Source organism: Aedes albopictus, chromosome 3 (genome assembly GCF_035046485.1).
Source record: "Aedes albopictus strain Foshan chromosome 3, AalbF5, whole genome shotgun sequence".
NCBI lineage: Eukaryota > Metazoa > Arthropoda > Insecta > Diptera > Culicidae > Aedes > Aedes albopictus.
The window spans coordinates 68,521,949-68,594,037 of record NC_085138.1 but is presented as its reverse complement, the minus strand read 5'-3'; positions in this window follow the sequence as shown (position 1 = coordinate 68,594,037).

Genomic DNA, 72,089 nt, shown 5'->3' with positions numbered 1-72,089 from the left:
CTCAAATTGAAAAAAAAAATAACGATAATGCAAGAGAATGAATATGGTAGGTGATGGATACAAATCTTTCTTAGCAGTGAAACAATAATTAAACACTTCACATTTTATTACACATATCGGACGTACAAGAAATGTGGACTATTCTACGTTGTGTTTCTGTAATAACTGTCAAGTAGATGATGTTTGTTCTAGTGGTGTTGGTAGGGGTAGAGATCTGCACCGGTAGTATGATTCTGTCCGAACAGATGTTTTAAGGACAAGCTTGTAGAATCCCAACATGGCCGCCACAATGGCCGATATTCATACCTACTCGCGATTTCAGGCACACAAATTTAGTTTTGAACAAAGCCTGCTATTTTTATATGGAGCGTTTTTCAAGTGAACAAGGGCAAAATAAAAATTATACTGTCGTCAGATGTTTACTTTTTTATATCCGGGCATGTTGAACTGAGATCCCAAGTCGTTTGTCCTTAAATGCTAGTTAGAAAGTGTACAATCAAAATTTCTCTGAAGATCTCTTTTAGTATTGTTTTAGGTATCCTTATGAATGAATTTGCAACTATTTTTGGTTTTCCTGAAATTTATCTCTAAAATTTTTAAGATAATTCTTCCTAAATGCCTGAACATTTTTCCATGGTATATTTCTGTTCAAACATTGAAAGAAATTGATGGAGAAAATTTAATAAGCGTAGATAATGTAAACTTTGGAAAAAAAAGTTGAGGATTCTTTTCAGGCATACGTTGATGAATAACTGAAGGAGTTCTCGAATCAACCCTTTAAAACGAGGGGAAATCCTATGGAAATTTCAGACTACCTTGCTTAAGAAAATCATAAAGGGACTGTAGAAATTAAATTTTGAAAAAAAAAACAACTATGTCCTTCGAGAATGTCCTTCGCTATTGTACTTTGTTCATTGAAATTTTTCAAGCATTACTCAAAAATTTCTCAAAATAATGGTTTAAGAGTTAATATTAATCCATTATCCAACTAAAATTCATGCTAGCTTTAAAAGTTCTACTATTTTTTCCGCGAATATAGCAGCCTTTGGCATGCTTCTCTTGGGATTTTATCGGACGTATTACTCAAAGAACGCCCTGTGGGTTGCTATGCGTGAAGAATAAGCATCAACTTAAAATTCATGAATTAAAAGAAATTAAAAAAAAAATCAAGCTATATGTTGATTTTTTTTCTAATATTTAGATTTTTTCGAAGTTTGCATTTAAGAATAACAGAAGCAGTTCAACATTATAGTCAGATACATCTGTCAAGAAATAAGAATATTTTAGCGATTGTTGAAATCCGGGACATTTCCGGGACACTTTACAATGCGGGACGACTAGCTTGAATCCGGGACTGTCCCGCACAATCCGGGACGTCTGGTCACTTTACCTTAAGAGGAATCGAAAAAACGATCAGTTTAAGAAAACCAATGAGCAATGGTTTGTAGTTATTTTTACATGTTATTCACGATTGTTTTTCGTTTTTATTTTTATGGATCAAAGAGTTAGTTGTATTTGGTGGTCTTTAATAATTCTTAGTAATCACTCCCTTTCTCTTCAGCTCACTCTTTTTAACTGGAGCACCCACCTTCTTGTGTTTTTCTGTCAAAAAATCAAATAAAAAAATAAAATAAATTTAAAAAAAATGTTAGAGTTCATATATGCTCCATATCCATACTGAGTAAACAAGGGCTACTAGAAAACATTTTATAAATTTATTTGGAATATAAAAAACTTTTCGATTTGAGTGATCCTAAAGCGACTTGAAAATCAATGTTTTCATTAAAAGAATATCATTATTTTATGTTATAATTTTGAGCGTTCATTCCGCTTGATTGAAGTCATTTATGAGATAGTCTTGTTATAAAAAATAAATAACTTTTGAAATAAATACGTTCAAAATGGAAGGTGACCCATCTTGCCCCGCGGCCGTTTATATGGAGATTATATGGAATGTATCGCATAAGAAAAATGGCTAAAAACCATTTTATTTTTTATTTCCAATGGGAGTGAATAATTTTTCAATCAATGCCCCAAACTTTTGTATATTCATGCTGGTCATCTAACAAAATTAATAACATAATCACATGATCACATCACATGATTAATGCGCCCGAAAATGGCACTGACCCATCTTGCCCCGCCCCACTCTACTCCTAGATCTGTTACCTTCGGTGCTTGCAATGTCGCCATTGAGGTTCTCATCGTAATGCTGCTGCCACCTCTCGACCACCTCACGCAGGCTCGTGAGAATATTCCCGTGATTATCTCGGCACATGTCGGCTTGTGGCACAAAGCCTCTGCGCGAGCGGTTCAGCTTCTCGTAGAACTTTCGGGTGTCGTTAGTGCGATACAGCTCTTCCATGGCTTCGCGATCTCGTTCTTCCTGCTGGCGCTTCTTCATACGGAAGACTGAGTTCTGCCTGTTCCGCGCCTGTCTATAACGTGCCTCATTCGCTCTCGTACGGTGTTGCAGCATTCTCGCCCATGCTGCATTCTTCTCGTTTTTTCAACTGTTCACATTCGCCGTCGTACCAGTCGTTTCTGTGATTCGGAGTCGCGAAGCCTAGTGCTGTAGCCGAGGTACTACCTATGGCGGATCGGATGTCCTTCCAGCCATCTTCAAGTGTAGCTGCGCCAAGCTGCTCTTCCGTTGGTAGGACCACTAACTGCTGCGCATAGTCTTGAGCCACTTGTACGTTACGCAGCTGCTCGATGTTGAGCCGCGGCGTTCGACTTCGACGCGTGGTGATAACTGTCGTAAGTTTTGAGCGCATGCATACAGCGACTAAATAGTGATCCGAATCTATATTCGCACTGCGGTATGTGCGGACATTGGTTATATCCGAGAAGAATTTATCGTCGATTAGAACGTGGTGGATTTGGTTTTCTGTTTGATGGTCGGGTGATCTCCAGGTGGCTTTGTGGATATCTTTGCGGGGGAAGAAGGTGCTTCGGACTACCATACCACGGGAGGCTGCAAAGTTTACGCATCGCTGGCCGTTATCATTCGATACGGCGTGCAGGCTGTTTCGCCCGATTACCGGTCTGTACATTTCCTCCCTTCTAACCTGCGCGTTCATGTCGCCGACAACGATTTTCACGTCACGCGGCGAGCAAGCATCGTATGTTTGCTCTAACTGCGCGTAGAACGCTTCTTTCTCGTCATCAGGTCTCCCTACGTGTGGGCAGTGGACGTTGATGATGCTGTAGTTGAAGAAACGGCCCTTAACTCTTAACATGCACATCCTTGCGTTGATCGACTGCCAACCGATCACACGTTGTCGCATCTTGCCCAACACTATAAATCCGGTTCCCAGCTCATTGGTGGTGCCACAGCTTTGGTAGAAGGTAGCCGCTCGATGCCCGCTTTTCCACACTTTCTGTCCAGTCCAACAAACTTCCTGCAACGCCACGATGTCGAAGTTGCGGGGATGTAGTTCGTCGTAAATTTTCCTGTCACATCCTGCGAAACCTAGTGACTTGCAATTCCATGTTCCAAGGTTCCAATCGTAGTCCTTATTTCGTCACGTGGGTCTTTGCCGATTGTATCGAGTCGTATTTTCTCCTTATGTTATTCGCAATGTGGATTTTTACGGGTGGCTTATTGAGCCTACGCCAACACTCCTGTCTCGCCGGAGGGCCATCGTGTCAGTTCTGTTTAACGTCCCAACCAACACTGCACTGGGACGACCACGCTGATGGGGCTACCACCTTAGATCTAGCTGGGCGTGGTGCAGCGTTTCTTACTCAGCCGCTGGATGCCAGAACAGACGCTGTTTGAGCCGCACCTCCTTGGTGAAGAGACGCTCGGGTTGTACCTCCTCAATCTAGCTGAAGTCAGAAGGACAACAGTGCCCAAGCTGCACTACCAGCTAAGCACACAGCTCTTAGCTGGCGGTCTTTGTCATCGCTTGACCCGTGGAAGCATGAGGTACGAACATGTGAGGATCAGAGCTATGTTGGACGCTCTCCTTATCGACTCACCGTTTTGCAACCCATATTCATAAATCAACTTCTGTCTATTTATCGTACAAGAAACATCAGGAGATTATAGTAGTTTTTGCTCAATTTCTGCATAAAATGCAACAGCCAGTTGCGCCAAATTAAAGACATTGCATTGATAAATCCTTTTGCCATCACCGGTTGTCCTGCCACGACGACGACGACGACGCTGCAAAACTTGTGCAGCAATATTATTTTACTGACAGCAATCCTCCCCCTTTTGGAGCCACCTTATTCGGTTGAAGAAAAAAAGTCAACAATCGTACGGTTGATCATGCCCATTTTCTTCTTGCTCTTCCCCTCTGCGGTATCTCGCGTCTTGCGATTTTTTTTGCTTCCTTTCCAGAATCGCAACTTCTCGAGATAAAATTGCATTCAAAGAAAATTTGTAGCGCAATTCCTTTTTATTCTCGATTCGAATGAGCAAGCGAGCGCGCCTGAATTTTGCCTTTTTTGAATACACACACCAAACGCCAGCCAGCGATACGGATACAGTCAGATTTTTTTTTACGCGGTTTTTTTTTTACGCGGTTTTCATTTACGAGGTTTTTTTTACGCGGATTTTTGAATTAACGCGGTTTTTTTTTACGCGGATTTTTGAATTAACGCGGTTTATTTTTACGCGGATTTTTGAATTAACGCGGTTTATTTTTACGCGGTTTTTTGAATTAACGCGGTTTTCATTTACGTGAATTTTTAATTTTAAGCCGGATTTTTCCAAGCATTATTATAAGGTTTTTTCTACATATTTCTGTAGTTTTGGTGCTTAACAGCAATAAAAAGGTAGAATATGATGCAGAGTAATTTTCTGGATATCCAAGGACATCCAAACTGTTCTGAGTTTAGATCCTAAAGTCTACGTCTGTAACGGTAACTTTTTGCATTATACAAAGCAACGATTTGTAATCTATTATACCCAGTAAGTCTTTTAAAAGTTCAATTGACAGTTTCAGATCAGTCGGGATATCCTAGGTCATCCAAACTGTTCTGGAGTTTAGATACCATATTCAACGGGTGCAGCGGTAACTTCTTGCATTATACAAAGCAACGATTTGTAATCTATTAAGCCCAGTAAGTGTTTTGAAAGTTCAATAGACAGTTTCAGATCAGTCGGGATATCCTAGGTCATCCAAACTATTCTGGAGTTTAGATCCTAAAGTCTACGGGTGCAGCGGTAGCTTCTTGCATCATACAAATCAACGATTTGTAATCTATTATGCTCAGTAAGTCTTTTGAAAGTTCAATAGACAGTTTCAGATCAGTTGGGATATCCTAGGTCATACAAACTATTCTGGAGTTTAGATCCTAAAGTCTACGGGTGCAGCGCTAGCTTCTTGCATCATACAAATCAAAGTTTTGTAATCAATTATGCCCAGTAAGTCTTTTAAAAGCTCAATAGACAGTTTCAGATCAATCGGGATATCCTAGGTCATCCAAACTGTTCTGGAGCTTAGATCCTAAAGTCTACGGGTGTACCGGTAACTGCATTCATAATACAAAGCTATGACTAATCTTTCATGACTTACTGAACATCTCAAAGTTTAATAGACAGCATCAGATCTGTCGAGATGTCTAAGGACATCCAAACCGTTCTTGAGATTACATGAACTTTTTTCATTGTACAAATCTACGATTTGTAATCTATTATGTCCAGAGATTATTATTATATTTATTATTGTATCTATCTATCAGATAATTATGTCTATTATGTCCATTTCTGGCTGTTCAATTGACTGATTTGGAATATTTTAAAACTATTTTGGAATAATTATTGATTTAAACCCTGTCTAATTATGTATAGTTACTATTTTTAGCTTGAGAAACTACTGTCATAGCCATAGACTTTAAAACCTGAGTTCCAGAACACTTAGGATTACCTGGAATATCCCGAATTTTTCAAAGAATGCTGTGTGTCCTTTAACTATAAACCCTCGAGCAATCGCGCTGTTGTATTTTGTACAACACGTTGAAATAATCTCGCTTTTCGTGCTCAGTAATTAGCGTGGTGCTGACGGTGGTGGGCAACCGCGCGAGTTACGGAAGGTTAAGTGAACATGATTTACTGCCTGTACTTCGACACTTATGCGACAACTGTGAGATGGAGTCTTAACAACCAGTGTTGCAAAACTTCATCTCATTCATTTGAACATTAACCAACAAATCTTTTCAAACATTTTTCCATCTTTTCATGTTCAAAACGATTTCATTTAATCAGGACACCTATCAAAGGAGAAGCGAATCCTTGTCAATTGAATACATTGTTACTCGAATGAGTAGCTGGGCACGAAACACGAGAAAACCCTGCAAAATTCCGCCAGACTGAAAAAATATCGAATGTCGGGTCAAAGTTGGGTCAATTTTTATCGAATGTTGAGCCACTGTTGGACCAACATCGTCCAAGTACTGGGTCCATGTTGGGTTTGGTGGCCAAAATAAAAATAGGTGAATGATAGGTTGATGTCGGGTTTGACGTCATCAATGATGGTAAAAGCTTTAAACCTTTAAACAATTGCTTGGCAGTTTGTGTAACTTGTAGAAATTTTGAGTGACAGGCAAAAATCTTAAAATGTTGTCTTAAAATAATTCGTTGAGTTCATTTTTTAATATAAAATTAAGAAGGAAATTATTGAGTTAAAGTTATAAAACATGGTTTTCATTTACGCGGATTTTTGAATTAACGCGGTTTTTTTTTACGCGGATTTTTGAATTAACGCGGTTTATTTTTACGCGGATTTTTGAATTAACGCGGTTTATTTTTACGCGGATTTTTGAATTAACGCGGTTTATTTTTACGCGGTTTTTTTTTACGCGGTATGTATCCCCCGCGTAAAAAAAACCTGACTGTATACGATTTCACCCGACCAAGTTGAAAAGGAAATCGAGTGAGCGTGGTGCGGCAGGGTGGAAGATGGGAAGGTACAGCTCTGAGGAAAAGTTCTTGGTCGGTACAATAGGTTGTTTGAGTTTCACTTTACCTACATTTTGCTGCGGGGTCCTCCCCGGGCTCAGGATGTGGCACGCTGCCGGCAAGCTGTTTGGCACCGGGTTCGAAGTCGAGACGGCGGTATGGCGCTCCGTATAAAATTGGCAACCGTGACCGAAAATTGTCGATAATGTTCCTTTTCCACACGCGCCACGTACACCCATGTCGGTGGAAAACGCGTCCATACTTAAAGATCTGGAGCCAACAGGACGAGAAAAGTCCCGACACGGTGGAAGGAAATGTATGAATGGAAGCAGAAATAAATTTGATCATATAATAAAGTCTTCGTTATTTCTATTTGATTATGTTTAAGAATTGTATATGTATATATTTAATATTTGCATCAACAAAGAGCAGTTACCAGTCAGAGGGTGAAACCGAGATGACTTGCAGCATTGCGTTTTTTTTTTCATCTGGAATACAGCTGGTAGCAGAATACACCTCCCTCCCCTTTCACCTTCGACGAGATTGTACCAAATGTACGGTTTTGTATATTGTACTTATTGCTTACTCCTGTAGAATTTCATTGCTTTTTTTTTGCTCTGATCAGATAACATCGTATCATATCGGATGACATGAAAAGGGAAAGAATGCTCTGTTGATTGCATCATTTCACGCTATCATTCAATTTTTTTATTGCACACTTTGTGATTGATTGATCTGTCGTGTCTGGCTGCCTGTTTATTGAATTCCTATAGGGCGTTAAGCTATATGATTAAATAAAGTCTTTTGAATATTGTTATGCTTGATTATTAAAGAGGAACGCCTAGTTGAAAGTCATTCAAGACCATCTCTAGAAACATATCGATGTAAGGAAGGATTTTTGTAGGAATTACACAAGATCCCAACTAACATTTTTGCTGCGTAAGAGTTTAAAAGAGCTTTCTTCCAAATGCGTTTGCTTCATAAGCTGTTATACAGCTACTATTGTTAGTAGGGATGATCAAATTCCTCTAACGCATGTCAAAAGGTTATGTTGTGGTGGTTTTCCAGTGAAACTGGCAGCACTGTAAGGGATTAGAACCAATGAACTGGGAACCGGATTTATAGTGTTGGGCAAGATGCGGCAACGTGTGATCGGTTGGCAGTCGATCAACGCAAGGATGTGCATGTTAAGAGTTAAGGGCCATTTCTTCAACTACAGCATCATCAACGTCCACTGCCCACACGTAGGGAGACCTGATCACGAGAAAGAAGCGTTCTACTCGCAGCTAGAGCAAACACACGATGGCTGCTCGTTGTGTGACGTGAAAATCGTTGTCGGTGACATGAACGCGCAGGTTAGAAGGGAGGAAATGTACAGACCGGTAAACGGGCGAAACATCCTGCACGCCGTATCCAATGATAACGGCCAGCGATGCGTAAACTTTGCAGCCTCCCGTGGTATGGTAGTCCGAAGCACCTTCTTCCACCGCAAAGATATCCACAAAGCCACCTGGAGATCACCCGACCACCAAACAGAAAACCAAATCGACCACGTTCTAATCGACGGTAAATTCTTCTCTGGTATAACCAATGTTCGCACATACCGCAGTGCGAATATAGATTCGGATCACTACTTAGTCGCTGTATGCATGCGCTCAAAACTTTCGACAGTTATCACCACGCGTCGAAGTCGAACGCCGCTGCTCAACATCGAGCAACTTCGTAACGTAGAAGTGGCTCAAGACTACGCGCAGCAATTAGCAGTGGCCCTACCAACGGAAGAGCAGCTTGGCGCAGCTACACTTGAAGATGGCTGGAGGGACATCCGATCCGCCATAGGTAGTACCTCGACTACAGCACTAGGCTTCGCGACTCCGAATCACAGAAACGACTGGCACGACGGCGAATGTGAACAGTTGAAAAACGAGAAGAATGCAGCATGGGCGAGGATGCTGCAATACCGTACGAGAGCGAATGAGGGACGTTACAGACAGGCGCGGAACAGGCAGAACTCAGTCTTCCGGATGAAGAAGCGCCAGCAGGAAGAACGAGATCACGAAGCGATGGAAGAGCTGTACCGCGCTAAGGACACACGAAAGTTCTACGAGAAGCTGAACCGCTCGCGCAGAGGCTTTGTGCCACAAGTCGACATGTGCCGAGATAATCACGGGAATACTCTCACGAACGAGCGTTAGCTGGTTGAGAGGTGGCGGCAGCATTACGATGAGCACCTCAATGGCGACGTTGCAAGTACCGAAGCTGGCGTGGTAACAGATCTAGGAGTATGTGCACAGGATGAAAGACTTCCGGCCCCTGACCTCCAAGAGATTGAGGAGGAGGTTGGCCGGTTGAAAAACAACAAAGCCGCTGGAGCAGATCAACTACCAAGCGAGCTTCTAAAATACGGTGGAGAAGCACTGGTGAGAGCACTACACTGGGTCATTACCAAGATTCGGGAGGAGGAAATAATACCGGAGGAATGGATGGAAGGTATCGTGTGTCTCATCTATAAAAAGGGCGACAAGTTGGATTGCGGGAACTACCGCGCGATCACACTACTGAGCGCTGCCTACAAGATACTCTCTCAAATTTTATGCCGCCGTCTATCACCGATTGCAAAAGAGTTCGTGGGGCTGGATTTATGGGTGAACGCGCTACAACGGACCAGATGTTCGCCATCCGCCAGGTGTTGCAGAAATGCTGCGAATACAACGTGCCCTCACATCACTTGTTCATCGATTTCAAATCGGCGTATGATACAATCGATCGAGAACAGCTATGGCAGATTATACACGAATATGGATGTCCGGATAAACTGATACGATTGATCAAAGCGACGATGGATCGAGTGATGTGCGTGGTTCGAGTATCAGGGACACTCTCGAGTCCCTTCGAATCTCGCAGAGGGTTACGGCAAGGTGATGTTCTTTCGTGCTTGCTGTTCAACATTGCTTTAGAGGGTGTAATTAGGAGAGCGGGGATAAACACGAGTGGAACGATTTTCACGAAAACCGTTCAGCTGCTTGGTTTCGCTGATGATATAGATATTATTGCTCGTAAATTTGAAACGATGGCGGAAACGTACATCCGACTAAAGAGTGAAGCCAGGCGAATCGGATTAATCCTAATTAGTTAAGGACTAATTAGTCATAAATGTGTCGAAGACAAAGTACATGATGACAAAGGAATCACCACGCCCGCCACCTCGAATTTATATCGACGGTCATGAAATCGAGGCGGTTGAAGAATTCGTGTACTTGGGCTCACTGGCGACCGCCGACAACGACACCAGCAGAGAAATTCAGACGCGCATTGTGGCAGGAAGTCGTGCTTACTTTGGACTCCGCAGAACACTACGATCGAATAAAGTTCGCCGTGACACGAAGTTAACTATCTACAAAACGCCGATTAGACCGGTCGTCCTCTATGGGCACGAAACATGGACCCTACGTGCAGAGGACCAATGCGCCCTTGGTGTTGCGTACCATCTACGGCGGAGTGCAGATGGAAGACGGGTCGTGGAGAAGGCGAATAAACCACGAGCTACATCAGCTGCTAAGAGAACCAACCATCCGCGAAAATCGGGAGGCTGCGGTGGGCGGGTCACGTCATCAGGATGTCGGATAGCAACCCGACTAAAATGGTTCTCGAGAGTCATCCGACCGGTACAAGAAGACGTGGAGCGCAGCGAGCTAGGTGGGTCGGATCTATGACATTTGGTCGAAAGACATTTAGTCGAATGACGTTTAGTCGAATGACATTTGGTCGAAAGTACATTTGGTCGAACGGACATTTGGTCGAATGGACATTTGGTCGAAAGCCATTTTTTTGGAAAAAGAAGCACATGACATTTAGTCGAATGGAGAATTCGTCGAATGGGCATCTAGTCGAAAGGCACTAACTGATGAAAATTGATGTGAGTGGAAAATAATATTATGGATTTATATGTTTTATATTTATTTATATGAATAATATCATAATTATTTATATGTTATTGAACAAGCAAGCCTCGTTGAATAAATGTACGACTCGTGCTTTGTACGACTCGTCATTTTGCAACTTGTTGCATAAATAACCATTTTGGCTCGCGTTCAGTTCATATGCAACACTGCGTCAAAGAATAGCCTATGTTTAAGGACAAACGTCTTGAAATCCCACTTCAACAGTGCATCAGAACTTCAGACGCACAATTCTCAAGAAGCAAGCTTCAAACAACAGTGCATTTTATAATGCTGTTTTTGCTCATTTATAATAAGCTTGAAACAAGAAGATCAGGTGCGCTGGTTTTGTTTACGAAGAGATTTGTACGCTCGAAGCCGCGAGTGGGTGCCAAAGTCGGCCATTGTGGCGGCCATTTTGGGATTCTAACCAATCTGTCCTTAAAAGAAGGAAAAATATTCGATGAAAAAGTCTGCAGCTATAACATCCAAATATCAAACGGAAGAACAGCAATTCAAAAGGAGAAATTGCTTCTGAAACATTCAGTAGTTGGTACAGGAAAACGCAATGAAATAAATAAACGTGAAAGAATAGCCTATGTTTCAAAGAAGGAAAAATTCATGATGAAAAGACAGCAGCCATAACATTCAAACATAGTACAAATACGAATTTTGAAAGAATAGCCTATGTTCAAAAGAAGGAAAAATCATAGATGAAACAATCACAACCATAATGTCCACTCTTCACTCTCAGCACAAATAATACACTTGAAAAAACAGCATATGTTGAAAAGAAGGAAAAGTATTTGATGGGAAAGCCATGTTATACACAAAAACGCAATGAAATGGTGAAACTGGAAAGAAGAGCCGAAACCTCCACAGCACTACAATGTTTGCTTTTTTATGTTTGATATAATTAAACACGATTAAATTGCCATACGACTTAACGTCCATTCGACCAACCGAATAAGTACTTTCAACCGAATAAGTTCAGTAACATATAAATTATGATACCGAAATCTATAAAATTATTTTCCATTTAAAACTCTTCATCAGTTAGTGCCTTTCGACCAAATGTCCATTTGACGAATTGTCCATTCGACTAAATGTCACATGCTTCTTCTTCCAAAAAATGGCTTTCGACCAAATGTCCATTCGACCAAATGTCCGTTCGACCAAATGTACTTTCGACCAAATGTCATTCGACCAAACGTCATTCGACCAAATGTCATTCGACCAAATGTCCTAAAGCCAGGTGGGTCGACCAAGTGGAGGACGATCTGCGGACCCTACGCAGAGTGCGGAACTGGAGACAAACAGCCATGGAACGAGTGGAATGGAGACGGCTTCTATGTACAGCAGAGGCCACCCCGGCCTTAGCCTGATCGACAAGCACACAATTGTGGTAGCGAGGACACCATCGGGACCAGTAGATGCGGAGATCGTGAGTTCGATTCCAAGTAGTGGAAAGTACTTTAATTAAGGTACACCGGGGCAAGTTGAAACGGTTGGGGCAAGATGAAACGCGAAGTTTCGAAACAGATTTCAATACAATTTGGAAATATATTCGTCGCTAAAAGATTGTTTGAATCAAAAACTATGTGTTATGGCAATTAAATTGTTTTTCATCATAATAAAATATCATATTAACCCGCTGTTTCATCTTGCCCCACCCGTTTCAACTTGCCCCGGTGTACCTTATTCAATTTTAAAAGCGATAGTTCCAGTTCCACATGTATCGCGTCCATACCCTAATTATATTTAATCGAATAATTTGGGGTTGCCGTATAACTATTATTTAACAACTGCGAAAAGGCTGAAAAAACGCCTTTTCAAGATGTTATTCAGTTAGTTGTTATATAGGGGCCGAGAAAACAGCTATGACTTCGTGGCATAGAAGCTGCTCGCACAGCATATACATGTGGATTAAGTTCGCCAGATTCATTGGTATAGGGCTTGCATAGAAGCTTCCGTCCAAATGTACAACACAGTAACTCAGCATCAAGCCGTATTGAGGACGCTTTGTTGACGTTCACATTCACAATAATGTTAGTTGGGTTATCCTATGAAAATATTTTCTGGACGATAATAATTAAATGTAATTTCATATTACAATTACTCCCTTATGCACAATATTCAATTATGTAATTTTCTATTCTAATGAGGCAGCCATGTTTGTCATAGCTGTTACTTCCGAAGAAAGATTTTTGTGGTCTCATATATATCAACGGGAACGAAAATTTCACACCTGGCAGAAATTCGTCGAAAAGTTCATTAACTTGAACGAGAATTTCGTAAGATTTGTGCCTAACACGTTTCTGTGCCGTGCTTGTGCTTGTTTGAAGCAAACCAGTGGGAAATACTAGGGTGGTTAAATGATCATTAATTAAATTTTAAATTAAGCCGTGCTGAATGTTTAATAACTATGTTCAACGGAGATGAACCAACCTAGGTCTGAAAATCTCTTTAATTAGCATGAGCATTACCATTAGCATTAAGCGACATTTTTTACCTAAAACTGTAGAGCCAAAAACACTAAACCGATTTCAATGAAAATTTTTCTGTACAAAAAGTATGTATGTAGATTAGGGTGGCCCACACTTATATGAAAAGCAAAAATTTTGAAAAATGCCAAGTCTTACCTCCTGAATCAGTTGTTTTGGTCTCCCAGAAGCTACGTTCAAAATTTGTGCAAAATCGGTTGAGCCTAAGGGGGCGCTCAAAACGCTTGAAGTTTGTATGGGAAAACTTGGCCAAATGTATGCAGAAATGTTATGTTTTCGAATTTTGCCGCTAGGTGGCGCTGTAAGCGTGCAATAATCAAACCCTTTGGAATTATTGTAGGTGACTATATTCCAAACAACTTTGTCGAAGACCGCAAAGTGATCCGACGGCTGTGAAAAAAGTTATACCCTAGGCAAAGTGAGGCAAAGTATTGAGATTTCATTATTGATATTATTCCTTTACATGTATTGGAAAAACAAAAATAAAGTTTATCCTCACTTTACCTAGGGTATAACTTTTTTCACAGACGTTGGATCACTTTGCGGTCTTCGACAAAGTTGTTTGATATATAGTCACCTACAATAATACCAGAGGGTTTGATGATTGAACGCTTACAACGCCACCTAGCGGCAAAATTCGAAAACATAAAATTTCTGCATACATTTGGCCCAGTTTTCCCAAACAAACTTCAAGCGTTTTGAGCGCCCCCTTAGGCTTAATTGATTTTACTCAAATTTTGAACGTAGCTTGTGGGAGTCCGAAACATCTGATTTAGGAGGTAAGACTTGCCATTTTTCGAAATTTTTGTTTTTCATATAAATGTGGGCCACCTTAATGTAGATGTATTGTGTCAAAATTTGATTCAATTTGATTTGACAATAAGCAGATGTGGTTTTTGGTATAGTGACATTCAAACTGCTCTAACTTTTTAAATGTTCAATCAAAATGAAATGGCTGAATTTTTCACTGAGAACAGATTAACACAACGATTTTACACTGTCAAAGTTTAAAAAAAAAAAAATCGGGACAGTGTTGCCAATACTACAGTCAAAATCATGCACACTGATTTTAAAATGTTAAAAAGTGCCCAAAATTTGAAAACCCCGTTTTTTTGTTTGAATTGTTAAAAAAAGTACTGAACCGATTATAATGAAATTTCCACCACTTATTATGATTTACTTGAAGAACTTACAGTCAAATTTTCAGACGTTTTGATGAGCTAACAACCAAGTTATAGCTTTTAAAATGGAAGCCCAAAATTTCCAAAATCTCATTTTATTGTATCGACAATATTTGCGCCAATACTGAACCGATTTTGATGGAATTTTTAGGGCATTAACTACACATAACATGCTATTCCTGGTTAAAAAAATCAGCTATTTTTGTGAACGCAATCAAAAGTTATACATTATTTTGAGTGTCTCATTTTTTCGAGTCCAGTCTGTATGCTCACATTAAAGTAAAAATCTTGAGGTATTTGTAACTGAACTGTTACAGAGCCACTCTAGTTGACTACACAGAAGCTTCTGCAACGCGTTGGAAAAACTTTAAATTTAATTACATGGGGAGCAGCGTTACGTGCTGACAAAATTCATTTAAAAAAATGGAAGGAAAAATCCGCGCCGGTGTTAGCGAGGTTGAGCACGCGATGGACGTGATATTTTTACTAGATTCGGAAGCGAAAAATATTATGCATTTGTGTAGAGTGGAATCCCACGCCTATCGGTTTAGGGAAAGCGACCAAATTAGTTTTACGGTGCTGACTGACATATGGAGACCACACCTACAATGCGTATATCTTGGCTAAGCATTGTTTTTCGAAAACCAATAAAATCGCACCAAACAACAACCGTTTTGTGGTTCGGACTCTGAATATGCCTTTCTGATTCAAGTTGAATGAACATTTTTTTTCGTTTTTTTTTTAAATTTTTAACCGTTTAACCTAATTTATAGCCCTATTGTCCATTTGGGCACTATGTGAGCCATTACAATTGACAGTTGCAGTTACACTCTCTATAGCGCTTAAATGTATTCTATTATAGGGTATCGGGATGCTTCGTTGGCATAGTCCCCTCGTTCGGCCCATCTTAACGTTAACCAAAAACTCAAACAATCACGCATAACTGGAGATCGGAAAAGCTATGCGACAAACAACTGTAACATTTCGTTTCAATTTTAGCACTTTGGAGCATTAAAATTGAATGATAATATCACTTTGTTTACCTTTTGTCGACACCATGATTCTTCGGCTTAGTGGGTAGTCTATACATATGATCATAAATGTCATGATTCTGGAATTTTTCGAATTGACTTTTCGATAACTGAACATTTTATGCGACGGTCAAAGACGCTATTTTGAGCTTGTATATTTGTTTTCGACGAAAAATAACTATTTCACAAATTAAATGTGGGCCGAATATTGAGGACATTTTTTTCTCTATGTACCCAAATCTTGGCCCATCAGTAAAGTGACGTCAACAACACCGAAAAAGTGACATCAACAACATTGCTTGCGAATGATCCAGAAAAAACGAACAGGAAGAAAGATTTTATGTGCGGAGATTGTAAAAATATACACAATAATATTGTTGTGTTGTATTCATTACTAAATTAAGAAAGAACTTTAGTTTAAGTGATTTATTTGAAGTTATGTGAAAATTTGACTCCGAAAATGTAATTTGAAAGCAAGATTGGTAAACAAACAGCAATAATACTTCAGCAGAAATATTAAAAAATGAGAGAATAAGTTGTTCTAGCGCTTGGAAAGTAATAGGCCAACGTTGTATCCACTAATAGGCCAATTTTTGTACCGTAGACCAACGTTGCATACCATCGCATCGAATCTTTTCAACGTAATTTAGCAAGTTCTTGAATATTTACGTTAGTTTACTTCCTATTGGAGAAACATGCACTGCCTAGAGTACGAGATAGGGTCAACACATCATGTCTAGTGCTATTAATTCAGGAGTTATGGTCAAAATTGTCAAGACGGCTGGCATATTAGGCCAAGGAATGGTACACATACCCTAGTTCTACTATATCGAACTGGTTGCCTATGTGCTGCTTTCACTTTCTACACTGTCCATGGTAGAAGGATGAGCAAGATGATGTTGATGTGTGGCAGATTGTTCCCCCCTGAAACGCGAAGCAGCAAAGGTCGGACTAGTGGTGAATGCCTCAAAAACAAAGTACATGCTGGTAGGCGGAATCGAAAACGACCGGATCCGTCTGGGTAGTAATGTTACGATAGACGGGGATACTTTCGAGGTGGTGGAGGAATTCGTCTACCTTGGATCCTTACTGACGGCTGACAACAACGTGAGCCATGAAATTCGGAGGCGCATCATCAGTGGAAGTCAGGCCTACTACGGGCTCCAGAAGAAACTGCGGTCGAAAAATATTCGTTTCAGGCGGGTGTACAGCTCTGCCACCGTTCCAAATGTTCTGGTAATAATGTCCATGTCGTCCGCAAAACACACAAATTGTCCGGATTTTGTGAAAATCGTTCCCCGGCTGTTGAGCCCGGCTCGTCGCATCACACCTTCCAGAGCGATGTTGAAAAGTAGGCATGAGAGTCCATCACCTTGTCGCAGTCCCCGGCGAGATTCGAATGAACTAGATAGTTCATCCGAAACCCTTACGCAGTTTTGCACACCGTCCATCGTTGCTTTAATCAGTCTAGTCAGCTTCCCAGGAAAGCCGTTTTCGTCCATGATTCTCCATAGCTCTGCGCGGTCGATACTGTCGTATGCCGCTTTGAAGTCGATGAACAAGTGATGCGTTGGGACCTGGTATTCACGGCATTTCTGGAGGATTTGCCGTACGGTAAAGATCTGGTCCGTTGTCGACCGGCCGTCGATGAAGCCGGCTTGATAACTTCCCACGAACTCATTTGTTTTAGGTGACAGACGACGGAAGATGATCTGGGATAGCACTTTGTAGGCAGCATTCAAAATAGTGATCGCCCTGAAGTTCTCACATTCCAAATGGTCGCCTTTCTTGTGAATGGGGCAGATTACCCCTTCCTTCCACTCCTCCGGTAGCTGTTCGGTTTCCCAGATCCTGACTATCAGCCGATGCAGACAGATGGCCAACTTTTCTGGGCCCATCTTGATGAGTTCAGCTGCGATACCATCCTTACCAGCTGCTTTGTTGATTTTGAGCTGGTGAATGGCATCCTTAACTTCCCTCAGCGTGGGAGTTGGTTCATTTCCGTCCTCCGCTGCACTGGCGTCGCCGTTTCCTCCGTTGCCGTGTGCCTACGTTCTCCACGCCGTTCAGGTGCTGATCGAAGTGCTGCTTCCACCTTTCGATCACCTCACGTCCGTCCGTCAAGAGGCCTCCGTCTTTATCCCTGCATATTTCGGCTCGCGGCACGAAGCCGTTGCGGGATGCGTTGAGCTTCTGATAGAACTGCCGTGTTTCTTGGGAACGGCACAGCAGTTCCATTTCTTCACACTCCGTTTCTTCCAGGCGGCGCTTTTTCTCCCGAAAGAGGCGGGTCTGCTGTTTCCGCTTCTGTTTATAACGTTCCACGTTCTGTCGAGTCCCTTGCTGCAGCATTATCGCCCTCGCTGCATTCTTCTCCTCCAAAACCGTTCTGCACTCTTCGTCGAACCATTCGTTCCGTCGATTCCGTTCCACGTACCCGATGGTGCTCTCGGCTGCGTCGTTGATGGCTGCTTTCACTGTACTCCAGCAGTCCTCTAGAGGGGCCTCATCGAGCTCGCTCTCGAGATTCTGCGGCAAAATGGCAAAATCATGAAGATTGATTTATCTCAAGCCATGTTTCATAACTGTTTGGGAAATGGACACTTCCCCGGGTGGTTCCAGGTTCCTGGAACATCCGGAATGGTGGCCAATATGTCCAAAAACCTCCAAATTCTCCTCTAACATACTTGTTTTGCAAAATCATGAAGATTGATATGTCGCAAGCCATGTTTCATAACTGTTTGGAAAATGGCCACTTCCCCGGGTGGTTCCAGATTCCCGGAACATTTGGGTGGTAGTCAATATGTCCAAAAACCTCTGAATTCTACTCTAACATACTTGTTTTGCAAAATCTTAAAGATTGATATGTCACAAGCCTTGTTTCATAACTGGTTGGGAAATGGCCACTTCCCCGGGTGGTTTCAGATTCCGGATCATTCGGGATGGTGGCCAATATGTTCAAAAACATCTGAATTCTCCTCTAACTTACTTGTTTTGCAAAATCATGAAGATTGATATATCGCAAGCCATGTTTCATAATTGTTTGAAAAATGGCCTCTTCTCCAGGTGGTTCCAGGTTTCCGGAACATCCGGAATTGTGGCCAATATGTCCAAAAACCTCTAAATTCTCCTCTAACATACTTGTTTTGCAAAATCATGAAGATTGATATGTCGCAAGCCATGTTTCATAACAATTTGGAATATGGCCACTTCCCCGGGTGGTTCCGGGTTTCCGGAACATCCGGAACGTGTAGGGAACGTGTGAAAAGTGTCCTCCGAATGCACCCCAAACGCGATCCGGAACATCCGGAACCAAAACCAGACAATCCCAATTAACTCAAACTATGCGTCTGTAATAATAAAAAGATAATTGAACATGTTTGCAATCATATTGCATGTGTCTTTTACAAGTAATCAGTGATTAAAAGGAAGTTGGTCCATTTTTGACCCGATTTGACCCATATAACCCCTTTAATAACTCAGACTCCAAGGACCAAAATACCATTTTAATATTTTTCCATACAACTAGATATGTAGCGCGATCTTCGTTCAAAATTTCGTAAAAATCGGTTGGAAAATGAAGTCACAGTGATTTTTTGAAATTAAATTCCCTACTAGGACCGAAACGGGTTAAGGCGAAACTGGAAGCATTTCCTCATTATTTTGGATTTTGATTTTTTATTAAATAACGAAGCAATATTTTTAAAATCGGTTTTTGTGCACATGTAGAGTATGGATCAGGGTATCTTCTGCATATTTTACGCGGTAGAAAATGTTTTTCGTTTTTGCAGAAACCATTTTTTAGTGAAATTTTGTTCAAAAATGATTTCTGCAAAAACGAAAAACATTTTCTACCGCGTAAAAAAATCAGAAGACATCCTGATCCATACTCTACATGTGCACGAAAACCGATTGTGAAAAAATTGCTTCGTTATTTAATATAAAATCAAAAACCAAAAAATGAGGAAATGCTTCCAGTTTCGCCTTAAGGGTCTGTGGGGTTTTTTTTTTATCTAGTTCATTTATTTGGGGCTCAATCGCGTATAACGCTTTACGGAGCCGAGGATCTTTCTTTGTACTTAATAGTATACATTATACAGAGTAATAACTTTTTAATGATATCTGTTAGTAATGGGTGGAAGCCAGGGTACTCGTGGCAGCTCGAGGTTAGAAGGTCACATTTTGAGGGATGGACAAGGTAAGGATTGGGCCAAAGGTTTCACTACTGCTCATCCGGGGGTGAATCGCATCTTGCTAGCGAATTCGGTGCCTTGTGGTGTTGGTACCAACTTGTTGTGGGACTTGATCTTCCGGATGGCCAGGAGTAGCTTGGTAACACAAAGGACAAAACAGAGAATAAAAAACTGGAGAAGAAAACACAAGCGAATTAAACTTTTATACCAGCAGAGCGAAGAAAGTCGAAAATACATCCCATATATGTGACATCGCGGGTCCCCAACACATCTCTCACAAGAACAAAGGGTTGTCTACCTCGGGCCTCAAGGGTATCCAATAGTAGCGCTCTGGAGGCGTCATTATCCGGGCATTGCCAAACTACGTGGTCGATGTCATCATAACCGGAACCGCACTTAGTACAAATATTGCTCAACGCGAGGTTGATCCTGTGTAAATGAGCGTCTAGCGAGTAATGGTTGGACATAAGTCTTGACATCACGCGAATGAAATTGCGACTTACATCCAGACCATACCACCACACTCGCAAAGAAACATTAGGAATAATGGAATGTAACCACCGTCCCAGCTGGCCATCTCGCCAATCATTTTGCCAACTTTGAAGAGAACTCTGGCGAACAAAATGGAAAAATTCATCATGTGAAATTCTTCTATCATAGATCTCACCTTCCTGTGCGCCCACCTTTGCGAGCGAGTCCGCCTTCTCATTGCCATAAATTGAGCAATGTGAGGGGACCCATACAAAGGTAATCTTGTAGGATCTTTCGACCAGTGCACCCATCTGCTCCCTTATTTTTGTAAGAAAGTAAGATGGATGTTTTACAGGTTTCATCGACCGGAGTGCCTCAATCGAACTAAGGCTATCCGAGAAGATGAAGAAATGGTCTACGGGCATGTTTGAAATCATCCCCAAGGCGAAATTGATTGCTGCCAGCTCAGCAACATAAACCGAACAAGGTTCCTGAAGTTTGCGGAAGGCGGTGAAATTTTCATTGAAGACACCGAAACCAGTGGATCCATTTATGCGAGACCCATCAGTGAAGAATCTCTTACAGGAATTGACATTTTGGTACTTTTCGTTAAAAATGCGAGGAATAGATATACATCGAAGTTGATCTGGTATTCCATGAATAGCTTGTTTCATGGACAGATCGTATTTAACAGAGGTACTGTCATTAGTGAAGTGTACACGTGGAGGATTATAACCTGATAGGCTTATGTCAGATGACATGTAGAACAGATAAATTCTCATGAATTTTGATTGAGTGTTCAGACTGAGCATTTCTTCGAAGTTTTCAATGACAAGTGTGTTGCTCACTCCACACTTGATAAGTAACCTTAGCGAGAGCTCCCAGAATCGGTTCTGGAGAGGTTTCACCCCTGCCAGGACCTCAAGGCTCGCATTATGCGTTGAGTGCATACAGCCGAGAGCAATACGCAAACAACGGTATTGAATTCGTTCCAACTTTATTAGGTGGCAGTTTGCTGCTGAGTGGAAGCAGAAAGAGCCATACTCAATAACAGAGAGAATAGTCGTTTTGTAAAGTTTTATGAGGTCTTCCGGGTGAGCACCCCACCATGTTCCGGTAATTGTGCGTAGAAAATTGATCCTTTGTTGACATTTTTGCACCAAATACTTGATTTGGGTACCCCAAGTGCCTTTTGAATCAAACCAGACCCCAAGGTATTTCGAAGTCAAAGACTGGTCGATTTCTATTCCCAAAAGATTGAGCTTCAGTTGGGCTGGGTTCCGCTTTCTAGAAAACACAACCAATTGAGTTTTTTGCGGAGCAAACTCGATCCCTAAATCTCTTGCCCAGATTGACAGATTATTTAGAGAATTTTGCAGTGGTCTTTGCAACATTTCTGCATGTGGGCCTTTTAGAGAAACCACAGCATCATCTGCAAGTTGTCTTAGCGTGCATTGTCCTTCCAAGCAACTATCAATGTCTTTCACGTAAAAATTATAAAGCAAGGGACTTAAACATGAGCCTTGGGGTAGGCCCATGTAACTAATTCTGGAAGTTGTCAGTTGTCCGAGATTGAAACTCATATGTTTTTCTGACAACAAATTATACAAGAAATTATTTAAAATTCCTGGAAGTCCACTATTGTGCAGTTTTTCTGACAATATTCCTATGGAAACTGAATCAAAGGCGCCCTTAATATCCAAGAAAACTGAAGCCAGTTGCTCCTTTTCCGCAAAGGCCAGTGTAATATCTGTTGAAAGCAACGCTAGACAATCGTTTGTTCCTTTGCCCTTGCGAAACCCAAACTGTGTATTTGAAAGCAAGTTATTCGATTCGACCCAATGATCGAGTCGTGATAGGATCATTTTTTCCAACAATTTCCTAAAACATGATAACATAGCAATTGGGCGGTATGAATTATGATCAGACGCTGGTTTACCAGGCTTTTGAATAGCTATTACTTTGACCTGTCTCCATTCATGCGGAACGATGTTGTTCTCCATGAATGAGTTGAACAGGTCCAGTAATCGTCTTTTCGCGATATCTGGGAGATTCTTTAGAAGATTGAACTTGATCATATCGCGTCCCGGAGCGGAATTGTTTGATGAAAGAAGAGCCATAGAAAGTTCCAGCATACTGAAGGGTCTGTCCAGAGAACCGTCTCTTGGGGATGTTTCCCAAGAAATCGGTTGTGCTGGGACTGAGTCTGGGCAGACCTTTTTCGCGAAGCCGAATATCCAACGGTTGGAGTATTCGTCACTCTCATTAGAAGAAGAGCGGTTTCGCATGTTGCGAGCCACTCTCCAAAGCGTTGTCATTGAAGTTTCTCTTGAGAGACCCTCAATGAAGTGTCGCCAATAACTACGCTTCTTCGCTTTCAGCAGGTTTCTCAGCTGTCTTTCGAGCTTTGCGTACTCTTGATAAAGATCTGAGGTACCGTGCCTACGAAAAGTTTTGAAAGCATTAGATTTTTTAAGATACAACTGGGTGCAATCATCATCCCAGCCTAGTGTGGCTGGTCTTCTTTTGAAGGTTGCACGTGGAACACGTCGTTTTTGTGATTCTAATGCACTCTTATATATCAGTTCAGACAGGAATCGATACTCATCCAAAGGTGGGAGGGGATTGAATGATTCGATGCCAAAAGATACCGCTTCTGCATACTTTTGCCAATCGATATTCCTTGTGAGGTCAAAAGGAACCTGAATTGGATGGTCTGACCTTTCACTATTATGCTTTATGGTGGTTATAATGGGTAAGTGATCACTACCATGAGGATCCTCGATTACCACAAGCAATCGAATGATAGTGAACTTGACCCCAGTGATAGGTCGAGACGACTTTCTTTGCCGTCAGATGCAATACGTGTCACTTCACCTGTATTTAAAATGTTCAAATTGAAATCGTCGCACAAATAATAGAAAACGGCCGCTCTATTATCGTCATATGGTTCGCCCCACCCTGTACCATGCGCGTTCATATCACCCAGAATTAAAACTGGATGTGATAGTGCAGAAACCGCATTCCAAAGATGACGGCGGTTAATTGAAATTCTTGGAGGAATGTAAACGGAAGCTACGCAAAGTTCTTTACCCTTTACGTTTATTTGGCAAGCGACGATTTCTACGCCAGGATGAGTCGCGATTGGAATTCTATAAAATGAGTAAGTCTTTTTGATCCCCAAAAGAACTCCCCCATAATGGTCATCTCTATCCTGGCGTATAATGTTAAAATCGTGGAAGTTGAGTTGATCTTCCAGCCATGTTTCACAAAGGGCAAATATATCACAATCAGAGTTGTGAATCAAAAACTTAAACAGATCTAATTTAGGTTTTAGACTATGACAGTTCCACTGTAGCACAGTGATCATATCTTGTACCTCACTTGATGAATTATCCATCGAAAGATATGATCGCAGCAAGGAGGGGCCATGATTGTGTCAGATTCCTAAGATATTCTTCTACTGTAGGTATAAACATATCAATAATGCCTCTAAATGTTTCTGGAAGGCTGAGGGCATTATATAAGCGATCCACGAGAACCCTAAAAGTAAACAGTCCTTGCTTGGGTCTAGGAGGCTTGCTTGAACTGCGAGGAACTTTGGTAGCTTTTTTCTTGCTACCTTGTCGATTATTTCTCTTTGAAGTGTATTTAACAGGCGGAGACGGGGGTGACAGGTTCTTGCTACAACATGGATCTGAAGCTAGAGGAACCTGATTCTTCGGAGTTTTTAAGTTAACCCCGTCTCCTTTAACATTAGGCAAACTTTTGAGGGAAGACTTTAAAAAGACCTTTCGGCGCAATCCCGGGGAAGATGATGACTTCCTTTTTCCAGGTGCGTGTACCTCCGAAAGAGATCCACCCTCATCAGTTTCGCCATCGTCCTGATCATCGGAAGACAGCTCCTGATAGGGATTTTCAACTGGGACAGCTGATTCAGACACGGAATCTGGTGTTTTAAAAGATTTCACCATCTCCGCATATGTCTGTTTGGAGCGCTTTATGATAGAGCGACTCTCATTTCGAATGCGTCTTTTGTAAGCCGGGCAAACTTGCAAGTCGTGTGGATCTCCGCCACAGTAGCTACATTTTTCCGCTTCCTGTGTGCAAGAGTCCTCCAAATGAGCTTGGTTGCATTTGCCACAACGGGGCTTGTTGTCGCAAAAGCTATCACTGTGACCAAACTGCTTGCATTTGGTACAATTAAAAACCTTCGGCCTAAAAAGATGCACTGGGTAAAAACCACCATCAATTACAACAAATTCCGGGAGGACGGAACCTGGAAAAGTCACTCGAAAAAACGCTGAAGGCAAGTACACCTTTTTATTTCCTTCCATGGAAACCTTAGATAAGCGTTTACAGTCTAGGATAGCCACATCAGGAATTGACCTATTTTTGAATCGACCAAAGCCGGTCTTGATGTCCTCACATGTCAGCATTTCGTCGAGGATCTTCCCCTCCACCTCCACTTCTCGTGCTGGCACATAGACCGCGTATTCAACAGTAAACGCTTCGTGTTGAGCAATTTCATTTGCTGCTTTGTAGCTAGGTGCGGTAACACGCAGCTTGGATGCTTTCACTTGGTGAATAATGGTCCCAGGATACTTACGCGTCAGCTCTCGAGAAATCGAAAGCATATTCAATGGTTTGCATTTGCGCCGGAAATAGACAACCCAAGGTCCAGGCGAAGATGGCTGATAAAACCGCGTACGAGCAATGATATCATTGGGAGGCGTTTCGCCTCCAATCGAATCATCCATGTGGAAACAAATTTATGGAAAATAACTCAAAAGTGCAAAAGAGGAAGAGAAAAACCTTAAAGTATTTACAGTGCACTTTCTTCCTTAGGACGACAACTGTTTGGTTTGTAAACCAAACAATGTTAATAATATATAGAAAAAAAAAATAAAGCAAAAAAAAAAAACTTTTACTAATAATATACGAATTCAATTCTTATGTTTATTTTAGCGCACCCTGTAGGATGCAAAAAAAACGGTATTGAAAAAAAAAGAAAAAATAGGTTATAAAAAAAAACAAAAAAAAATGTTCTGTTATTTACAGTTTGTACACCCTTACCCGTATACAGTAGTTTGGGAACCACTGTTATGGATGTCAAAAAAAAGCACGTGGTCGAATGTGGACTGGGGATACAATAGACAAAAGCGATCAAAACAAATTGGGCGGACAAAAGAGTGTATCGAAAGAGTGATACTTATCTGACTGAAGCAGGTAGATATTTATCACAGGCAGGTCGATGGTAAAGCTGTCCGTCGCGTCTGCCTTCGCACCCGTCGCCGCCGTCCTCTTCGATGACGGAGGGGCTGATGATGGCGATAAAGATGACTTTCTTGGATGCGATGCTTCTTCTTTGATGTACGATGATGCAAGCACCTCGCTTCCCGGGTTGCGCTGGATACCACCTTGCGACACTACACTTCGCACAAGCAGGAAAACGTACGATATAAAAAACCTTCCGCACTTGCGGGGGAGAAAACTCCACTTATACGAGGTCTATCGCGTGGTGAGATACGGAGCACACGTCCGACTCGTCCAAATGCACAACTGGGAATGGGGTCTGTGGGGTTAGGTTGCACTAAATCAAGCGAGCAAACTCGAGTTTTGTTTACAGTTAGCTTCAAGCTACAAATAGAATTTTTATTTAGTTCATTTTATAATTTTTTAACTATTTAGCAACTCACATTTTTAGCGACCCAATAATAAAGAGGGAATGGATGAGTCTGCAATTATCCACGTACGTTCCGTCACAAGTAATTGTACAACAAATTAGCCACTAATGATGAACCGTACTCGATTAGACTAAGTAGGATATTTAATTTGCCGTACTAGTAGTATTAGAGTAATTTTAAATAGGATATTCAATAAATTTTAGCGAATATAATAATTTTGATGAAAGCTGCGCAACGAATGACTTTCACTTTTTTTTCTCCTACACGGAGAAATCAAACTACCTAATTTTTGGGTCGATTTTACTCAAAGCTGAGTATATCGAATAAACTAGTTACCCAAAATTAGGTTGTTTTCCCTCTTTCCCCCACCGATGTTGTCAAAAACAAACAGAGATGCGTCTACCCAATGGGGGTCCTTGAGCCCAATAAGCCAATTTTGAGTAAATGTAGGTATACTCAAATTTGGGTTGAATGAGGGGGGGTCTTGGGTTGAATTTACCTACTCTTAAGTATATTTTTTTGCTGGAGGTAAAGGCAATTTACCTAGTGTGAGTTTATTCGATTTACTCAAATTTGGCTTATTGGGCGGAACTATGGGATTGCGTCAAAAGAACTCAATTTTGGGTAGTTTGGCGGTTCCGTGTATATCTTCTTCCTCCTTTCTGCCTCGCTGACGTTTCTCGGAAAGCCCTTGATCGACAGCTGGTGCGTCACGTTCAACAGTGTTGCCATAACGAGGGACCTCGTCGTCACAGGGTCCATTATGTGTTGCCGTTCGCCTATGAACAATTATCTGGGTCCGTTAGATCTATAGGCTCAAAAGAAGGTGCTTTGGGGGAAGAGAAACTGACGAAAAATGGCAAGTGCCGATGCACAAGTGGCAAGTGCCCATGATCATCTGCTTACGAAGTGAACGTGTGACCAATGTGTCAAGGGCCATGGCTACAATATTATTTATGTGTCCAGTATATTGCAAAGGAATAAGGCAGAGGTTCCCAAACTTTTTGATACCGCGGCGCCCTTTGAAAAATTAAAAAATGTCGCGGCGCACCAACAACTTTTTATTATTTCAACACTTTGACGGCGCCCAGGCAAAAATGTCTGGCAAGCACTTGAGGTATTGAACTGTAATTATTCTACAATAAAACATCTGCATTAAAACAATACCAAAAAGTTCAGAGCTGTCGAATTCATTTGCTTATGTTTGCTGCTGTAAAATTCGGCTAGTTCACTCTAAACTACGCCGATCGCTTTCAGTTAAAAATTTAAATACAAATCGCAAAAAAAAATCCTCCAATATCATGTTTTCTTAAAATCAAAAATAGGTTCTTAACATGCCCTTTTTAGAACAAATATGTTGAGATTTACAGAACTTTTTCATTTTTTTTTTAATTTCTGCGCAATTGCAATACAGTGAAGGTTTTGTTTGTCAAATTTCAGGTAAAATATTATAAAAATAGATTGTTTAAAACCCGTGAGAGTGGCGGTGATTAACCATTTTTTTTGTTTTCATGCGTGAGCGACACAACTCAAAAAGAGGGGGTTTCAGAATTATGCATGAGTTCGCCATACACATTGTCAGAATAGTTTTGCGATAGTTATGTATGTAAAAATGTTGTCCCGAAATATTTGAGACAGCATGAAGACCGGGACATTGACAGTCTAGCTTCAAATAGGTCATTGAAATATTGAAATACTTTAAATTACTAGCTATTGATAAATCGAAAATTAAGCTAAAATAAAAGTCCAAATAACAATTTGGTGAAAATCTCGAAATTTTATGATGATATCAGAAATAACATTCGTAGAAGATTACTTTGGAATATTTGTTTTTTTTAACGAAAAGGTTTGAAAGAAGGAAAGGGACTTTCTTTAGGAATCTTTCTAAAAAATGCAAGAATAAAAAATGCACTAGTTTTACTAAACCAAACAAAAACAGCAAAAACGATGTTTTGCGTTTTGATTAATAAGAAATTCCATAATAGAAAAATATGATACAACGTGCTTAAGCCCTTTCGGGCTATCATTTCAATCATACACGGAATGATGCAATCATTCATCCAATTGCCAGTTAAAATACATTTTTATTAGGGTTGTTTTTTTTTTATTTTGGCTAAAGAGCTTGCGGCGCACCTGAGAAATGTTCACGGCGCACCAGGGCGCCGCGGCGCACAGTTTGGGAAGCACTGGAATAAGGCTTTAACGGAACAAGCGTTTTGCTCTTGATTTTGAGCCATTTTTGGTATATTTTTGAGATTTTTGTTATAGTACCAATGCTTTCGGAATATTTCAAATTTACTGTATAACAGCAATATAAAAATAGAAAACAAAGCGTTTATGTTTGAAGTAGCGCCGCCGATTTCAAATTCCAGAGCAGATAATATATACATGTAACTTGTTGCCACCTACAAGCACGATGCAAATTGCAATAAATACTCACGTTGCTGGGAGAATAAACCGCTAGAGTGAAAATAATTTTTCGTCTAGACATGGTGTTAAGGTTATAACGAAGAAAATTGATAGCATCCCATGTCGCACTGAACTCGACATATACTGGGTACACTTTTCCATAACAGGTTAACCAATCGCAGCATTGATTTTTTTTTCTGGCAAAACGTACGTATGATAATACTACAAAATTTTCAAATTGTTCAAATTGAAATATCGTGTTGCAACCGACATACGTACGAAGAAGAGATGTTTGCGTTTATTTCACAATTTGTTTTTATTTGTCTTATTATAAATCATACGCTTGAAAAAAAAAGAAATTTTGTATTGCACATGTCTTATGACTGAAGGCTGAAATTGTAGTGAAGTAGAGATTAAAAAGCCTAAATTCAAAATTAGAGTTTTATATTCGGTAAGTATTTTCGTATTCGTCAACATCTTCTCTTCAAAATGCCGTCCAATTAGCAAACCCGGTACGTATTTTGACGTGCAACTTTCCTCAATTTGTAGAAGCTTCGGCCCGTCAAAACGACAATATGTACTTGCCAACAACAGCAACAACGGCATGGATCTCTCGAATCTGCCACCACCACCGTAAGGTAAACGGAAACAGCAAACATCGGTTAAGTTTGCCAAAGCTTGAGTTTGATACCTGCTACCACACGCCGCCGTGTCTATGCTCAAGGAAGGAAAACTACGGCGAAAGTCTTATATGTGTTTACTTCACGTCATGACGTGGCGTTGTCGTCAGTAGCTGACTTTTGCTATAAACCACCGACAGCAAGTTGCACTATTTCCGCAAGCTCGGTAATGATGCAACGTTGGAGTGTACGGTGTGGGTTGAAAAAAAAAGGAGCTTTGATCCCTTTTACCGCCACAACCTTTGCATGTTTGGTATTATTTTTGATGATTTTTAAGTGTTTTTATTTGTATTGCAAATATTTTCACGTAAAACTTGTTTTCAAAACTAATTTCACAATTGTTCAGCAACGAAGGCGTTTTCGATGTTTCTCTTATTTTTCTTTTTCATCTCTCTCCCGTGTGTTAAAAAAATAGGATTGGGACAATAGTGCTCATATAGCCAAAGTAGTAAAAAGTATTTATTATTTAGCGAAATTATGCTGAGGGTGATAAGTTTGATTCTCGGTTGGTTTAGTAACTATTCTTAATGAACATTTCCTTGATTTCAAAGTATTTTCGTGCTTGCTTGCCAATTGTCCCCCTTCTATTCCTACGACATTTAGCTAAGTAAAAAAAAGAAGGAGTTTTAGTAAAAAGAGAAGAAGAAGGAGAAGAAGTTGAAGAAGAAGGAAAAGTAGAAGAAGTAGATGAAACAGAAGAAGTAAAAGGAGTAGAAGAAGTGGAAAAAGTAAAAGAAGTAGGAAAAAAAAAGAAAAAAAAAATGGAATAAGTAGAAAGAGTAGAAGAAAACCCTTGGGTTTACCGACACATACAGCCGAGGTCCAGTTTAAAACTCATCTATCTTTATTTTTATTAGAGTTGAGTAGTGGTATGTGGTGAAAACTCATGCAGCAGAAAAATGTATCAATTGTTCTCTTAAAGGCTATTTTGTTCGCCCAATCTGTAGGCCATTGCTGCTATGATATGTGTACCTGATGTTCAGCAAAGCAAACTCATGTGGTACTACCAAGCTAATTGCTTCATTATTTCCTGATTTTGCCACATCGTGTGTTTCTTGAGAGTGAAACTGCAACGACAAGCCTCCACCCGACCCCTTTTTCGACAATGACATCGATGCCGTTGTTCTCACAGTAGGCACCAACCTACTACCAACCTGTCTCGTAGGTTCCAAACTAACCGTTCTGCGTCGTGCAATGGTTCTGCGAGCTTCCGTTCTCTGTCGCCGGCATCAACCACCACCAAGGCACGGTTCATCTGTTAGGCACCCGTCCCTGGAGGAGAAAGCAATGCACCTGACTAGCACTTTTCTCCAAATTGCTTGCAATTGAGAGGAACAAATACCGGCTGCTTGTTCGTTCGTATGATGATCGGAGAAACGTGGATGCTGCACTTTTGAAGACTGCCGTTCCGGAAACCTTCTGGGAGAAAATGCTCGAAACATTTGTTCGACGCCGTACACCGACAATGACGACGACGACATGGCGTCAGTGTTAAGTGAGTGTAGAGATTTGATATGTTTGATGTGTGCTTTGCTATCGTGTTCACAAAACTGCTAAACGGAAGAATTCTGCACATGATGTGCCAAGCTAGCAAGCTAACAGTTTAACATTTTACTAAGTTAACTAAGCAGTTCAGTTATGGAAAAAATACAGTGAGAAATGCAAACATATCACCATTAATTTCCAAAGTTAGCATATCTTACCATTTTAACCTGATTGGTGTGCATAGAGTGAAGGCCTCTTCGTTCTGTGATTGCCGTATTATTTAGCTGTCCATACTTAGAAGTCAAACGTTTCAATTTTGAATAATCGGATGCACTTAACCACTACAGCTCACAGGTGATTAGGAGGCATTTAATTATGTGGCCTATAATAAACCAAATTTCGATGGAGGTCCCAGGTCCCCTTCAATGAGAAATTTTCAAATCTACATATGAGTGTCGGTCGATCAATCGAATTGTGAATATCATTGTCATCGTTCTAATGAGAATCGACCGAATTAACATTCCCTGCGGGCAGTTATGCTTGTCAGCCTTAATCAGTCAAATTGATTGTTGTTTAAAATTTTCAGATAATCGTCCTTGCGGTCGGTTGGGTCATTGCTTTTTGCTGGCCGATGGCCATCGGAAGAGCACGGCTGCAGCTAATCATAATGTGGTTCCTATCAATCACGTTCGCCATTCGCCACAATCGGTTGCAGCAGCCTCCGGCCTGGAGGAGCACACCGCAAATGATTGTCCTCGTCCTGTGTGAAGAGACTAACCAATCCTCTCGATTTTGGGGGGGGGGGGGGAGTGGTCCGGTTCGGTGCTTTACTTCGTTTGAATACGCTACTCGGGAATCGGGACACTTGTACCGAATGTTTGGTTGACCAAATACAAGTGGTTTCGAAAGCTGAAGGATGTGCACACGTTGAAGTTATGCCGAATAATTAAAAAATTCGAAATTAAAAGATAATTAGCACTTTCATTGAAAAGTCATATTGAGCAGATTTTCATAAGCTCGAGTGCTATTGGAGAATACTCTTCCTCGTATTGGTCCACGTTTTCATTGTCAGCACGAAAGGTATGCCAAAACAATGCTGCCTTTAACTGCTGTTAACACAGCATAGGTAAAGGTTACAAATGGTGTTTTTCAAGCTTATATGTAAATTATTCTCATGGACATGGTTGAATTTTATTCGATTATAGTAATGCCAATTCATCACCTTTCTATCTTTTCGGATACTAGTAGCAGATTTCAATATTTTCAGCTAGGAAAACTTTGGGTAAAACGATCTTGTTGCACATTTTATTGTGAGATATTGAACCTTTTCATTTGCTTTGTCGCTTAACGGTTTATGTTTGAAGCTTTAACTATGAATATGAATTGCTCGCTTATATCATTCACATGATACAACCATCTCCAGGAGAACAGACAGAACAGACAGAACAGACAGAACAGACAGAACAGACAGAACAGACAGAACAGACAGAACAGACAGAACAGACAGAACAGACAGAACAGACAGAACAGACAGAACAGGCAGAACAGACAGAACAGACAGAACAGACAGAACAGACAGAACAGACAGAACAGGCAGAACAGACAGAACAGACAGAACAGACAGAACAGACAAAACAGACAGAGAACAGACAGAGAACAGACAGAGAACAGACAGAACAGACAGAAAACAGACAGAGAACAGACAGAGAACAGACAGAGAACAGACAGAGAACAGACAGAACAGACAGAACAGACAGAACAGACCGCACAGACAGAGCAGGCAGAACAAGCAGAACAAACAGAACAGACAGAACAGACAGAAAAGACGGAACAGACAGAACAGACAGAACAGACAGAACAGACATAACAGACCGCACAGACAGAGCAGGCAGAACAAGCAGAACAAACAGAACAGACAGAACAGACAGAACAGACAGAACAGACAGAACAGACAGAACAGACAGAACAGACAGAACAGACAGAACAGACAGAACAGACAGAACAGACAGAACAGACAGAACAGACAGAACAGACAGAACAGACAGAACAGACAGAACAGACAGAACAGACAGAACAGACAGAACAGACAGAACAGACAGAATAGACAGAACAGACAGAACAGACGAAACAGACAGAACAGACAGAACAGACAGAACAGACAGAACAGACAGAACAGACAGAACAGACAGAACAGACAGAACAGACAGAACAGACAGAACAGACAGAACAGACAGAACAGACAGAACAGACAGAACAGACAGAACAGACAGAACAGACAGAACAGACAGAACAGACAGAACAGACAGAACAGACCGCACAGACAGAGCAGGCAGAACAAGCAGAACAAACAGAACAGACAGAACAGACAGAAAAGACGGAACAGACAGAACAGACAGAACAGACATAACGGACCGCACAGACAGAGCAGGCAGAACAAGCAGAACAAACAGAACAGACAGAACAGACAGAACAGACAGAACAGACAGAACAGACAGAACAGACAGAACAGACAGAACAGACAGAACAGACAGAACAGACAGAACAGACAGAACAGACAGAACAGACAGAACAGACAGAACAGACAGAACAGACAGAACAGACAGAACAGACAGAACAGACAGAACAGACAGAACAGACAGAACAGACAGAACAGACAGAACAGACAGAACAGACAGAATAGACAGAACAGACAGAATAGACAGAACAGACAGAACAGACGAAACAGACGAAACAGACAGAACAGACAGAACAGACAGAACAGACAGAACAGACAGAACAGACAGAACAGACAGAACAGACAGAACAGACAGAACAGACAGAACAGACAGAACAGACAGAACAGACAGAACAGACAGAACAGATAGAACAGACAGAACAGACAGAACAGACAGAACAGGCAGAACAGACAGAACAGACAGAACAGACAGAACAGACAGAACAGACAGAACAGACAGAACAGACAGAACAGACAGAACAGACAGAACAGACAGAACAGACAGAACAGACAGAACAGACAGAACAGACAGAACAGACAGAACAGACAGAACAGACAGAACAGACAGAACAGACAGAACAGACAGAACAGACAGAACAGACAGAACAGACAGAACAGACAGAACAGACAGAACAGACAGAACAGACAGAACAGACAGAACAGACAGAACAGACAGAACAGACAGAACAGACAGAACAGACAGAACAGACAGAACAGACAGAACAGACAGAACAGACAGAACAGACAGAACAGACAGAACAGACAGAACAGACAGAACAGACAGAACAGACAGAACAGACAGATCAGACAGAACAGACAGAACAGACAGAACAGACAGAACAGACAGAACAGACAGAACAGACAGAACAGACAGAACAGACAGAACAGACAGAACAGACAGAACAGACAGAACAGACAGAACAGACAGAACAGACAGAACAGACAGAACAGACAGAACAGACAGAACAGACAGAACAGACAGAACAGACAGAACAGACAGAACAGACAGAACAGACAGAACAGACAGAACAGACAGAACAGACAGAACAGACAGAACAGACAGAACAGGCAGAACAGACAGAACAGACAGAACAGACAGAACAGACAGAACAGACAGATCAGACAGAACAGACAGAACAGACAGAACAGACAGAACAGACAGAACAGACAGAACAGACAGAACAGACAGAACAGACAGAACAGACAGAACAGACAGAACAGACAGAACAGACAGAACAGACAGAACAGACAGAACAGACAGAACAGACAGAACAGACAGAACAGACAGAACAGACAGATCAGACAGAACAGACAGAACAGACAGAACAGACAGAACAGACAGAACAGACAGAACAGACAGAACAGACAGAACAGACAGAACAGACAGAACAGACAGAACAGACAGAACAGACAGAACAGACAGAACAGACAGAACAGACAGAACAGACAGAACAGACAGAACAGACAGAACAGACAGAACAGACAGAACAGACAGAACAGACAGAACAGACAGAACAGACAGAACAGACAGAACAGACAGAACAGACAGAACAGACAGAACAGACAGAACAGACAGAACAGACAGAACAGACAGAACAGACAGAACAGACAGAACAGACAGAACAGACAGAACAGACAGAACAGACAGAACAGACAGAACAGACAGAACAGACAGAACAGACAGAACAGACAGAACAGACAGAACAGACAGAACAGACAGAACAGACAGAACAGACAGAACAGACAGAACAGACAGAACAGACAGAACAGACAGAACAGACAGAACAGACAGAACAGACAGAACAGACAGAACAGACAGAACAGACAGAACAGACAGAACAGACAGAACAGACAGAACAGACAGAACAGACAGAACAGACAGAACAGACAGAACAGACAGAACAGACAGAACAGACAGAACAGACAGAACAGACAGAACAGACAGAACAGACAGAACAGACAGAACAGACAGAACAGACAGAACAGACAGAACAGACAGAACAGACAGAACAGACAGAACAGACAGAACAGACAGAACAGACAGAACAGACAGAACAGACAGAACAGACAGAACAGACAGAACAGACAGAACAGACAGAACAGACAGAACAGACAGAACAGACAGAACAGACAGAACAGACAGAACAGACAGAACAGACAGAACAGACAGAACAGACAGAACAGACAGAACAGACAGAACAGACAGAACAGACAGAACAGACAGAACAGACAGAACAGACAGAACAGACAGAACAGACAGAACAGACAGAACAGACAGAACAGACAGAACAGACAGAACAGACAGAACAGACAGAACAGACAGAACAGACAGAACAGACAGAACAGACAGAACAGACAGAACAGACAGAACAGACAGAACAGACAGAACAGACAGAACAGACAGAACAGACAGAACAGACAGAACAGACAGAACAGACAGAACAGACAGAACAGACAGAACAGACAGAACAGACAGAACAGACAGAACAGACAGAACAGACAGAACAGACAGAACAGACAGAACAGACAGAACAGACAGAACAGACAGAACAGACAGTACAGACAGTACAGACAGAACAGACAGAACAGACAGAACAGACAGAACAGACAGAACAGACAGAACAGACAGAACAGACAGAACAGACAGAACAGACAGAACAGACAGAACAAGACAGAACAGGTATTAGTGTCCATTTTACCCTGTCCTTCCTTATGCCAATACCTTCGCCCCATTTGACCCTTTTCGGGGAATTGGGATTGAGTTTGTTTTACGTGTTAGATTAGTGGCACAATATTGCGACGGTACACCCGCCGCTCCAGGCATCAACTATGTACCACCGAACCGTATCCCATGGGAATATTTGTTGGTAGGTGGGTAGCTGCTAGGACAGACTATCCATAGCGCCGACGACGGTCGACGGTGGACGGTTTGGGATAGTCTGAAATGCAAATGTTTGCGAAGGCTTTTAGGGCTTTGGTTGGCTCGCGTTTCAGTGGCCCATCTGCATTCACCGCACTACGAGAGGGAGCCAGCGGGGGTAAATGAGGTGGACAAGCCGTGCTTTTGCGCCCAAAAGAGCGACGAATAGGCATATTTTAAAATATGCCTAGTGCTGCGGAGAATTTCGGCCAAGTGGTACGGAGTGACGCAGGAATAATATTCTGGCTGTAGACTATAAAACCAGACTCGGGGCAGGAACGGGTATCATGGTTTTTGGGAAAATAACCAAATTGTTTAGGCTCTGAAAGTGGGGAATTTAATAAACATGTTAGATTCAGTCCAGTGTACGGTAGACTGAGCGCAAACAGGGAACGCAAAATGAGACTGCTCCGAGGATGGATTTGTTTAAAGAGTCAAATAACTGCGATAGATTGAAGGGAATAAAGACACAATTCATTCCGGAAGGTGAATTGCGTAAATTTTCTTTGTCATTATAACATTTTCGTATCAAGTGAAGTCGGGAAGATTATTTATAAACAGACGATGAAGAGATGCGTTCTATGAATTTGTTGTAACACGTATGAGTAAAATTGTTCATATTAGTTCTAGTGTTTTCTTTTTTCTGACGGTACGTCCCAACTAAAATAGAACCTGTTTCTCAGATTTTGTTCCAGAGCTGTCAAGCTTACTTCGTCAATTGACCATTAGTGTATTCGTAATGTTGTACGGAACAAAATAATATGCGGAAATTTTACGAAAGTGTCAACGGGTCATCCGATGCATCGGAGAGAAAAACTAAAGAATTCCTAAAAGATTTTCTGATTAAAAATTCGCGTGAGATGCAGAAAGAGTTACATTTTTTTTTAAATCAAACTTGTTTAGGAAGCACTTTAAAGTCATTCTATGCAGAAATATTTTGAAAGAGAATCATGGAAGAAAATTAAGTAGACTTTCTGCTGAAATTTCATGGAGACTGAAACCTAGGAGAAGTTTCTGGTCAAATGATATAAAATTGCAAGTGAAACTTTTGATAAATCTTCTTGAAACTTTTCCGGTAAATTATGATATTTTGAGTGAAGTCATTGCGAGATATATAAAAAAAATCAAAGGGAGCTCCTGATAACGATTCGGAGAAGTTTAGCTGAAAGATTGACTGTTCACAAATTGATTAGTTGATAAATGCGACATGGATATTAGTGTGGGTCATCGGAACCGTTTTCTCAGATCAAAGCTTTTTTGGTTCCGTTTTGGGTCCTGAGTATCTGTGCAAAATTTGAGCACGATCGGTTGCGTCTTCACTTTGCGCATTGCAATTGAAATTTGTATGGGATTTTGTATGGGAAAACATACTTTTTTGCATTTTTGTCATAAGTTGAAAAAGTTTGTTTGAAACTTTTTAACCGATACTGTAAAATGATAGCCTAGGATGTTCTGAAAAACTTTGTTGCAGACCGCAAAGCGATCCGATGCTTGTGAAAATAGTTATAACCAACGAAACCCATGCATGTGTTTATGTTTTAACATGTAAAGGAATAACAATAGCAACAAAATCATGCTGTTTCGGCAAGCAATGCCAACGCTATACAGTCAGGTCTTTTTTTACGCGGTTTTCATTTACGCGGCCGCGTAAATGAAAACTCCATACAAAAAAAAATTTCATCGTCTTATTTTTGCATGATTCGTCGAGAAATGGTGAGACTTTTTTTACGCGGTTTTTCGAATTTTGAACTGAGTTTTTTTTTTACGCGGTACGTATCCCCCGCGTAAAAAAAAACCTGACTGTAACTTTTTTCATAAGCATCAGATCGCTTCGCGGTCTTCGACAAAGTTTTTCAGGACACCCTAGGCTATGTTTTCACTTCATCGGTTACATGGTTTAAGAAAAATTCGAGCTTGTTATAAGAGAAATGCAAAAAAGTGTGTTTTCCCATGTAAATCCCCATACAAACTTCAAACGCGATGCGCAAAACGTAGACATAACCGATCGTGCCCAAATTTTGCACACTTATTTGGGTCCTGAAATGGGATCAAAAAAGTTTTGATCTGATGGGATACCATTGAATTTTTCATGTTTCCATATAAACGATGACCCACTCTAATGGATATAAACGCTCAGCACACAAATATTTGCATCAGATCATCACCCCACCGTGCCACATTAATAACGAAGGCACCCACTGCGCCGAAATCAAACATTTTCTACATCAGCGCATCCACAAATTTCCCATGAAGCACATTCCACAATGATAATTGACCAAAACAGTTGCCCTCCCGCACGCACCGTGAGATATAGACAGCTGCTAACGCCAGTTTTAATTTTCACGTCCTGCAAATCACTGCTCGTCAAAGTTGGACTGGATGGACTGAGCAACGTGGGACGTGTCGGACAGACAAACTGACTGGCAGACAACGTGCCATAAATTGTCCGGGTGTCAGAAGCCATCTATCACCGGAACCGCACCCGAACCGATCCCCTGTGCTGCTCCGTTCCCATTTATGTCAATTGTGCATATCTACGTCGACAGAGATATGCGATTTGCATTCAGAAATTGATTTTACTCTGTCAGTGGGGGGTGACAAAAGTCCGAAAATACCGTAAACTCACTCACTGGTCGGTCACTGCACTGCACTCTGTACTGATGATGTCCAATCCAGGTATGTGTATACCTAATACGACTGTGACTTGGCTATCTGATGCATGCACTCGTCATCGTCACCTAGCATAGTGGGGGTGAAATGAACCTCATAATCTAAAATAATTCAGTGATACTGGAGAACAAACATTAGAAGCCGTGTGGAGGATATCTCATCTATGAGGTTACCATTGAAGCTTGCATTCGCATTATCGAGACACGCAAACATGTCGTCAGTAACATTGCAAAGGATACATTGAAATTGTTCAAATTTGGCCTGGGAACTTTTTATTTCGATAGAGACAGGTGAGCCTGTTCCAATTTGAACGCCTTGTTCTGCTTATTTTCGTAACCCATATCCGCCCAGCGTCCTATAAATAGGGCAGTCCTTTTGGTGTAAATATCTCCAGAATTATGCAAAATTTTAGAATACTTTCTTCAGAGAAGATGTTCTCGACATCCATACCTTGCTCATAATGCACAATATAGTTTGTGAATGGTTCATTGGGTGGCGTAAACGATGGTGCAAAGATTACATATTGTCACGATCTATAAGCTTCATTTCCAATGCAAAAAAAAATATGTTTCTCTGGAATCTTGACAATAATTAATAATTTATACATACAAAATTCGATGTATGTAAGATAATATGTTTATATGGTTGTATGTTTGTCTATTTGTATTTTCATATGTATCTACGTTTGTATTTAAATAATATTTGTTCCGGCATAACTCTGGAATGCGTCAAGAAATTTCAATCAAATTTGGTATACACATTCCTTAGGATGTGGAGGTGGTAGTAGGGGCATTGGAATTCAAGATGGTGGCTTAGGTTCCAAGATGGCGGCCAAAACTCCAGAATGTATGCTATTTAACGGCAATGTTACTTCGGATACTATGCAATATGGGTATCTATCGATCGGACTTCTTGAGTAGAACTGAAAAATTAATATCCGACGCCATTTCAAAATCCAAAATGATGGACCAAATCCAAGATGGCGGCCACGGAATGGTAGTTTGAGCTATGATACCATGTAATATGGGTATCTATCGATCGGGTTTCATGAGTCAACAATTAATATCCAAGATGGCGGCAATGAAATTGCAGTTTGAGGTATGATACCATGCAATATGGGTATCTATCGATCGAGCTTCATGAGTAGAACTGAAAAATTAATATCCGACGCCATTTTAAAATCCAAAATGGCGGACCAAATCCAAGATGGCGGCCACGGAATGGTAGATTGAGCTGATACCATGTAATATGGGTATCTATCGATCGGGCTTCATGAGTCAACAATTAATATCCAAGATGGCGGCTATGGAATGGCAGTTTGAGGTATGCCCGAATAAAATGGTATCATACAGTGCTGATTCAGGTAATAGTTTTCTGATCATACATGTAATCGTCCCAAGTAACACCGAAAATATAATCAGAAGTCTTAAACTAATCATTTTGTTCTATAACAGTTGTTTCAAAGTTTTTCAAAACAAATGTTGTCTTGTATAAGTCATATTCATGATTCCAAAAACTAGTCTTCAATGATCTCTTATAAAAAAGTCGTATTTGAGTAATTTTTTTGTCTTTTCAAACAAATCTGACATGTTGATATCAATTTTGTTGGATATGTTCTAATAACGTTTATTTCACCGCAATATGATAAGTCTGATTAAGTTTTATATTTGTCATAATATGTTCATCAATCATATTCTCGGTAGGGACTTTCGGTTCTTCAGATTTGTGCTCACCTTAACGTTTCGCTAATAAACGCAATTACATTACAACACTCCAATTCATTGGGTTTTACATTACAACATATTTCCTGTATTGCACGCGAACTTTCAATACCGAACTTTTAATTGATTCTTTTCTATACTACTGCCGTCCAACTTACCCGATTATTGTAATAAATATATAAACTATCACAATATTTTGCAGCTCACATTTATATTTTACGACACTTCACTTCACTTGACTACTTCAGACCACTTACGTCAACTCGTAGCACTATCAGGAGGATTTGTTTTGCTATTTATAATAATGGTACAAGTTTGCTACTATTTAATGGGGTCAATAGTGACGTAGATCGCAAAGGAAACTTCCTTGAATTTCTTCATGCCTACCACCACAGCTCAACAGACTCAATATGTTTGATAAGTCGTATTAGAGTAATATTTTCAGTCTTACTTCCAATACTTGTTTTGGTTAAGTTCTGTCGAAACATAATATGTTTCATTTGTTCTTATGAAGTCATATTCAGGGTTTCTGCAGTATGTATGCAAACATGTGTAACATGATGACATGTTCAGTATGTTTCATAAGTCATATATGAGTAACATTTTCAGTCTGTCTTTCAATACTTGTTTTCGATGAAGTTTTTGTTAAACATAATATGTTTTGTTTGTTTACATTAAGTCATATTCATGTTTTTTCAATAAGTAAACAAACATATGTAACATAAACTAAAGTCATTATTTTAAACTAGGCTACCTTACACTACCGATCATAAAAATGTCGATATGATAATATGTAATAAATTAATAATAAAAACTATACTTTTACCGAGCCAATGCTCTACAATTTTGATTGTATTAATTAATAAAATTTCAATTGGCTCGACGGTATACATCAATTTTATCATCCTGGAAAAACTAGTAGTGTACCATTTTTCTAGATGGAAATTCTTATCTATTTTCACCGCATTTTTTTTATGAAAAATCACCCATTTTACGAACCGACAACAATGTTGATAATAATATTGATTTTCACGAGGTAGTGACACTACCTCCTGTCAAATTTCCGTATATAAAATCAGCCCAAAAATGTGAAATAAATTTTCTTCTTCTTCTGACGTTGTCAACACTGGACCAAAGCCTGCTTCTCAGCTTAGTGTTAGTCTACGAGCACTTCCACAGTTATTTATTTAGAGCTTCCTCTGCCAATGTCAATTTTGCATGTGTATGTCACTTTAAAATTTCTTCATTCATATCCATATAAATTGTGATGGCTATATGTATGATATTGTAAAAAGAATATTCTCAATCTACATTTACAAATTTTCCAGATTGGTAAGCATTAAGATAATTTCTTATTATATCTCGAATCATTTAGCATGCCGTGTCCAAGTATGCCATTTATGTTTTCATTAATACTTTTAATATTTATAAAATATCCAGTCAAATATCACATTTTTATCCATGATGTATGATTTTTTTTTGCAGGAATTAGAAATATTATTTAGGAAAACAAAGCACTTTAGGTTACACATGCTCAAGTAAAACGATGGTTTTAATTTGTTTTATATTATTATCCTTCAAATATACGTGTTTATGAGGCGCATTAAATTTATCGAAGTACAAATGCCTATTTCACCAGAAAAAATGACACGCACCACAATTTTTGGTCATGGACAGCCAATTTTAAGTTGGAATAGTTTAGCTGAAATAATATCGCAAGCCATATTTTGCACTTGAATAGTTTTTTTTTTGACATTTAAAAAACATAGTTGAATACGGTTATGCAACAAACATTGATTACGCTTTAGAAAAGAAACTGAATATTCATCCTCAATTATACAAAGAAGACGTGTAGTTTGTTTATTGAAAGTTGTCAGAATTATGTACTGTAAAACATACTAAGAAACATTATTAAGTATGCTTTGATTCATATAGAACATGATTTTTTTTTCCTCCCCTGTTGGGGAAATTAAGCCACTGCGTCCAATAGGCTGAACTTTTGTGGCATATAGAACATGATTATAACATCTCAAATATGTTGCCGAAGCTCCAACTTCTGCGCTTTTTCGTTCGTATATCTGTCTGAAAAACGGTTTTATTGTTATGAACCAAAACACAGTAACTGGTCATATTGGTGTCGAAATAATTCCTATAGAACATGTTGTGTTACTTGGGGTATAATGGATTGTAAGCCGATGATGGTGTGAATCATATGGATGATAGCAGATATGATTTTCGGATGTTTGATGATAGTCCGAATGGGTTGTTAAGTTCGTTACCATTAAAAAACGCCTTTTTTCTCGAACAAACATTTTGCGATATCGTTCATGCTATAATAACTTTATCATTCGCCTCATGATACAGGGAATAATAAAAACAAAGCGGAAATATTTCATCAGACCTACATTATCGACAATAAAAAATAATACACCCCTGCGGTATTTTCTGCGGTATCTGTCAATTTTGTGAATCATAATGGGAATCGTTGTTTACTCTTTAGTTGTTTTTTTAGTATTTTACCCGCGATCTGGAATCGAAGTGTGGTTATCGGGATTGCTCCTTGCTCATCGTGCGTTATTCCACTAGGCCATATAAACTGCGTGCTCACGGGTGATTTTAAGGTGACCATGTTTTAAAGGTGAAAAAGTAGAGTGTAGAGGGAAGAAATCTTGTAGTAAAAATAATCAATAGAGGAGTCGTTGGAGGATGAGAACCTGCACCAAGGACTGGTGCCATCTTATCAAGGCTTATTGGCAGGAAATGTAGTTCGAGTGTTTCGAGATGGAATTGGCAATAAGCGGAGTTAATTGCAACCACGAATGCAACCACCAAATGGTTATATTATAAAGCCGCGAATGTCAGCGCCGTCAGTGATGGTGCATTCAGCGAGGTAATCAGAGTTTTCAATATTCTCAGATGATGTTACAGATAACAAGGTAAGAATAGATTATATCATATCATAATGAAATTGGACCATTGCATCTTAATCATCAGAAAAAAAAACGTCGGCAAAATACCTACCGAAAAAGCGAATCATTTAAATTATTCCAGTATTATCCACTGAATGGTTATCATTGATATTATGTTTCTTGAAAAGTATTGAATGATCTTACATTGAGCCCTCCAATCATGCAATGATCGACTTATGATTACTTGTAATGTGATCATACCATCAATGAACATCTTATAATATGTACGATACCTTGTGTCATAATAATCTATTCGGGTGATACCATGTAATATGGGTATCTATCGATCGAGCTTCATGAGTAGAACTGAAAAATTAATATCCGACGTCATTTTAAAATCCAAAATGGCGGACCAAATCCAAGATTGACCTCAAATGTTTAAAACTATCATATGCTGACGATTTCGAACTGTATTTTGAAATAATCTGTTACCGCGACACCACAGTTTTACAGAACGAGCTAGATAAATTCACTTCCTAGTGCTCTTCAAATCGTATGAGCTTGAATCCGTCAAAATGCTCAGCTATTTCGTTTGGAAGGAAGAGGTCTCTGATACAATACGATTAAACCATCGCTGGAGAACAGCTAAATAGGGTCTCGTCGATAAAGAACTTAGATGTTGTTCTGGACAGTAAAGTTGATTTCAAAGATCATATAGGCTATGTAACTTCCAAAGCGTCTAAATGCCTAGGCTTTATCTTTCGTGCTGCGAAACATTTCACGGACATTTATTGTCTAAAGGCTTTATTCTTTACGGGATTCTTTCAGCAATGAATTCAGGAATTTCTGCCAGAATTGCTTTAGAAAATCCTGAAAGGATTGTTTCAAAAATTTTAGCCAGCATTCTTTTATGGATTTCTGCTGGAAATACTTCACAGAATCATCCTAATATACTTTCATCTGTCGAAATATTTTCAGAGAATCCTAGTGTAATTCTTTCTACGAGACAGGATCCTTGCTGGCTTCTCGAAAGTTTTTCATGCATTCCTCCCGGGATTCTTCTGTGATTATTTCAGGGATTCCTACTAAGCTTTCAGCTGAGATTCCTCAGGATTCTACCAGATATGCGTCTCAGAATTCCTTCAGTAAATCCCCCCGGGATTCCTTCAGGAATTTCTACCGGGATTGTGTTGGAAAATATTGAAAGGATTTTTCCAAGTGTTCTAGTCAGCATTTCTTTAGGGATTATTGCTGGAGTTCCTTCAAAGATCCCTTTTGGGATTTCGTAAAGAATTCCTTTAGAGGTTCCTGCTAGGATTGCTCCAGGGTCTCCAACTTGTATTCTTTCAAAGATTTCTGTGAATCTAGCATGATCCCTCTAGTTTGGGCTAATCTTGAGAACGGATTCTTTTGAATTGATGGTTTTTAAAAATTAGTCGAATTATTATTTCAGCCTTTTTGTACGTAATTCTCATTTGCAATTTGTAGATAGAATAAAATTAAATTTTAGGGTGGTTCATAGTCACATTTCACATTGTATTTTTGATGTAATTTTGAAAGTGCTTAGAATAAAACATTAATACCCACATATTGTTAGTGGTCTCCAGGTAGTTAAGGCTATGGATCGCCAATCCGGAGTCGACGAGTACGATTCCCGTTCCGGTCGGGAAAATTTTCTTGGCATAGTGTATCATTGTGCTTGCCTCACAATATACAAATTCATACAATGGCAGCAGGGATGGCATTCCGCACTTCAAATGTGCACAGTGCAGCTAATTTTTATATTAAAACTGTGCACACTTGCACCACTCACACTGAGGAGCATGCCATACCTGAATGGCCGGCAAAGAAAGCCTAATTAAAAACTGTGGAAGTGCTCTAAGAACACTTAGTTGAAGAGAGGCAGGTCGAGTTCATGTGGGATCGTAGGGTCATACAGAAGAAGAAGGAGATGAATATATTCCTTTGAAAATTGGGAGAAACTTTTCTTTAAACGCGACGACGCATTTCATATCGATTCTCCTACATGTCTGCATGGACGAATGCGTGGAAGCTGTCGGGTAGATAAAGGACGCCCCTGAAGGGTTGGTTTTCATGAAGTGCAAGATTTACCAGTGCATGGAAACACTGCACGACTGACCTTCAGCAGAACAAGGTACATACATACATATAACCAAGAGCCTAGTTTTCGGCACCGATAGGCGGTTGTCGGGAAGATCTGGTGGCCTGGCCCGCGTGGTTTTGATAAATTGACTCAGTTCTGTAGCAGGTTTATGAGGTTCATGTGCACACACCTTAGCTAGCAATAGCTTCATTTGTAGGCACCATGGTGCGAGTGTATTGCACGGTGTTGATGCCCAACTTACGTTCTTTCCCACTAACCACGCCATTGTAGCAGACTACATTCGCTTGATCATCGTGGCGTGGTTAACCGGCTAGCATACGTAGCATCAGCCTTAGTTACATATAGCATAGCAAAAACCGGGTGCTAATGAATTGCATCTAATAAATTTGAGAAGAACATTACTGCACATAAACATATCCACTGGGTCTATGTTTGTGATTTGGAACTATTGGTTGGATTGGTTGGCACTATCAAATATCAATTGGAATAATTGGAGTGTAAAGTTGTTTGATGAAGAAAAGTATGAAAGGGAAGTTTATGCCAAAAATTCATACTAGAATATTAAACCAGTCATTGGCGTTCCAAAAAATAAGAAAAGAGATAATCGGTAGAAAAACATCTATTGATCCGTCGGTGATTTTTAACCCTTATCCCCTCTAACACATTAGCTCCAGCAGAGCCGCGGCCATGAAAGGACATATTTCAAATAAGGGTTAATAAGGTAGAAATAAAACTGAAGTAGGTTATCTGATTTTATTGTGGATCGCATTGAACAGAAATTTGCGAAGCATTTATATGAAATGCACTAAAGAGTAATGCAGCTTTTTTGCGAGCGTATACAAGTTATCTACTTGCCTAAAACCAAAAATCTTAAAGGAACACATAAATTCTGATGAGTTCGATGATGAGTTCTGTCTGAGCTAGGATGTACAGTAGACGTTCGATAACTGCAACATGTTTACGTTTCAGTTAGCGAACAAAATTCGATAACTGCAACGTCAGATAGGCGGCAACAACCCATCAATTGACGTTAAATGAACGAAAAATTCATTCGATTGTTCATTTGGGCCAACTTGGCGCACCGTTTTGACGGATAGCGGTGCGATAACTGCAAACTTGTTGCACTTACCGGACTTGCAGTTAAAAAGCATTGCAGTTAAACCGTTTGCACCGACCGAACGTCTACTGTAACGCCATTGAGAAGATGACATTGACGGCTTTGTATTTTAGATGTTAAAAACCTCTAACATCGATTTGCGCTGACATTTCGCATTGTCTTCGATGTCCACTCCATAATGCTAATAAATCAATGAGATTTTCAGCGCGATTGGGGACTACGAAGGTGATGATTTTGTTTGCGGTTTTCTGTGAGAAAGTGAAGGAGGGAAGATTTTTTGCTTTTTTTTCACTCATACTCCCATAAGAAACCCCGTAGGAAGAAAGAGTGTTTCCCGGCTCATCAACCTTCGTAGTCCCCAATGCAAGGTCAGACTTCGATGTATCTTAGTTTGTTGCTTGACAATGCACTGGCTGTCATGATCGAATCTAAAATTGCGTTGGTCCAGGAGAGCCTATAAGCAAATTACCTACCGCAAAGTGCTAGAGGCTGGTATAGAAGAGGACATTTTGTAGTGCGAAACTAGATAGCGATGCTTAAAAGGTAAGTTAAGTGGATTTAGGGTGCATTACGGAAAAAAGCTTTTGAATCTGTTCGGCACTTAGCACGATAGTTTGATTGATTACTGAACTAAAAGGATCGGCGATATCCGACCTTCGAGAACCTTCTTCTTTCATGCAAGTAGAGCGTAATCCAATATCGACACATTGGGTTCAGCGAAAACGATATAGGTTCTATAGTCTGTCAAGCTTGAACACAATATCGTGCCCCTGCCATGGGCACCAGCCTCACAGGGGCGCTGAAAAGGCCTATGGTTAGAAGGAAATAGGATGATTCTATTGTTCTCTTGAACGTTTTCAAGATCTCACTATTTATAGTACCGTCGATGGGGGTGACAATGGGTCTGGGGGGTGAGATTGGGTCAAAACAGAGAAACTATCGTTAATTTATATTTAAAACTTTATATTATTTCAAAGATGAGATGTTTTTACACGTCATGATGAAGAATAAGATGTTTTGCAATAATCGTTTTTTGTTAAATTTGTGGCTAAACTTACATGATGAAACTACTTGTAAATCACTCTGAAAAAAATTGTTCTTGTAATGATAAAAGCGGGCTGTCATTGCTCTTTTGATTTAAAAACTCAATATTTTCGACCCTATGTCTAAATATTAAGAATGGGGGTGAGATTGGGTCAAGCATGTTTTCGAGTGCACATAACCTTAACTAAAAATTCAACTTGTTATCCAGTCCCCATTTGACGTTAGAGTGGTGCCAAGTTCACCGTATCTTCATAAAATCACGCTTTCTTTCAAAAATATGTCGAGAAGTGTCAAACGAGTGTGTCAATCGTTTAGTGCCTAAAATCATTTATAACAATACACCCATGCGTTTGGACAGCTCCTCTAATCATCAGCTTATCTTTAGTGTACTGCAATATCGTAAGCTCACAAAATAGACTTAACATAATATTTAAACGACCCTCTATCTTGAGATGGAGTGATTTGCTTTAGCAATATAGAGGGCAATGATCATGTACATAAGAGTTTATAACGGAGAGTTTGGTTAAACTTTTCTTATGCAGTATACTAAAGCTATCATGTTTTTTTTTTACAATCAATCTTTCTATGCGCCCCTCCCTCATTGTAATCTCCCCTCCTCTCATGCCCGAGCAGAGGAGAATAGCAAGTTAATAACTACGAAATCACATAACCTGTTTTTATATCTTGTCTTGTTATTATTAAATTATCAAGGCATAGCATTTCCATAACAAATTTTGTTGGACAATCTCATTTTGTTATATTCAAGCTATTGATATACATTAACTAAATAACATTTAAATAACATGTTTTGTTGAAGTTTAAGTATAGTTATTGTTGTACTATTGATCAACTTATCAGCAATAGCACAACAGTAACAAGTTTTGAAATCACAGAAACAATTCGACAATTATGACCTGTCCCTTTGTGTTGTTCCATTTTTTATTCAGTTAAAAAGGAATATCCTGAACGACTGCTTTTAAGAATTCCTTAAATAATTTTCGGATAAGCACTTGGAAGTTCTGGAGGAACCTTTCGATAAATCCATGAAAAAGTCTTCAAGCGAACTACTGGCGCCATTTTCTTAGAAATTCCGAAGTTAATTCTTCCGACCAATTATTAGGATTCTTGGCAGAATCTTTTGAAAAACTCCTTCGGAAAAACTCATGGTAAAATTCTCAAAGAAATTTTCAGAGAAATCTTAAGATGAACTTCAGGACTAATGATCACAGGAAATTCTGAAGAAACCCTTGAAGGGATTCTATGCAGGATTCTGGACGAATTTCTAGAGGAGTCTTCGAAAATCCATTAAAGATTCCGTCAAAGAACTCTCAGAGAAATTTCTGGAAGATCTTTGGAGTCATTTATGGAAAAGTTTATGATCAAATCTGTCGACAAATTTTTGGATTTTTTTTTGACAAAGTCATTTGTAAAAAAAAAATCCAAAATTAAAAGGAGTTTTTGATGGAATCCTTGGAGAAATAAATAGAGGAATTTTAGAAAAAAAAAATTGCAATAAATTCTGATGAAAGTGCTGTAGGAATCATCAGAGGAAGTTCAGGAGAAATTATAGAAATTTTTTTGGAGTAATTCTTGTAGAATCCAGGAGGAATATTCGACATAATTTTTGAATCCAGGGAAATATCGGAGGAATTAAAACAATCTTTTCTGGAAAATTGTAATCATCTGTACAATATTTCGAATATCCCAAAAATTTTCTGCAAAACTGTTGAGCATTCTAAAAATTCTACCGTATCTATGCTGAAAAAAAAAACAAAGGTAACACGTACTCCGAAAACAAATAAAGTATAACAGTTTATAAATTACAGGTGGAAATCGAAGCTCGCCGTATTTGATAATATAGAAATTACTAAAGTTCGATTATCTTGCGACTTCAAATCTCTTAGAATGAATTAAAAGCCGAATATAGTATTTTTCGATCATTTAAAAATATTTTTTACGTCAGAGTGATGAACATCAAGTTATTGGCGGGTTTGTGAGACAAAGCGAATAATTTTATATAATAAGTAGGGGAGACTGGGGAGACTTGATCCCTTTTTCTTAATTAACCTGAAACTTTAAGAAAAAAACACAAAACTAGATCCGATTTCCGTACAAAATGGCTGGTAAACATCTATTGCAAGTTAATACACAGAAAGCCTTTAAATTATTGTTAAAGTTTTCAAAACTGTGTTTTTATGGAGGCATGTCTTATGATGTATTTTTCAAAAACGGGTGACACTTGATCCCCCATTGAGCACATGGTTTATTTAAAGGGAAAATAATTCCAGAGTCTTCCTATTCATTTTCTTTTCGAGTTTTCTTGTATTTTCGATGAAAATGGAGTGTTTGAAATTGTTAGATTTCCATAAATTTTTAAGGATATGGCGTATTCTCAAAATGGGGAGACTTGATCCTCCTTTTCTTGGTTAGTACTAAAGTTATAATTATCTGACACATTTTATCGTTGAATAGACTAGAATTCCAAGTAAATAGAGGCTTCGGAATAGTATTTTATTTTTCACATGTATAACGTGTGTGTAATCCTCGAGGGATCAAGTCTCCCCATGTCACTGTTGTGTATACTAAGCTGAATTAATTGAAATATGTTAACAACAGCCTTATTTGGATAAATAAGTTTGAAAGTATTTTATTTAAACTATGTGCTGTGAAATTTTGACACGATTTGGTTCAATTTTCACAAAGTTATTGAGATTTTTCGGAACCGCCTAAAAGATTTCTGAAGGACTGAAAACAAACCATCAACCGTTAAAACATGATGCAATGTACAATCGAAATCACTTGTAGCCAAAACATAGTCGTTTGTCCAGGAGTAGTTTTGGAAAAATTTTGCTAGCAGAAAAATGTTTTTGATTCCGAGCAAATATGGGGGGAACAAGTCTCCCCAGGGATCAAGTCTCCTCAGTCTCCCCTATTATTACTTATTTAGTAACGAGTTTGATATCATAGCAAATTCTGCTCGCCGATTATTATCAATAACATATCAATATCAAAATTTGTTATTGAAACATTTTCCGCATTCACTGTTATTAAGTTGTTATTGAAACTAACAAAACAAGTTATTGAAATAGTTTTCCAGTAACATTTATTTGTTATGGAATTTGTTATTTTGCCGCTTATGACAGACAAGTTTATAACACAATATGTTATGGTAATAACTTGAAAATAATCGATTTTATTATTCAGTTATTTTTCCCAAATAACACAGCTCCTTATGCTGATGTTATTCCCTTCTGCTCGGGTGGAGCTTGAAACTCTTAATGAGGTTGATTATGTTGGCAAAAATGGTGATACAGTATACAAACGTTATTTTATCAAATTTCAACCATTTTTTCGGTCGTATTAGCCCTTTTAGGTGGATTAATCATCTTTTGAAATTACCTAAGTTTTTATTCGTCATGATAACATTATGTTTTAAGTAGGTTTGCTAGATATGATTAATAAAATTAACTTATATTCTTAGATAGGTGATTTCGAATACTTTGACCCATTCTCACCCCCTTTAAGGGGTGAGATTGGGTCAATTTTCAATCATTTGTAGTTTAGTAGGCAATTCATATAACGTGATACTTTATTGCTAAACTCTCATTACCACATAGGAGAGTATACATACCAAATAAAAAGTTATTCCGACTTCAATTGCATTTGTTATTTGACAAACAATCTTTGAGTTTCCTTTTTTGACCCATTCTCACTTCCAACGACGGTATCTAAGATTCATCATGTTTTTTACGTGCTTCCGTATTCTCAAAAAATCCGATATTTCTAGATTATTGTGAATATTTATCATGATGTTACCTAGGAACTTCTCTACGATTTTCATTTTAAAATCTTCTTGATCCCTCTTGAAATTTCTCGAAAGACTCGTTTAGAAATTCCTCTTCTAAATAGACATTTGGAAGTTTGGCTATCAGGAAGTTATCTAGGAATTTATTCAAAAAGTAGTCAAAGGATTGCTCCGGATATTTCATCAAGGATTTTATTAGATAAACTTAAATAAATACTTTCCTTGAAAAATTGGCAGATATTCATTTAAATAATCATTCAGGGATAAATTTGGGAATTTTCTTCAAGGATTCTCCTAGGGTCCTACTTCTTTTTCCCAATACTTGAGAAATTTTCCAGAGTTTTCTTCAAAAAATCTGAAAGAGACTCATGCAAAAATACATTTTAGGGGATTACGTAGAAACCTTTCCTCAGTTTTGACATCCATGTGCACAACAAAAACGTGTGATCGATGAACAAATTGAGATTTGAATGAAAAAAAAAATCCACGTACTCATGACTTCCAAATCGCTCGACGGGCGCTTCTATTCCTTCAAGCAACGGAGTCACTCGACTATCTCCGTCACCAGTAGGCATAGAACTGCACTCGATTCCACAGACGCACAGTCTAAGGGATCGAGTTTGGTTGGAATTGTTTATGAAAAACGGCACAATAAGTTAAACAAAAAGTAAACAATCACCCTAGAAGTTGAAAAAGTTTTATCTGTCGTATTTTTAAAAATATTTGTTTAATCCAGGTATGCAGGGATATAAATCGATAGTAAAAGAGTAGTTCTGCAAAACGGCGAAGAAAAAGTGGTGCTTTGTTGAAAAGCACAAGATTTCTGGGTGTTCAAAGTGGGACCAGCACAATTGTGCTGTTCCGTCCCCAAGGCGGTCCAAATTCCATCGGAAATTGCGGCGTTTTATGGTATAGAAGGTTAATTTTAATTATTAAATCACTACAAAGTGATAGTTTGTAAAAACTTAGACGAATAATTTCATTTCAAGGAACACGATATCAGCTTGTACGAATTTTTTTTAAAGAACTTTGAATACTTGGGTGAATAATATTACTCCATATTATCGAAATCATGAATTAGATTGGAACAGGGATTTGCTGTTCTTATTATCTTCTTTTTATTTACTTCTATGATTTGAATACCCTGTCAAGCTGATCTCGTGTTCCTAGATTTGAAATTATAGGGTTTCGAACTACTTGGGCACTAGCGTCAATTTTCGGCACCCCACAGTAAAACAAAGCAAAATATCACTTGCCGCATATTTTCCAAACGCACTTCCGTGTGTAATCATCTCCCACAACATTTCCACATCGGGATCCACAGTCAATTAGCTACACTTTCACTCTGAAGCCGCGCAAGTGCTTAAAACAATTATCACACGCAGGCGAGTGCACTTCGGCAGCACAAAGATGGGTGCCGAAGTGATTTCCCATTTGATTTTGCTGGAAGTTCGGCACTGGTGCCGAGAATTGGTGCTGGACTAGGTACAGTAAACTCGTTTAAAATCCACTTTCCGACTGAAAATCTTCACAATAATCACTGTTAACAACAAGTTCACGCAATAAGGTGTCTGATTCAGTTGGAAAAAGTGGACGAAAGCGGTCGTTTCGTTGTGAAATTAGGTGATACACATTTTTGTTTACATGTTGTGCCGGGAATAGGGCAAAAAACCCTACTTCTAAATTTCTACAAACTAACACTTTGCAGTGATTTATTAATTAATTACAATAAATCTTCTGTACCATAAAACGCCTAAAAGTAGGCAATTTTTAGCAATTACTTAGAGAACATCGACCAGCTTGAGGACGGACCAGCACAATTGTGCTGGTCCTAATTTGACCCCAAAAAGTGCATAGGTGGATAAAGTAGCCGAAGTAAAGAAAGTTTTATTCTAGAGGACGTTAAGTTTATAAGTGAAAATTTGAGATAATCATTCTTTTATGGTCCGTCACGAAAGGGATAAGCTATTTTACGAGACGTTCTACCGGTGGGCCGCTCAATGTTAATGTTTACATTTGATGTTTTTGTTTTCGCAAAAAGTAGCATAACATGTGGTGAGCGCCAATCAGATTTTTGCTGGCAGAGATGTTTCGGTTTCTAATGCGGCATGTATCAATCCCCCGAGCTGTATGATGTCACTAGCAGATGAAAAAAAAAACATTACCACGGTCTACGGATATTAATTATAGTGGGCGGATTGACGCTTTTTGACAGATAAATGAACCCCGTTTATTGGATGGGCCCGTATCACATGTTATGCTAACGAAAATGTAAATAAATGGGCCCACCGGTTGGACTTTAAAGCTGGTAAACATTCAAAAAACAGCTGATTTGAAACGTCTCATAAAATGCCTTATAGTTCAAATGTCAATTTGTTCATCGAGCACATGTTTCTGTTGTGCACATAGATGTCAAAGCATTTGAACAGTGCTTGGTCAACCAAAGCAAAAATCAAGAAATTGACATCAATAAATTTGATTTTACTATTGTTTTCGAAAACTTCTTCATGGTAAATGTGGCTTCCCGCCTCCTCCACGTTGGTTCTCAGAACCTTTCCAGCACACTAAATGGCTCAAATTTATGCATTTGACTGTTGGTTTCATTTGTGGACGGTCAACTCCGAAAATCGTGAATGCGGACATCCGACCGAGCGACTTTGTCGCATCAAAACAGCATGCAATTAAATAAATGTCTCGAGCACAAACGACCCGGGCCGGCAGGAAAACCTTTCTGGGCAAGCTGCACAATACGAGCTTGAAAAATCATCCCAATTATGAGTGCACCAACAGCAACAGCAGCATCAGTGCCCAGTGGCAGTGTTTTGGCTTACACGGCCCTGCCAACCAACTGATCCCAGATCCCAGATGTAGACCGTGACTCGAGAACTATGGAACAAAGAAGCATTATTCTTGCTCTCCGGACTCCCACCAGAAAGTTCCCGGTGCATACCAAAGTGGACAAAAACGCCACGGCAAAAATGCTCAAGTAGGTATGTATCGTGAAATGGGGTAAGGTTGGCCACTGAAAGCATCAAAACTAGGTTAATCATATTTCGGAAAATCGCAAAATGCACAGAACTTACGTGAATACTGTGATATTCAATAGCTGTACAATTTTGTTATTATATATGTTTTTGTGTCTTTTTTCAAAGTAGTTCTAATTCACGGTATCATCCCACCTTCTGACCTGACCGAAAAGAACACCGTACAACGGACATGTTGCATACATATGTACGAGCCCTGCTGGTTACCTTTCACAGCAGTCGTCGTTGTCGTCCAGCCAGGGGAACCCACGAGCGATGACCAACCGATGTCCTTTCTAGTCTTTCTCCTGTTACAAATGGCATCTGATTGCATTCTGGTGTTTCGGAAGACTTGCCCCTCGCAGGTGAACATATGCTCTACTGTCACGGTAACATTGTTTCGCCGTTTGGTTGGTAGGTAGTAGTGGTCTGCTTGCCTGCTGGTGCTTTCCTCGGTCACAAGGTAGGTAGAAGTACCAATAATGCGAAACAGTTTTACCCCCTTGACTCCAAACACTCGGGGGGCTAGGGTCTCGTCAGACAAATTGTGCTGAATATTTTACAAGCTTATCAAACAGCTCAATGATACCTGGGATAATGCCCATGTAATTCGATTCGGCAATTTCGAATGTGATCAAACCTGTTGGGGACTGGAAGCGACATTGGGCATGAGGTAATGCGTGACACCTTTCTCTCCGATTCCCACGAACGTGACCGTTCAGTTTTCCTTCTGCAAAACATGAATTTGTAAATGGAATACCAAGTAACGAAGTAAAACTAGAATGGCTTCAGGTGTTTTTGACTTCAGCATATCGAAGCAGCATGCTGAGACGATGCGTAAATTGAAGTCTTGTATTGATTATGGTTTTTCTGGTGATACACGTTTAGGAACTCGTGAATCTGAATACATTTGAAATTTTTATTGATAAAAAGACAAGGAAACATAGAAGACAAAGAAGACAGAGAAGACAGAGAAGCCAGAGAAGCCAGAGAAGCCAGAGAAGCCAGAGAAGCCAGAGAAGCCAGAGAAGCCAGAGAAGCCAGAGAAGCCAGAGAAGCCAGAGAAGCCAGAGAAGCCAGAGAAGCCAGAGAAGCCAGAGAAGCCAGAGAAGCCAGAGAAGCCAGAGAAGCCAGAGAAGCCAGAGAAGCCAGAGAAGCCAGAGAAGCCAGAGAAGCCAGAGAAGCCAGAGAAGCCAGAGAAGCCAGAGAAGCCAGAGAAGCCAGAGAAGCCGCCAGAGAAGCCAGAGAAGCCAGAGAAGCCAGAGAAGCCAGAGAAGCCAGAGAAGCCAGAGAAGCCAGAGAAGCCAGAGAAGCCAGAGAAGCCAGAGAAGCCAGAGAAGCCAGAGAAGCCAGAGAAGCCAGAGAAGCCAGAGAAGCCAGAGAAGCCAGAGAAGCCAGAGAAGCCAGAGAAGCCATAGAAGCCATAGAAGCCAGAGAAGCCAGAGAAGCCAGAGAAGCCAGAGAAGCCAGAGAAGCCAGAGAAGCCAGAGAAGCCAGAGAAGCCAGAGAAGCCAGAGAAGCCAGAGAAGCCAGAGAAGCCAGAGAAGACAGAGAAGACCGAGAAGACCGAGAAGACAGAGAAGACAGAGAAGACAGAGAAGACAGAGAAGACAGAGAAGACAGAGAAGACAGAGAAGACAGAGAAGACAGAGAAGACAGAGAAGACAGAGAAGACAGAGAAGACAGAGAAGACAGAGAAGACAGAGAAGACAGAGAAGACAGAGAAGACAGAGAAGACAGAGAAGACAGAGAAGACAGAGAAGACAGAGAAGACAGAGAAGACAGAGAAGACAGAGAAGACAGAGAAGACAGAGAAGACAGAGAAGATAGAGAAGACAGAGAAGACAGAGAAGACAGAGAAGCCAGAGAAGACAGAGAAGACAGAGAAGACAGAGAAGACAGAGAAGACAGAGAAGACAGAGAAGACAGAGAAGACAGAGAAGACAGAGAAGACAGAGAAGACAGAGAAGACAGAGAAGACAGAGAAGACAGAGAAGACAGAGAAGACAGAGAAGACAGAGAAGACAGAGAAGACAGAGAAGACAGAGAAGACAGAGAAGACAGAGAAGACAGAGAAGACAGAGAAGACAGAGAAGACAGAGAAGACAGAGAAGACAGAGAAGACAGAGAAGACAGAGAAGACAGAGAAGACAGAGAAGACAGAGAAGACAGAGAAGACAGAGAAGACAGAGAAGACAGAGAAGACAGAGAAGACAGAGAAGACAGAGAAGACAGAGAAGACAGAGAAGACAGAGAAGACAGAGAAGACAGAGAAGACAGAGAAGACAGAGAAGACAGAGAAGACAGAGTAGACAGAGAAGACAGAGAAGACAGAGAAGACAGAGAAGACAGAGAAGACAGAGAAGACAGAGAAGACAGAGAAGACAGAGAAGACAGAGAAGACAGAGAAGACAGAGAAGACAGAGAAGACAGAGAAGACAGAGAAGACAGAGAAGACAGAGAAGACAGAGAAGACAGAGAAGACAGAGAAGACAGAGAAGACAGAGAAGACAGAGAAGACAGAGAAGACAGAGAAGACAGAGAAGACAGAGAAGACAGAGAAGACAGAGAAGACAGAGAAGACAGAGAAGACAGAGAAGACAGAGAAGACAGAGAAGACAGAGAAGACAGAGAAGACAGAGAAGACAGAGAAGACAGAGAAGACAGAGAAGACAGAGAAGACAGAGAAGACAGAGAAGACAGAGAAGACAGAGAAGACAGAGAAGACAGAGAAGACAGAGAAGACAGAGAAGACAGAGAAGACAGAGAAGACAGAGAAGACAGAGAAGACAGAGAAGACAGAGAAGACAGAGAAGACAGAGAAGACAGAGAAGACAGAGAAGACAGAGAAGACAGAGAAGACAGAGAAGACAGAGAAGACAGAGAAGACAGAGAAGACAGAGAAGACAGAGAAGACAGAGAAGACAGAGAAGACAGAGAAGACAGAGAAGACAGAGAAGACAGAGAAGACAGAGAAGACAGAGAAGACAGAGAAGACAGAGAAGACAGAGAAGACAGAGAAGACAGAGAAGACAGAGAAGACAGAGAAGACAGAGAAGACAGAGAAGACAGAGAAGACAGAGAAGACAGAGAAGACAGAGAAGACAGAGAAGACAGAGAAGACAGAGAAGACAGAGAAGACAGAGAAGACAGAGAAGACAGAGAAGACAGAGAAGACAGAGAAGACAGAGAAGACAAAGAATTCAGAGAAGACAGAGAAGACAGAGAATTCAGAGAAGACAGAGAAGACAGAGAAGACAGAGAAGACAGAGAAGACAGAGAAGACAGAGAAGACAGAGAAGACAGAGAAGACAGAGAAGACAAAGAAGATAGAGATGACAGAGAAGACAGAGATGACCTGGGGGAATGGCACTTCCTTTGCTAACCGGGAAAATCCGCATTTATCCGTTGCTAACCGTCGTTAATCGCGTCTAACTGGCTACTCAGTTAGCAGCGGTTAGCGACGGTTAGGAACGGATAAATGCGGATTTCCTGGTTAGAAAGGGATATGTCATTCCCCTTGGAGAAGACAGAGAAGACAGAGAAAACAGAGAAACAGAGAAGACAGAGAAGACAGAGAAGACAGAGAAGACAAAGGAGACAGAGAAGACAGAGATCATAGAGAAGACAGAGAAGACAGAGAAGATCCTTGCCAAGAGGATTTCAGGAGGATTCCAAGAGGATTCCATGAGGATTCCAAGAGGATTTCAAAACAATTCTGTGAGGATTCCGTGAGGATTCCGCGAGGACTCCGCAAGGATTCAAATAGGATTCCAAGAGCATTCCAAACGGATTTCAGGCGAATTCCAAGAGGATTCCGTGAGGATTTTGCGAGCATTCCAACAGGATTCTAAAAGCATTCCAAGCGGATTTCAAGTGGCTTCCAAGAGGATTCCAAGCGGATTTCAAGACGGATTCCAGGACAGATTCCAAGACGGACTCCAAGACGGATTCCAAGATGGGTCCAGGACGGATTCCAAGACGGATTGAAAGATGGATTCCAAGATGGATTCCAAGACGGATACTAAAACACGGATTCCAAGACGGATTCCAAGACGGACTCCAAGACGGATTCCAAAACGGATTCCAAGACGGATTCCAAGACGGATTCCAAGACGGATTCCAAGACGTATTCCAAGACGGATTCCAAGACGGATTCCAAGATGGATTCCAAGACGGATTCCAAGACGGATTCCAAGACGGATTTCAAGACGGATTCCAAGACGGATTCCAAGACGGATTCCAAAGCCAATCCAAAGACAATCCAAAGACAATCCAATGCCAATCCAAAGCCAAACCCAAGCCAATCTAAAGTCAATCCAAAGCCAATGCAAATCTAATGCTAGTCAATCCAAAGCCAAACCCAAGCCTATCCAAAGCCAATGCAAAGTCATTCCAAAGCCAATAAGAAGCCAATCCCAAGCCAATCCAAAATCAATCCAAAGCTAATCTAAAGCCAATCCAAAGCAAATGCGAAGTCAATCCAAAGCCAATACAAAGCCAATTTAAACCCAATCCAAAGCCAATACAAAACCAATCTCTAGCCAATCTAGTCCAAAGCCAATCCAGAGCTAATCTCAAGCCAATCTAAAGCCAATCCAAAGCCAATGTAAAGTTTATCCCAAACCAACTCCAAGGATGGGAACACTCACTTGCAAAGAGTTACACTCACTTGCAGTTTTCTCAGCGCATCTAGAAATGATGTATAGACGACTTTTGCCTGGTGGTTTGGTCTAAAACTTTTTCGAATAGAGTAGGGGTCACACACACATGTCAAAGTCGTGAAGGAGCTGCGAAGGCAACTCTCCAAGAGCTTTAAGATGCGCGTGCGATCCCTGCCCTATTCGGCAAAGTTTTAGACCAAACCACAATGCAAAAGTCGTCCATACATTGTTTCTTGATTGCATGCTTCTGAGCTGAGAAAATAGCAAGTGAGTGAAACTCTTTGCAAGTGAGTGTTCCCATCCCTGGCCAACCCCAAAGCCAATCCAAAGCTAAGACCAAGTCAATCCAAAGCCAATCCAAATTGAAATCACAATCCATCCAAAAAACAATTCAATGCCAAACCAAAGCCAATTCAAGGCCAATCCAAAGCCAAGCCAAGGCCATTTTAAAGTCAATCTAAAGTTAATCCAAAGCCAATCAAAGGCCAATCCATTCCAATCTAAAGTCAATCCAAAGCCAATCTAAAGCCAATCCAAAACAATTGCAAAGTCAATTCAAAGCCAATCTAAAGCCAATGAAAAGCCAATACAAAGTCAATCCAAAGCCAATACAAATCCATTCTAAACCCAATCCATACCCAATCTAGAGCCAATCTTAAGCCAATTCAAAGCCAATGAAAAGTTAATTCGAAGCCAACCCGAAGCCAATCCAAAGCCAATTCAAAGTCAATCCATAGCAAATCCAAAGCCAATCCAAAACCATTATCAAGTCAATCCAAAACCAATTCAAAATCTTTCCAAAGACAATTCATAGCCAAACCAAAGACAAACCAAAGCCAAACCAAAGCCAATCCAAAGCCAAGCCAAAGCCATTTTAAAGTAATTCCAAAGCCAATCCAAAGCTGATACAAAGCCAATCAAAAGCCAATCCAAGGCAATCAAAGGCCAATTCAAAGCCAGTCCAAAGCCAATTCAAAACCAATCCAAAGCCAATCAAAAGCAAATCCAAAGCCAATCAAAGCCCATCCAAAGCCAATACAAAGCCAATCCAAAGCCAAAATAAAGCCAATCCAAGGCCAATCAAAAGCCAATCAAATACCAATCCAGAGCCAATTCAAAGCAAATCCATAGCTAATGCAAAGTCAATCCAAAGCTTATGCAAAGTCAATCCGATGTCAATCCAAAGAAAATCCGATGCCAATCCAAAGTCAACCCAAAACCAATTAAAAGCCAATCTAAAATCAATCTAAAGCCAATCTTAAGTCAATGAAAAGACAATCCAAAGTCGAATCGAAGCCAACCCAGGACTAACCTAAAGCTAATCTAAAGACTATCCAAAGTCAATCCAAATCCAATCCAAAGAATATCCGGATCCAAACCGAAATCAAGCAAAAGCCAATTCAAAACCAAACCAAAGCCAATCCAAAGCCAATTTAAGGACAAACGTCATGAAATCCCGCTTAAACATTGCATCAGAACTTCAGACGCTCAAATATCAAGAAGCAAGCTTCACACAACAGTGCATTTTATTATTCTGTTCTTGCTCACTTGTAATAAGCTTAAAATATTTCATGTGCGCTGGTTTTGTTAACGAAGAGATTTGTGCCCTCTAAATCCCGAGTGTCAATGTCGGCCATTGTGGCTGCCATTTTGGGACTCTAACAAGTCTGTCCTTAAAGATATTCCAAAGCCAATGCAAAATTAATGCAATCTAATCTAAAGCCATTCAAAAGCCTACCGAAAGCCAATTTAAATCCAAAGTAAGGACAATCCAAGGTCAACCCAAAGCCTGTCAAACCTAATCAATGAGTAATCTAAGGCTAATCAATAGCCAACTCAAAGTCTAGTTATAGGGTAAGTGTACCAATTATGGCTATAGTACCATTTATTCGCCATAGTTGATTTTCACCCTTTAACGATATATATCAACAATAAAAAAAAAATGTGAACAACAGATCACGTTCACGAAAAATGGATGCATTCATTTAAAGTCCACATTTTGCTCAAATTACGGTAGAAATAAATCATTTTCCTTAAAATTTCGGCTTCCTTGCACCCTTTTTCGCCATAGTGTACCAATTATGGCTAATCCCATAAGAAGTGCATGCAAATAGTGCGAAAAGGAACCGAAGTTAAAAAATGTAGCCATAACTGGGACAGGGTTCCAATCATTGGCACACGCTGTAATAAATACTAAAAGTAGTTTTGGTTCCGTTTTTATATTTTTCCTGTAAAGTATCGAAACTGAACTATATTTTCACATATTGGTGACATTCGTTGGTCTTCTCGTTATTTTTGTACAAACAGTTTTCCTTAGGTAGTGCCATAATTGGTACAGGCACCCTATTTAAAGCAATGATAATTCAAAGCTATTCGAAAACCACTCTAAATCTAACACAAAATCCAATTCAAATGCTAAACAATTCTGTGAAATATATGTCACTGAAAACGTGTCGCTTTGCTCTTGATCAACAAACTCAACCAGCGGTAAATCTTCTTTCGGATCACCAATTTCATATCACGTAAAGATTTTAATCTAGAAATGAAACCCACCGGGTCGTCTTTCTCACTCCATCACTCTATTTTTTGTTTTGCGACAAATGATTGTGGCTGCCTGACAGGCGACTTGAATCCGTCCAATATTTGCTTATTTTTCTCAATTTAAGTTTCTATTTGTTTTAATTTAATTTGTTGACACTGCTGTTGCACTATACAACAACAGCAGGAGGCGCCTTCGACTTCAGACCGACGACGACAGCATGATGACAGAGAGAGAGAGAGAGAGAGAGAGAGAGAGAGAGAGAGAGAGAGAGAGATAGCGAGCGGTGGCAAATAACACCCATCCGCAGCCGGGAGGGAAAACCAAAGGCGACGACGACAACGATGGGAGCTGAGGAACATGCTTCTTGTGGTATTCCTGTTGAAGTGTGGCACCTCACTGTTTACTGGGGATAACTCTTTGAGTGCAAGAAAGAAGGGGGGGGGGATCTGAGGCTAGTCGGTTTGTCTCCACCAAATACCACTCGAGAGATGGAACCTTGAGAACAAATTAAATTTAATCAACTTTTCGAGGCTTTTTTGTACTTTATCTGAGGAACTAACTATACATAAATCAAAAGCTTTGAAGTGAAGGAAACTTTCTTTTTGGGGCTGCGGAGTACAGAGCAATTGAGGGCTGAAGTTTGGTCATTTAGATTTTTTGAAAGTGTTTTGTTGATAGAAAATTGAATTGCATTAAACAATGTTATCTTAGGTGTTTTGCATTTTTAATTACTGAGATGTTTTTTTTATAAATCCCAATAGATTCCTACTTTACATAACTGCTGGAAAAACTTGTATTTAATTAGAATACCCAGAATGTTGCCCATTGACAAATTGAGAGATGAATTTGTGAAAAAATATCGCGTTCTGGTGGGATTCGAACCCACGACTCCGTATTCGCTAGACCAGTGCTTTAAAGCCACAGGACTAGTAATGATTCTGCGGAATAGAGCCCGAACTGACTCCTAGTCGACACCATGCTCATTCCTGCGACACCATTCCATGAATCACGCCGATGCATACTAAATTAGACTTCAGTAAATGGTCCACTGCACGAATTTATTCTGGCCTGCTTACTCTCACACGAAATTTGACGTTTGAGAGATGTCGGCACCTCTCAAACGTCAAATTTCGTGTGAGAGTAAGCAGGCCAGCGTAAGTTCGTGCAGTGGACCATAGACTGCATGGTGGCTAAGGTTTGCGGAGTGCGAGAGTAAGTCTCGCCTTCAAATAAACAATTCTCTCGCACTTGTAGTTAGTGGACACAAACGCGAGTGTATTGTGGATTGGCATCTAAGTCGATCGAGTCTAAGTCGATTTGTGAAAAAAAGTGTAGGCAGGGATGGGAACACTCACTTGCAAAGAGTTACACTCACTTGCAGTTTTCTTAGCTCAGAAGCATGCAATCAAGAAACGATGTATGGACGACTATTGCCTTGGGGTTTTGTCTAAAACTTTGCCGAATAGAGTAAGAGTCGCACACAAGTCCCAAAGTCGTGACAGAGCTGTGAAAGCGACTCTCCACGAGTGTAATTTACATTCACCTCGGGGAGAGTTGCCTTCGCAGCTTCCTCACGTCATCGGTATACGTGTGCGACCCCTACTCTATTCGGCAAAGTTTTAGCCAAACCCGCAAGGCAAAAGTCGTCCATACATCGTTTGTAGATTGCACGCTTCTGAGCTGAGAAAACTGCAAGTGAGTGTAACTCTTTGCAAGTGAGTATTCCCAACCTTGGGTGTAGGCTCGGAGTCAGTTTGGACTTTTATTCCGCAAAATCGTTACTTGTTCTGTGGCTTAGTTGGTTAAAGCGCCGGTCTACCGAATACGGACTCGTGGGTTCGAATCCCATCAGAACGTGTTTTTTTTTCACAAATTCGTCTCTCAATTTATCAATAAGCAACATTTTGTGCCTTCTAATTATTTACAAGTTTTTCCCATATGTTTCCGTTAAACCACCAAATCTGGTAAATGCCAGTAAAGGGCAATTTATAACATTGTTCTATTGAACAAATTATTACTCACGATTCAAAGGATTTTAGCTCCACTTCACACTATGGCTAATCACTTCGAGAGCGGATTTTTGGCTGAAAAAGTGCCGTTTTTTCATTATTCGAGGCTCAATAGAATGAAAAAGTAATTTCCCATCGATTGTTTCGAGAGTACATCGAAATTCAATTTCCGTTTCTCGAAAGATATGACGCTCGTGGAGTTTTACAATGCGCTTTTGAGCCCTTCACCCCGGCAGAACTGCAACGAACACCCACAGCCAATGGACTGAGATAGAGCCCACCCAAAACCCAACGGCACTATCGTACTACCGTAAATGAAAAGCTTGCCTGCTAGGGGGGAGCCCAAATGCTTTCAGTAAATTGTATTCAATTAGAGATATGCTCCGAATCGCTTCCAGTAGTAGTGCCGATATGCACCCACTTCGTGTATCGGCACAAACGCTGCCAACGATGGACGCGCGAGGTTTCCCGAGGAGCGCGAGACTGGATTTGAATGGCGGTAGTAGATTAATTCATCGAAGTTAATTGAATTGATAAACCTAGCTTTGCAGCGTCGTTCGCTTGGATGAGTGCGCCCACGGTACGGTTGGACGTTAGGTGCTGACAATTTCTCTTCTCCTGAGGCGTTAAGGATATGGACGATGCCAAAGTGGTTTCTATTATCATTTTATGAAGAGGACACTGCGTTGACTATTGGCACCTTTCGCGAATCATATATTAGCACAGTAGTATGAAATTGGTATAAGGGTAATTCTCATGCAAAAATGTAAAAATTTTTAGGCACTAACATTTCAAAAGGGCGTAACTGTACTTTTGTGCGGCAAAAGGGTGAGTCGACAAGGAGCGGTCAACAGAGCTTTGATCAGTTATGTGAGCATGAGCACTGTTGTCCTTTTGACTTCAACTAGATTGAGGAGGTATGGCCCGAGCGTCTGTTGTTCAGCAAGAAGATGCGGCTCAAACAGCGTCTGTTCTGGCATCCAGCGGCTGAGTATGAAATGTTCCGGAAACTATACTTAAGGTGACAGCTCCACCACGGTTACTGAAACCGACTGTATAGTAAATGAAACATGACTAACATGACTAACTATTTTCATGACTAACTGTTTTAGCGACAACGACTTTTAGCGTAAAATAACGGAACAAAATTGAAACTTGATCCAATGATACATTCCAACCGATGCTGCCGAAATGCAAGTTAAAGAGATCTTTTGCAGCCAACTGAACGCTGTCGTGGAAAAGATTTTAAAAGTTATATCATGATCCTCCTGGGCCACTTTAAGTAATCAGCGAAATCGAAAAGCTGTTTGCAGAGTTGTACGGTCGCAATGACATGGTAATTGGGAGCTCGCTCGTTTCCCATCGACAAGTGCACAAACTAACATAGCTTTCCCGTGATGGTGTCACAGAAAATCAATAATTTGGGTGAGCTACGCTCTCAGAGAAAGCAGCGGATCACAGATAACACCTGGAGGAAGTTAAAAAGCAGAGGAACGCCAAAGTCGCGATAGAGCGAGCGAAAACACAAGGAGCCAAAGTCGTAGTCCGTCAGCGCTATTCGACACTCGAGAAAAAAGTGAAACGCTTCTGTGGCCGGGACAAACAAGTCAGAATTATCGCCGATAGAATATTTTTTAGTCTTCCGATTATGAAAATATAGCCCAAACACCCGAGCAGGAGGGAATACCAACAGCATAATAAAATGTGTTATTTTGGCAAAATAACTGAGTAACGCAGAGTTATTTTCATGTTATTAACATAACATACCATGTTTTAAACTTGTCTGTCATAAGCGGCAAAATAACAAAACTCATAACAAAAAATGTTCCTGGAAGACCAGTTAAATAACGAGTTTTGTTAGTTTCATAACAACTTAATAACAGTGAATTTATACAATGTTCCAATAACAATTTTTTCAAATTAAAAAGTTATAGATAACAATATGGAAGCAAAATGAGTTATAATATCAAAATAATATTTTTTATTTGCAAAATAGAACCAACAGAAATTCTACATTTTTTCCACTGAAATGGATCGAACTAAATAGAAATAAAAATTACAAGTAATGTAATGTCAAAAGTTCAGCTTAACCGATTCATAAATACCGAAGATGTGGCTCACAGATTCCAAACATGACTTTTAGTATGGAAATCAGCAAAAGTTAACTTTTTCATTTCTTTTGCTGTAAATCTCGCATGGTGTAGTTATGATTTCAAAACTTTATTGTTCTGCTATTGATGATCAATTATTAATAATGGTGCATTCTCAATAATACAATAATAACAGAACATCTTATTCAAAATCTTATTTAAAGAAAATATACCAATATCAGGATCATAACAAAAACAGATTGCCCAACAAAGCTTGTTATGGAAAAGTTATGCCTCAATAAGTTAATAATAACAAACCTAGATATAAAAATAGTTTTTGTGATCCAGTTGTTATTATTTTTATATTCTCCTCTGCTCGGGCACTAATCATTTTCGAAGAAAAATCCGAGGTACATGAAAGTTCGATAATAATCGAGTTTGTGACACCGAGAATTGTTGAAGCGGGATTTCAAGACGTTTGTCCTTCAAACACGAAGACTTTTTGAACGTTGAAAACGTTATATGTAATGAATTGACACTTTTCGGATCTTTTGCGAAAAAAATGTATTTTTTATATCAACGTCATTACTGTTTAGTTTTGATTTCCAAAGATTTTCTACTTGTTGGCACGGTGTAAGACGCAGGGAAAACGGGTCATTGTATAAGTAGTGAAATCCATAATGTATTCAGCAGAACGCTTTAAAGCTAAAATATTAAGTGCCCAATTACATCCCATGATTCATCATTCATATCGTGTTGTACTCGCATTTCAGTGACTCTAGTCTCAACGTTCCTGTCCTTGTTACCGTCCAATTATCGTTCTAGTATGTATACCTAGTAAGTCGATTTTAAGTTCTTAGTCTTAAGTTAAACAATAGGATATAATTTTACCTACTGTTGCATGGCAAACATAGTTTAAGTTATAATTTTAGCGCATATAGCTCTAGCAGGGAAATAGTACATGGAATCTAACCTGAAATCATGATATTAATGAATTCACATATTTTACAGATAAGAATGAATTATTTTTATGTTTGACTCACTAGTAACTATTAACAGAGTTCATTTGGTCAAATTGCCACGAAAGATATCGGCTATCAATAATATTTAATCAAATTCCAACTCTAGCACAATATTTATCACTACATGCTTCATATCTCAACATCTGTTGTTTTCTCTCCTATTGATTTGTCCTCACTCATGCCGTGACAATTGTCGGATGACAAACAATGGCTTTCGGTGACGGATCGTTCCGCCAAATATTCACCATTCATATTGAACATTTTCGTCGTCGCACTAACGGCTGTAACGCCTCCCGCTACACTACTTCTGTTCTCAAGATATCTATGATTGTATAAGATATATTAGAGCCTATAAGGATTAAAGGAAGATCACATTTATTAATGTTTGTGTGGTGTTGCAAATTTGACATATTGTCTTCAATATGGGTGAATTCTATATGGGTGAAATGTCAAACCGGTTTAACTTTATAACTTTATTTGTCATGATAAAATATTACATTTCATAACGTCGTATCAAGTATCAATATATTATTGAGAAACGTTAAACATTTCATTGAATTCGGTTCACTAGTTTCCGAGATATCAGGCCAAACATGTCTAAAGGTCCTATCTGCAGAAGAGAGGCTCTCTTTGGTTTCCCTCTCTTTTGTAATAATCTCAGCTGTTTATTTGTACTATGAATGTGTCCTTGCACTGAACGATGGTCAAAACAATCGTCTTTTGATTTGTACTGCAAAAATACATAGTTTAAAAGTGTACCATTACATTGCGATAATTGAAAGAGAAAGTGAACAAAGAGAGCCTCTCAAATGCAGATAGGACCTATTGCAATGTTTGGCCTGATATAACAGTTAAAAAAATTTGTCTAAAATATAGTGTTTTAGGAGAACGGTTCTAGCTTTACGAAAGATCAACAAATCGAGCTCCAATTTCTAACAATGATGCACATATAATAGGTTGATAAACAGTCAACATTTGAGATTTTTTTGATGCACTCTAATAATGCATACAGCTTGTTGAACATTTTTGTGTGAGAAAAAAAAGTTGCCTATTCCAAACATTTTGGCTATCTCCTGTAGTTTGACGATAGATCCCGAGGTAAAACATTCAGAAACTTATGCCCTAGAGTTCTGTCAGATTTATTAGTTGAAATTTATGGTTTTTGAACTCAATAAAACCTTCCTGGTTTACGTCAAGAATCTCATTTTTCAGGGTTTGACAGACATTAGCTATTATGGAGCTCTCATAGAAATAGCAAGATAAATTTTTCCAGAGTGAAGTAGTACTTGAGAGTTTGTTGATATTTTATCATTAATTGAGCCCACCACTTTCTGACTGTACAACTCTCTTGCTCTTGAGCAGGGATGCCATATATACAGATTTATCTGTATTATACAGATTTTTGAGTATCCGTACATATTTAGTTTTATATGAAATACAGATTTTTAAGCTTAAGGGGCCATTTTATTTTTATATGGGATACACATTTTTCACCAAAATTTTGTATGGAATACAGATTTTTGAAAACCGCGATATAGATTTAAAAAAAAATCATCTGGCATCCCTGCTCTTGAGAAGGAAGTTGGAGCTGAAAGAACAAGCTGAGGGTACTGACAGTAAATAAACGATTTCGGTTAGAACTCTTTTTTAAGATGCTAGGAGTCAGCTGGAGAGTTGTGGAGATTGCTGACTAATTTAGAAAGAAGTTTGTGATTTCACAATGAATCTCTGGATTACGCGGAGGAAGCTCGTTAAAAAAAATAATACCTTTAACAGGAGATTTTTTCACGGTTGATCCATAATTTTAGGACATTCATTCAGGCATAAGTATAGAAATTCATTCATGGATTTGTTTCAAACAACTCTATTGAAAACTCCCCCGGGTATTCCTCCACGATATTTTTAATGGTTTTAGACAGAAACTCTCTTGAAACTCCACGCGAAAATCCTTAACTTTTATTCGTAGAAACTTGATGACCTCCCTAGCATTTCTCCCAGGGTTTATCATCGAATACATCTTGAAATTCCTTACAGAATGCTACCCGGATTTTGTAGCAACACATTCAAGATTTGTTCAAAGAATTTCTCTCCAAGATCTCCTTCAAGGGCTTCGTGGTCGTGTTGTTAGCGGCGCCAGCCGTTTAGGCCAAGGAATGTGGGTTCGATTCCCATTCCAGTCGGACAAAACACGTCGAGAAGAGATGAAATTTACTGCATTTTTGTAGAGGATTTGCGCTAAAGTCTCTTCAAAAGTGTTTGTTAGTTATTTCTACATTACAAAAATATCCATTCCTGAAAATCGGTCAAAAAAAAAAACGATCCCCCATTATTGGCTCTAGAATATTGAAGATTTTTGCAATAAATTCTGTAAGACCATTAATTCTGATTAAATCGATGCCATGAAAAATCTTGCTTAAAGCTATTTTACTGTATTTCCTTTATTACAAATAAATTATTATGCTAAAATTTCGTCATGAAACGTATTTAATATTTTCTAAATCAAGTCATGTAAGAGTCCTGGTTTATGACGTGATGGTGGCACCCCTAAGGTCCTACTGAGATTTCACAGAAATTTCATCTAGGATTCCTCAAAAATTACATTGCGGTTTCTCCACAAATTTGTTCCAGGACTCTCCCAGGTGTTTCTTGTGAGGAGTTTTTGATGAGATTTTTCCGGAGGTTTATTTAGGATTCTTTCAGAAGTTCCCTCTGAGGTTCTTCCATTAGTCTTTATCTGAGATTCCTAGGGATTCTTCAAAAGCTTTGCCAGGATTCCTCCAGGAAGTACTTCCGGGATTCTTCCAGAGATTCTTTCTGGGATTTCATATGGAATACCTTCTGAGATTACTTCAGAAGTTCCTAGATTCCTTCCGACTTTTTTTTTTCTACAAATTAATACCAAGATTCCTCCAGGATTTTTTCCTAGGATTACCCAGCAGTTTTTCCTAAGATTCCTCCTGATGATTTCTTCCGTGGTACGAATACAAATTCATTCACGATATTCTTCTGTGATTCCTTAGGTAGCTGTATTTTATCTGGGATTCCTATCCGAGATTCTCAAAATATTCCATCTGAGATTCCTCCAGGAACCGCTTCCAGGATTCATGAAATAATCCTGTAAGTAGTTCCTGGAGCAATTGAGAAAGAGGTTCTTGGAGGAACCCCGGGAGGAGTTCCCGGTTCCAAGAATACCTTCTGGAAGTCAAAAATAAAAAAAAATCAGAAGACACTATTAGGAGAATCTCAGATAGAATCCCTGGAGGATTCCCGGAACTCCTTAAGAAATCCCGAAAGAACCCTAGAAAGAGTTCCTGAGGGAATATTTTAGAAATCTTAGAAGAAACACCTGAAAGGATCCCAGAATAAACTTCTGAAGGAAAACTTGAAAGAATCTCTGATATTGCCCCCTCAGGAATCAACGCTGAAATCCTAGAGGGATCCTAGAATCAATTTGTGGAGAAACCACGAAAATAATCTCTGGAAGAATCCCGGCAGTACTTCTTGGGGATGAATCCTGGCAAGAGCTGTTAAAGGAATCCCAGACAACCTCTTCAGGAATCTTAGAAGAAAATTTTGGAAGCACCCCAGAAGGAACTTCTGAAGGAATCATAAATAAACCTCCGTAAGAATGTTATCAAGAACTCTCTACAAATTTCAGAAGAAACTTTTGGAGAAATCCAGGAACAAATTCGTGAATCCAATACGAATTCCATACGGTCCTGTGGAATCCCAGAAGGACCTCCTGGAGGGATGCCACCGTTCCACCATCAAGCCATAAATCAGGACACTTTCCCACACCGCGTACCCCAAACCATCCATCAAAAGCCGACGAAATTTTTCTACGAGGTGGAGGGAGATCTGGGATGACCAAAAATGAGTCTACATTGTTTATGGATAGCGCCTTACCACATCGGTTGTGAACTGAACACTTTTCTGGTGGCGAAAATTAGGGCACTTATAAATTAGACCTTAGATCCTTTGCATAATGAATTATAATCACAGTCTTATTCTGGACAAAGAAGAAAATGCAATCGATCTCGCACTTCCATCTACAATTAATTCCACCGCATAACTCATTGATAACCGTGTCAGTCCATTTATCTTATACCAAGCATCTCCACCATAACGTTTTGCATTTGCCGGAATAATCATTCCAAAGATGACAAACATCGTAGCTGATATCTGCCCTCTTATCCGGCGACAAATATGAGTTCAACTTTGCTGTACAACGCCACTTACATTGCCTGTACAGTACAGATGACCCCGCAACCATCACTTCGGGTGCGATAAATAATACCTGCAATTTGCCAATATAATTTATCTCGTCTCAATTTATCTTAAAACCAAACTGCGGTACCTGTCGGTGATGGAAGTTTTGCTGTTGCCTGGCTGACAAAAGCATAGAAAGTTGGAGAGCATCTCGCACCAGTCATATTTCTTGCACATCTCCTGGCCAAGCCGAAGACATACTCTAGCGTCCATCCGGCCCCAAGCCGATATCCTGTCCTTCCCATACCCAGAGGTGGTGGTGTCGTCTTGCTCTCCAACTTCTCCAAGAGGGAACGGAACAATAAACCATCTTGGTCTGATAGCGGACATTGCTTCCAGCAGCAGCAGCAGTACCTGTATGGGCAATAAAGTCTGACGATGCTGTCTGGCATCGTTGTTGATCGGAAGACAAGCTTTTTGCCCGTAACTTGTTCGAAGGTAAAATTAAGTAAATAAATTTCAATTAAATTCAATTTATGATATGAAACCCACCAATCAATTCACTTTTTCCAACATCTTTCATCGTTCATGTTGTGCTGCTGCAGACGGAATAAATTGTCTGGATGAGTACAGACTGTTGTTGTCGTATGTTATATACTGGCCTTAGTTAAAATGGGTGTTTTAACCAGTCTGGAAAAAGCTCATAATTATGTCTGGTCTGAATTTTCAGTACATTTTTTGTCGTTTTCTCATCAAGTTATATGGATTTCACAGCTACAATCAAAATATACATAAATAACTAGACAAAAACGTCTTTAAAATTCTCTGAAATCTACTCAGACCCCAAAAACTTCTATCAAACTTTCCTGAAGCCTCCTAGTGTCCCACAAAACACCCTTCAAAAACACTTAAAAACGCCAAACCCATCTTACCCTGACTCATGAAAGCCCTGAAATCCCTCTAAACCTTTGGTAAACACCTAAAACTTCTTAAACGCCGCAGCCCGATGGGGCTCAGAGGTATTTTATGGCATTTCAAGGGGGTTCCATGTGGCCTCAAATGCGCTTCAAGGGATCTCAGCGACGCTTACGGAAGTTTAGGGGGTACCAGAAGATATCAGGTGCATTTCAAGGAGGCTTCAGGGATTTCAAGGGCGCTTAAGGGGTTGTAGGAGTATTTCAGAAGGCTTCCAGTTCTAGAGGATCTCGAAGGCCTTTCAGGGGGTTCTAAGGA